General features: G+C 44.6%; 2 protein-coding genes, 3 non-coding genes and 1 pseudogene across 5 annotated transcripts; 1 reads left to right on the forward strand and 5 right to left on the reverse strand.

Moving 5' to 3' along the window:
• Window positions 1-7,192: 7,192 nt before the first annotated feature.
• On the reverse strand, window positions 7,193-7,264 carry TRNAH-GUG. Its single transcript has one exon. It is a non-coding gene; the product is annotated as a tRNA-His (tRNA).
• Window positions 7,265-10,471: 3,207 nt separating this feature from the next.
• Window positions 10,472-10,543, reverse strand: TRNAH-GUG. Its single transcript has one exon. It is a non-coding gene; the product is annotated as a tRNA-His (tRNA).
• Window positions 10,544-11,984: 1,441 nt separating this feature from the next.
• TRNAH-GUG lies at window positions 11,985-12,056 on the reverse strand. Its single transcript has one exon. It is a non-coding gene; the product is annotated as a tRNA-His (tRNA).
• Window positions 12,057-15,082: 3,026 nt separating this feature from the next.
• On the forward strand, window positions 15,083-29,086 carry LOC123401769 (annotated as a pseudogene).
• A 14,993-nt stretch (window positions 29,087-44,079) lies between these two features.
• On the reverse strand, window positions 44,080-45,912 carry LOC123418468 (beta-1,3-galactosyltransferase pvg3-like). The gene has a single exon (XM_045107011.1). The coding sequence runs from the start codon at window positions 45,604-45,606 to the stop codon at window positions 44,323-44,325; it is 1,284 nt and encodes a 427-aa protein (XP_044962946.1). The 5' UTR covers window positions 45,607-45,912; the 3' UTR covers window positions 44,080-44,322.
• A 1,144-nt stretch (window positions 45,913-47,056) lies between these two features.
• LOC123449378 (guanine nucleotide-binding protein subunit beta-like protein A) lies at window positions 47,057-49,285 on the reverse strand. Its single transcript, XM_045126582.1, has 2 exons — window positions 48,304-49,285; window positions 47,057-47,340 (listed from the first exon to the last, which is right to left on the reverse strand). Exons 1-2 carry the CDS (start codon window positions 49,192-49,194, stop codon window positions 47,224-47,226), a joined length of 1,008 nt encoding a protein of 335 aa, XP_044982517.1. The 5' UTR covers window positions 49,195-49,285; the 3' UTR covers window positions 47,057-47,223.
• Window positions 49,286-72,089: the final 22,804 nt, after the last annotated feature.

A 72,089-nucleotide genomic window follows, 5' to 3' on the forward strand; every position in this document is an offset into this window, starting at 1 on the left:
GATGTTTTGGGACCACAAAGAAGTGTGTTGATCTACTGCATAGCAGATTATCGCCACTACGATTAAGCCTACATTCTATCATATTGATATTATGATTGCTTAACATTGTGCCCTCCCATACATTTTATTAAGTTATGACATAAGGTACTAGAAACATGAGTATCTACTGATTTTATCAGATTATACTCTCTAGTTCTGAGAGACGGACCCCGAATTTTCTTTTGGGGCGTATCTACAATGTGTCAAACTTAACAATTTGAAAGTCACACTAATGATTTCAAGCCCATTTCTTGAAGTTATCATTAATTTTGCAACGTTCGATACAACATAACGATGAAGGTTTTAATTTACCTAGTGTTAATTAATAATCTCTGGTTTACCCATGTAGGTAACCAATGGCTGGAAGAGAGTTCGATGCACTCGACCTCAATGGCCACAACTATCCTACCTGGGCCATGGACATCAAGATCGCTCTTGCATCCCGTGGATTAGTGCGTGCAATCCAGACTCTGGAAGATCCTCTTCCGGATGGAGTCACGCCGCTGAGAGATGAACATAAATATGCCGCCCTATACATCATAAGGCACCATATCCACCCAGATCTCAAATCTGAATATTTGGAGGTGGAATCCCCACTTACTCTGTTTCAGGCCCTCAAGACGAGGTATGAACAGCAGAAGGCAGTTGTCCTGCCGGAAGCACTCCATGATTGGACGCATATCCGACTCCAGGATTTCAAATCCATCGGGGCGTACAATCACGAGGTTCATAAGATATGTTCCAAATTACGCTTTTGCGGGAAGGAACCTACTGATGCGGAAAAGATAGAAAAAACTCTGTCTACTATGCTCCCATCTGAAAGGGTCCTCCAGCAACAGTACCGCGCTCGTGACTACCAAGTCTATTCCGACCTCATTCATATCCTACTTCAGGCTGAAAATCATGATGAGCTACTCGCTAAGAATGGTTCTCAGCGTCCGGTTGGTTCCCAACCTCTGCCTGAAGTTCATATGAACGTCGTGAACAGACGAAAGTTTGATGGTGCGTCCCATGGCAAGCCATCGAACTTCAAGGGTAAACGCAAGCGCAACCGGAACAGAAAGCCTAGAAACTCGGACCGTGGGAAAGGCACCGCAAAGCCCAAGTTTGACAAAACTAAGCTTTGTGACAAGTGTGGATGCTACACGCATCCTACCAATAAGTGCAAGACCCCGAAGCATCTGACAATTCTGTATCAGCAATCTCAGGGACGCAAAGTACCTCAAGGGAAAAGGTTTGAAGCCAACTTCAACCATCATCCAGATGGCACCAATGGAGCTGGTTGTTCGTAAGATGTTCCTCCCGGATCTAGCAACACCATGACACTCCATACATCAGAGGACCCTACAAACACGGAGAACATGACACGGAGGACATGATGGTTGAGTACGCCTCAACCGACATGTTTGGAGACTTCGATTAGTCCCATTATCTCCTTAGTGATCGATTTATTAAATAAATCATATCCATGTGTGATGATTGTAATAGAACATAAGTATTATTGTCATTTATATATTGTATCAGCACTTTGATATAATAAGATTGTATTCTATGTATTGAAATAAGGCTTTCTTATTGAAAATTCCTCATTTTTATATATAGCTTTCTACGGGGTCAATCCGATGAAAGAGGAATTATGCCTTGTGAACAGTGCTACCACAAACTCCATACTGAGGGAGTTGAAATATTTTCAGACTCTGAAAAAGATGAATGGAGATATTTTGACAATCGCTGGACGCGATACGGTAATTGTTGGCACTGGACGTGCCATATTTACCCTCCCAGGTGGTACACAAGTGACAATTGAGGATGCCTTGCTGTATCCCGATTCATCCCGTACCCTAATCAGTTTTCGAGATATCCGTAAAAATGGTTTTCACATTGAAACCCATGAGGACAACAAAGAAGAGTTTCTACTCTTCACAAAAGATTGCGGATATGGCAAGCAAGTACTTGAAAAAAATTCCTTCACTATCGTCCGGACTGTACTATACGTACATCAAGCCCGTAGAACATGTTGCTTACAAGGTAATTTTTCAGAATGTTAATGCATTCCAAACTTGGCATGATCGCCTTGGCCACCCCAGTGTTGGGATGATGAGGAAAATTACTAGCAATTCCATTGGTCATAATTTGCTTGAGTCAAAGTTTCCTCAGTCATCAGACTTTGTGTGCACATCCTGCGCCACACGGAAACTAATTTTAAGGCCATCACACCTCAAAATACAAGCTGAACCACTTCAGTTCCTTGAACGCATTCAAGGTGACATTTGTGGTCCTATCCAACCATTATCTGGACCATTTCGGTATTTCATGGTTCTGATTAATGCATCTACACGATGGTCACACGTGTGCCTTCTATCCACACGAAACCATGCATTTGCCAAGATAATGCGGGAAGTAATTAAGTTACAGGCCCATTATCCAGAAAGTCGGATTAAATCAATTCGCATGGACAATGCTGCAGAATTCTCTTCACGTGCTTTCAATGACTATTGCATGGCCTTGGGGATAGAAGTTCAGCACTCTGTCCCATACGTCCATACTCAAAATGGTTTGGCCGAATCTCTAATTAAAAGGATCAAACTCATTGCAAGACCTTTGTTAATGAATTGCAGCTTGCCAACCTCGTGTTGGGGTCATGCAATTTTACACGTTGCTGACTTAATCCAATTGCGACCTACTGCATATCACAGTACTTCCCCTCTGCAATTGGTACGTGAAAATCCTCCCAGCATTTCCCATCTACGTAAGTTCGGATGTGCTACGTACGTCCCAATCTCACCACCACAGCGGACATCCATGGGCCCACACAGGAAACTTGGGATCTATGTGGGGTACAAATCGCCGTCGATTATCAAGTACCTGGAACCCCTTACTGGGGATCTATTCACAGCCCGTCACGCTGATTGCATTTTTGACGAGGAACATTTTCCGGCATTAGGGGGAGATTTCAAGTACCAGAAAGAATGCCCGGAAATTGATTGGAATGCCATTGCCATTTCAGCCTCTGATCCACGTACTCAAGAGACCGAACTACAAGTTCGAAAAATTATCAATTTGCAACATCTTGCAAATAATCTGCCAGATTCATTTACTGATCTAAAAGGTGTTACAAAATCCTTGATTCCAGCCAGAAATGCGCCCGAAAGAGTGGAGGTACCAACTAAAACCACTCAACTCCCTGCTCCTAAAAAGAGGGGGAGTAGTACGACCTCTGACCCGAAACCTGCTTCTCGCAAGCAGCAAAGGAGAGAGAGGAGAAGATCCTCAAAATTAGTAAATGCAAGTCAACTCAACGTTGATAAACACCTTATGGGTAGTTTACACCCAGTGGAAGGGCAACCTTCACAACCCAGCTCCAGTATGCACAAACTAGCTGGAACATCGGAACACCTAGACTCAATCGTATTGGGAAATAACGAAAAGTCTCTAGGGGTGCAAGAAATTTCCATCAACTATGTTGATTCTGGAGAATCATTTGACCGCAAGTCTACGACTGTCGACATATATTTTGCTGAAAAGATTGCAGATATCCTTATCACGGATCATGATCCAAGGTCTATCGTCGAGTGCCAAAGGCGCTCCGACTGGCCTAAATGGAAGGATGCAATCCAAGCAGAGATTGCCTCGCTTAACAAAAGGAAGGTATTCACTGAAGCAATACCTATACCTCCCAATGTTTTCCCTGTGGGATTCAAATGGGTTTTCCACCGGAAACGAAATGAGAACAATGAGGTGGTGAGATATAAAGCAAGGCTCGTAGCACAAGGTTTTACGCAGAAACCCGACATTGATTTCAATGAGACATACTCTCCAGTAATGAGTGGAACAACTTTCCGATATCTTATATCTATGGCAGTACAAAATCGTCTATCCATGCAGTTGATGGACGTCGTGACTGCATATCTTTACGGGTCACTAGATTCGGACATATATATGAAGGTTCCTGACGGAATCTCTATCCCGAATAACAGTGCAAAACGCAACATGTATTGTGTAAAGCTGAATAAGTCGTTGTATGGCTTAAAACAGTCGGGGCGGATGTGGTACAACCGACTAAGTGAGTTCCTTCTTCAGAAAGGTTACTCCAATAGTGATGATTGCCCATGTGTCTTCATCAAGAAGTCCTCTACAGGATTTTGCATCATTTCTGTGTATGTTGATGATCTCAACATCATCGGCAGTGCACCAGACATTGATGAAGCACGCAATCACCTAAAGATGGAATTTGAGATGAAGGATTTGGGTCAAACCAAATTTTGCTTGGGTCTCGAACTCTAGCACCTTACCTCAGGAATAATGGTACACCAAGCTGCCTATATCCAGAAAATATTGGAGAAATTCAATATGGACAAATCCTACCCATCTAAAACTCCCATGGTGGTTCGATCTCTAGACGTAGAGAAAGATCCGTTCAGGCCAAGGGATGATGGTGAAGAGATTTTGGGACCCGAGGTTCCATATCTCAGTGCAATTGGAGCGCTTATGTATCTAGCAAATTGCACGAGACCTGACCTCGCATTTGCAGTAAATCTACTTGCTAGACACAACGCAGCTCCCACCAAACGCCATTGGTCGGGAGTCAAGAATGTCTTTCGATATCTCCAAGGCACAAAGGATCTTGGTCTATTTTTTCAGTTCCAGAAAAAACTGGACTCTGGTATAATTGGATATACATATGTTGGCTATTTATCTGATCCCCATAATGCCAGATCGCAGACCGGCTTTGTGTTCCTACATGGTGGAACTGTTATATCATGGAAGTCTTCGAAACAGACCCTAGTTGCAACATCTACCAATCATTCTGAAATAATTGCTTTATATGAGGCATCGCGTGAAGTGCACGTGGCTTCGCAGAATGATAAACCACATACAATAGTCATGTGGAATTGGTTCTATCGAATCACCTACCATTATCTATGAAGATAATGCGGCTTGTGTTGCACAGATGCAAAGAGGATACATAAAGAGCAATATCACTAAGCATATTGCCCCTAAGTTGTTTTATCCCCATGAACTCCAGAAAAGTGGTGAAATCAACATCTTGCAAGTCAAGTCATGCGATAATCTAGCTGATCTTTTCACGAAGTCTCTACCAGCTTCAACATTCCAGAAATACATTCATGGAATTGGTATGCGACGGCTCCGAGATTTGCAAGAGTCAGGGGGGGTATCTTCCTGAATTGTTCATGTTCAAAGCATCATATTACACTCTTTTCCCTTTATGAGTTTACTTTATAGGTTCTCATCGAGGTTTTTAATGAGGTAATATCAATATAAGATCATATGTCATACTATATGTTTTCCCCACCGGGGTTTTTAGGAAAGTATATACGACATATTTATTGTCCTCTAATTCTATGGATACATTTCATATAGAGTTAACAGAGGCAATAATCATTATATGTTGTATCATTTTCTCCTTATTTTCCCACAGGGTTTGAAGGAGTTTTAGCCGCATATACTACACCATTCCTTATATTTTTCCCATAGGGTTTTTTTTTGGAGGAGACTATTTCAAGATGATGAACACGCTCATGGACAAGTATAGATTAGGGGGAGTGTTAGAATTTAATTAATTATGTAATTAGTTAAATTAATCTCTACTTGTAACCGTACGTGAGTCCCTCCCACGATGCGGAACCAACGTATTGTTCCTGGAGCGTCGCTTCCAGGAACCGTCTTTCCCTGGCATATAAGTGTTCATCATCAAAGAATAAAGTTGACAGTTGATTCATTTGCATCTCTCTCTCGATACGATTACAACACAGACTACTACTCTCAAGAAAAACTGTGAAGGTTGCTTCCAGTTTGACACGAGTTTGACACGGAAGCTGTGACTCCGAGTCCATAACTCTGCGCTGAAAATTGCTGCTCGATATTGGGCACAATATTTCCAATGTGATAGTGCATTTAACTGGGGCAACTAAGGAAGTTCATTCCATTAACGTCAATGGGATGTGTACGACGAGCCAAGGAGAATAGGAAGATTGTTTATTCATGGAACCAAGACCAGCTAGGTGTGTTCACCAGCAAACATTTTTTTTAATACAATACAGATGCAAATGTTCATATACACGCGCATACACTCATTTCTATAAACGCACGTGCACACCCAACCCTTGTGGACACATTCGAGGGACTGAGCCGCTAGAAATCCTGAAATAAATCTATAAATAATGCAAGCACCATGACTTGAACACGATGATACACAGTTCCTCTAACCATCTTACCCTAGGTCGGTTCACCATTAGCAAATAACCTTAAAAGCGCATGAAGTACAGACCAGTCGTATTTCACCATTCTAGGCGACCGTTTTCCACTGGGTTTCAGAACATATGTCTCAATATATCATCAAACAAAACATACATCTTCTGTAAATAAGTCGACCGCCAAGCAAATTACAGTGATATTTTGCAAGAGAATGGTAATCTAGTCACCGTCCCATGTATCTTTTTTATCTGAGCTCCTCACACAAAAAAAATCTAGTCGTGTGAATTTGGGATTCATATGTCCAGTGTTTCTTCTTTGAAAGGATCTAAATAGACAAGTGCATTTTACTTTCATCCGGGTATTACTCATGTCAAGAGACTGTCAAGACAATTAGCAAAACAATTGTGTTGTTGTATTGCAAGAAATCTACTGTAAAAAAGAAAGAATGTGAGAAAAAATTAGCACAAAAATTGTTTGGTGCCCTCGTCCTCACATTATTCAGAAAATTAGCAAAACAATTGGGTGATTGCATTGCAAGAAATGTACTGTAAAAAAGAAAGATCGTGAGAAAAAATAACAAAATAATTGTTTGGTGGCCTCGGCTTCACATTATTCAGACAATTAGCAAAACAATTGTGAGGTTGCATTGCGAAAAATCTACTGTAAAAAAGATGAATTGTTTGGTGGCCTCGGCTTCACATTATTCAGACAATTAGCAAAACAATTGTGCGGTTGCATCGCGAAAAATCTATTGTAAAAAAGATGAATTGTTTGGTGGCCTCGGCTTCACATTATTTAGACACTGCATTGCAAGAAATCTACTGTAAAAAGCAAAACATAATTACTGTAAAAAAGATGAATTGTTTGGTGGCCTCGGCTTCACATTATTTAGACACTGCATTGCAAGAAATCTACTGTAAAAAACAAAACATAATTGTGTGGCTGCTGGGATTCGAGCCCAGGTCTCCACGGCCACAACGTGGAATTCTCACCACTAAACTACAGCCACAATCGTGTCCAATTTGAGCTTCCAAGGTTGAAGGATCAAAATATCTTGTTCGACACCTTCTACACACTTCTCTTTTTGAGAACTATACACTTTTTTTTGACAGGAATCTTCTCTACACATTATCTTCTGTTGACATAAGTCACAGTGTGTGTCACTATAGGCCGGTAGACAAGCCAACATGTTGAGGCAGTTTTCGCAAAATAAATAATAATAACAATTGAGGCGGTAACAACTGCTTAATGTGCTCAAACAGTTAGACCAGACCATGTGACACATGAGGTAAGCAATCTAAACAATTCAAAAAGAAATTCAAACAGTTAGACCAGGGACAATAAATATTTTGCTATGAACATATTTTTTTCACGAGTGCTATGAACATTTTTTGAACTGCGAATATCAGCATTTGTCCTTTTTTGCTTCAAATTCAGACTTGTAATGTTGTGCTGCCCTAGATACACCTTATATATCGCTCGATTGCACGTAATTGCATGGCACTTACTCCCACCACACAGCCGGCCATCATTTACTAAAACAACACCTATGGTTGGCTTCGCTAATTTCCATAGCTGACGGTCTCGATCTGGGCTACAATATTAATTAAATGTACTCTAATAAATAATTTGTTCTTTACAAGTTGTCTTCGTCTTGAAAATGAAACCTTATTTTTTATATTTCATCATCCATACTAATTTTTTTTAGCAAAATAACTAGTTGCTACCCCAATCCCATAATAGTAACACACCTGAAACAGATAAACTAGTCACTAACATCCCTGATATTATGTCTAAGAAATACATATATAAGTATATAAGCTTATTTAACACTAATTGTAACAACTTCAGTGTCAAGAATATAAATACCAATATCTGATTTCAGACATACATATATGTTAGTACTATGCACAGATAAACATATACTATGTAAATAACTAATTTCAGATAACATGTTCAAATGAACACACACACACACACACACACACACACACACACACACACACACACACACACACACACACACACACACACACATATATATATATATATATATATATATATATATATATATATATATATATATATATATATATATATACATACTTATATATATATATATATAGAAATTCTATTCATCACCCAGGGTGTAGAATAGTTTATTCTTCACCCGAGATAATCTTACGATCAATTTACAAATAAATTACATTTGGAATACAAATAATTAAATTTATATTGAACCATTATGTAATATTTGACAAAATAAAAACAAAAATATAGGTCACAAGACCAGAAAAAAATGAATTTATTGTATTTTTTGCACTATTGTTGTATGTTCGTAATTTTACGTGACATAAAATATTTTTACGTTGATTATATTTTCTTACGGTCTCTTTTTATGTATAAAATAAGAAAAAAAATATGAAATATAAAATTACGGTGCATTAATGTTAAAATAGAGGGGGTGAAGAATAACTATTCCTCACCCAGGGTGACAAATAGCGCAACCCTTAATTTGACTAATCCCCAATTTGAAAATACTAACACTGAACCAATGCCCAATTTTAAAGAACATACTCATCCTAGTTTCAGATAATTGTACATAGATGACATGTTCATCTAATTTCCCCCCTAATTTTTCTCAAACCCTAAATCTCTATTTATCCTAGAACCCTAAAATCAAAATGAAAAATAATAGAGAGGAAAGAGAGGAGTTAGACATACATGACACCGCGGAGTGGGGAAGCCCAGTTGTGGTCGTCGGTCGGATCAGCCACAATCACTGTGGCAAAAGACGTCGCCGCACGATATGTCGGGGACGACTAGGGCGGTTGCATGGAAAAGCTCATGTTTTGGAGTTAGTGGTCGACCTCACAGTAGTCGTCGCCTTCGCCACCAATCCCTCCACCACCTACCAAGTAATTGTTGTGGATGGGCTTTGCCGCCGCCATTACCGACCTTAGGTCAGAGCGAGCGCAGGAGAGAGCTAGCTGGTGTGAGAGAGTGACTGACTAGCACCAATAGAGAGAAGAGGTTCCTACGAGACCAAGTAGGATGACGACTGTTACCCCCTTCCGTCTATCCCGTGGCCTTGGCGGGTGGGCCAGACATGTCATAAAACGGTTAATTTTAACCCAACCTGTCATAAGTGGCTTTTGCCAATTTTTAAGACAAAAGTGGTAGGCATCAGTAAAGAAAAGAACGGTGTTTTTAAACCATAACGCCAATTGTGATTTTTTTTGCTATTACTTATCACAAAAGCATTTGCTGCTTTTTTAAATAGATTTGTGATAATCGATTCAGTCTTGGATATGAGAGTTGACATGCATAGAAACATGAAGTGTAGATATAACCAATAAATGTACAGACAAGAGACGGTCACAAGAGGAAATCGAAACCCATGATCTTTCGGCGATTCTGAGTGTTGGTAGATCCTAGATTATATTATGGCTGCGCAAGAACATCTAGTATATTACACTTACATATAGTTAGTGGTGACTTCCGCTTGCTAATTACCGTGTAGAATCTTAGGGTTGGTTTTGTAGCAAATCCTTTACTAATCCCACCATGCTTGACTCCATCCATCTTGCACCGTTTAAACATATGCCATGGCTTAATTTCCAAGGTACATCTCAACATAACATCAAATAGGCTGATCACCAAGCAAACTAAGGTCATATTTTGCGTGAAAATAATATGGATCCATCAGTGTTCAATGTTTTTCCCTTGTGCAAAGGTTCTAATTAGACAAGTGCATTTTACTATGTCCTCAGAGGTTTTTCATATATAATTTTTCATTCGGGTATTATACTCATGTCAGGAGATTATTGACAACTGGAAGGGCAAGAAAAATAAATGCTAACTAGACATGTTCTATTGTGGCCATTTGGGCAACATGTCTCTTTAGCCTTTTCAATGATCTTAAAGGCTCCAAATCTCTAATAAGCTCGTCACCGTGCCTGAGTAATTGATAGGAATTTGTCGCACAATTCACTCTTCTTTTTGAAAAATACTCTTGTTATAATTTATACTTGTCATAGAAACTTGCTCAAAGCAGGTTAAAATCCATTTCAGATTAATAACAATTGACATGATTTTTTGAATGAAAAAGAATAATCTAATCATCTGGCAGCAGCAATCACATGCAACAACTAGAATGCAAGAAATGTACTGTGGAAAAGAAAACTGTGAGAAAAAAACTAGCAAAATAAAATTATGTGGCTGCTGGGATTCGAGCCCAGGTCTCCACGGCCACAACGTGGAATTCTCACCACTAAACTACAGCCACAATCGTGTCCAATTTGAGCTGGCAAATTTCAAGTATGCAAAAATCTATCCTTCAAGGTGTACACACGTTCTTCTGTTGCGATGTGACGTTGGCATTTAGACCAAAAATGCTAAAACCTAGAGAAATAAAAACAAACTTAACCACATTCTCAATACATGTAAATGAACCAAAGCATGACTGCATGCCGCCATGCTTGGCTCCTGCCAGCTCTTCAACTTTATATTCAGCTTCTTTTAAATTTCATACCACTGCACCTTTATTCCCAGCTTATTCTCTTACTCTGTTTTGGTTGACGCCTTGAGCTTCAGCCTACAAAGGGGGAAATGAAGTAAGATATGTGGCCTATCTAGTTCAAAATCGAAATGATCATAAATGCTACATTAATCCATTCACGTACACACACAAATTGTATGACTGTTCCTGTAAAAAAACATCAAGTGTCAGCTTACTGTGGCGGTGAGGCCTGATGGATAAGTCTCTATACTAAGGTCTTTGTAGGGCTGCAACACATGGTCCCTGTGTTCTTATGACTATTAGGATAGCATCCTTGACAACTAAGGACTAGCATTTTAGCAGCATCTTAGACTAGCATCTTAGCATATGCTTAGCTGGCTAGCAACCTATAAATATGTATCCCCAACCCCTCAGGTTGGCATGGCATTGTGTGAGAAATAAACCAACGAAAAATGTTCCAACTCTTCCAATGTCATTCATCACTATCAATGCTCAGGCTGAAACGACTAACAAGGCCTAGATTATATCCATCATTTGACTATACGTATGATATTAAAAATAAGGGCATATTCAGGGACTATTTCTAACCATAAGAATATAATTTTGTCAATACATGATATATTTACCTTATATGCATGGGAACAAAGGTTTTCACCTAAGCATCTGGTTCTTGCATAATTCCGTCAGCCTTAGATGTCTAACATTTGATAGAGGAACACCCTCTACCACCTAGAGGTAAAAGTAGTTAAATAAAAATCCTAATGCATTGCAAAATTCTGAAGAAAGCAAAGTCTAGCCTTTACGTTGACCTCCACGCCAATGTCAAGTAACAGCAACGCTTCTATCTCCAAGTTGAGTTGGGAACTGAAAGCCCAGGCTAATCAAAGTTCTGAAGCAAGCTGGCAAAGCAACAAAAGTTAAGAGGAACTTTGATTAGCCAACAGAAGGTATGTGTAACCATCTTTCCACGCCAACATTAAGACGATAACTGCGGCCAAATTATAGACAGATTTAACATACTGCACAGTCACTGATAACTAATCATCCTGCAAGAGCAATCACATGCAATGAGTCCAGCTAGATTGCGAGAAATGTACTGTTAAAAAGAAAGAACTAGAGGGAAAAAAATGACTAGAGCAATTAGTACAGCTAGATTGTGAGAAATGTACTGTTAAAAAGAAAGAACAAGAGGGAAAAAACATAATTGTGTGGCTGCTGGGATTCGAGCCCAGGTCTCCACGGCCACAACGTGGAATTCTCACCACTAAACTACAGCCACAATCGTGTTCAACTTCAGATGGAAACCTACAAGGATATAGATATCTCCTTCGAGACCTTCTCTGCTCACACACTCACACTACCGGATGAGAAGCCCATATACTATGATGTTGGCATGTAGATCAAAAAATGCTAAAACCTACAGAACGAGTGTTTCCTGCAAATAAACTAAACCGCTATCTTAATACCACCGGTAAACAAACTAGAGCATGACACAAGTCACAAAAGAGTACGACTAGACGTAGCTGTCAAGCCGAGGACATATTGAGACGTCACTCTAGGTCGACAGACAAGCCAACATATTGAGGCGGTTTTCGCAATAAATAAATAGATAAATATTGAGGCGGTAACAAGAGCTTAAGGCGATCAAATCAAACAGTTGGAGCAGGAAAATTGCAAATTCTGCTTTGAACAATATTTGAACCGTGAATGGCAGCAGCCTATTTACACCAGCATTTGTCCCCTTTGCTCCAAATTCAGACTTGCAATTTTCTTCTCTTAAAATCGCCCGATTGCACCTAATTGCATAGTCCCACCACACAGCCGGCCAGGATGTACTAAAACAATACCCTGACATTGGCCTCGCTAATTTGCGACCTGTGTGTCATGTAGGCTGCTCAAAACTTGATCTCATCTCATATGCTTGGATGGATGTTAAATACCAACTTCCTAATACAATATATTAAGGCCTTGGTACACTGCCACGCTGGTAAATCTTGGTCAATCTGACAGTCACATCCCACTGCTTCAATAGACTATCTGGTCATATATAGTCTTACCAAACCGCAATGTATATGGGCGAAACGGAGGTGGTGCGGTGCAGAATTACAGATCATGGGCTACCTGTGTCAGCAACGCAGCTCCAAGCAGGCACCTTCTGTACATCCATCACTGCCATCGAGCGTCTAATATGCTCCACCTCACGCCATCTATCACCACTGCCTGCTTGGACATTGCTAAACACCACATGGTAGCCAACATTATCTGGTTCCAACTCCATAAGTTTCTGAGTTGCAAAAGATGCCAGCTCGACATTCGAATGTGTTCTGCATGATGCAAGGAGAGCACCCCAAATTCTTCCATCTGGCTTAACACTCATGTCACTGATCACTTGGACGGCTTCGTCTAGGTCACCCGAACGGCCGAGGATGTCCACCATGCAAGTGTAGTGGCCTAGCTCCGGCGTGATGCCAAACTCCCTAGTCATGCAATCAAACAATGCACGGGCTTCAGTAACAAGCCCTGAGTAACTACAGGCCAACAGCAAGCTCAGGAAGGTCACTCCGTTTGGCATTACTCCTTCCGCAAGCATTTGGTCAAACAATGCCAGAGCTTCCCTGCCGTTCCCATGAATCGCGTACGCTTCAATCATTGAACTCCATGCGACAATGTCTCTCTGCTGGATGTTGTTGAAGCACCGTCGTGCCAAACGGATGTTCCCACATCTAGAATAGAATTTAACAATTGATGTCTCCAAGTAACAGCTATTCTCATATTGTGCACCACCATGACTGTTTCGTATGATGTATCCATGAGCTGATTTACCTAGCCGCGAAGCACCTAATTCCATGTAACTGATGACTAGTCCTTGAAGCATGTCGGCGTTGATAGCTAGCTGAGAGTTCAACATTCGCCCAAACAGATGGACTACTTGTAAGAAGTGCCCATGGTGGATGAGACCCCACATCATGGCTGACCATATGCAGCTGTCTGTTCCCCTGAATTCTTCAAACAACTTGGCAGAGGATTCCATTTCACAGCATTTAGCATAGAAATCCAGAAAGGATGCCACCAAGATCGGATCACTAAGCCCACTCCTAATTACAAAACAATGGAGCTTCTTTCCTTGCTCAAGACACCTGTGCTTGGCAAATGCAGCAACCAGGGCAGTTAAGGTCTGGCAGGTTGGACGCACTTCCTCTCTTCTCATCCTTTCAAACATGTCAATGACTTGACCAACGTCTCCCTGCGACGAAAACTCTGAGATTATAATGTTCCAAGAAACCGCATCTCTTCCTCCCGGCGAGAGCTCGAACAGCCTCACCGCATCGTCCAAGCAAGTCGTCGCCCTGGCGAAGTGTGTCAATATTGAGTTGAGAACCAGTGGCTCTTCACTTAAACCGCTCTTCATCGCATAGCAGTGCAGCTGTCTCCCCCCGGGAACGTCCCTCTCGGCGGTACACCGACGAAGCAGCACCGCGAGCGTCACGGAGCTCGGCTCGCACCCGTCCATCCGCATCTTGGTCACCAATCGGGAAACCTCTCGTCTGTCGCCTGTACCGACGAAGGCAGAGATCAGCGACGTCCAGGAAACCACGTCCCTAACGGTCATTTCGTCGAACAGCTGCCGCGCGGAGGCGACCGCGCCGTGCCTCACGTAGGCGTCGACGAGGGTGTTGCAGAAGTAGAGATTGAGTGCGAACCCGGTCCGGACGCCCACCGAGTGGGCGGCCCCGACGAGGCCGTCGCGAGCAGCGAGCGAGGCCGCCGCGCGGTTGAGCAGCGGGAGCGTGAAGCCGTCCGGGCGGGCGCCGGCGCGGAGCATGGCGGCGAAGGCGGAGACGGCCGCCGCGGGGAGGCCGGAGTCGAGGCGGTCTCTGATGGCGGCGTTCCATTGGGGAGCGGCGGAGGTGGCCGGAGGCGGTGAGCTGGGTAGGAGGAGGCCGCGCTGGCGCTGGGCTGCCGTAGGTATCAGCAAGTTGGGTGTTGGACGAAATGCGGATGGAGGCATCTTGATATGGGACAGGCCGGACTGCAACAGCTCGCCGGAAAGGAGCAGGTGCACCGTGCAGGGCTAGTCGTCCGCCGCGGCGGAGGGTGTCTGTGAATTACTTTCAGGCCAACTTCACCGCGCGCACGCGGAAACAAACGGACTTTTGTCGGTTTGTGTTCGCTTTCGATTTATGCCGGGTCCAATTTTGCGTCGATTTTAGATGAAAACGGACAGCATGAAAACGGACAGCGCGCGGACAAGCAGGACGCGCGCTTGTCCGCCCCTGACCCGCCTGTCGGTGGCACGAACTAAAACCCACCCCCGCCCCCTTTGGCGCCATTTCTCCCCAAACCCTCACACGTTCACCGTCCCCTTCTCTTTTCCCGTTCATGGCCGACGTCCACCCGAATCCGGCGGTCCGACCGTCGACCAGCCCGGAATGGCCAAGAAGAAGAAGGCCAAGGCGCCAAGGAAGTCGCAGGCGGAGTGCACGCCGGATGAGATCGCCAAGTTAAACGCGGAATCGACGAAGAGGAGGAACCGGAGGGGCGGTCGTGAAGGACAACGCCGCCACGCGCAAGTTCGCTGCCGAGCGCGATGCGATGAAGGCCGCGCGGCGAAAGACCGAGGTCGAGGAGAAGGAGGCCATCGTCAACAAAGCGCACGCCCTCCTCATGCTTGGCATTTGTCGTCCGGCCGGTTTCTCTACAGCGACCGTCGGCCCGGCGAGCACAGGCTCGTCGGTCGCCCGGTCTCCGCACTGCCAGTCGCCGATGTTGCGGACCATGCTTGTGTCGCCCGACTCCCCCCCCCCCCCCCCCCCCCCGCCAAGGCACAACGCCCACACCCGTTTCTCGGGGTCACCGGACGTGAGCGTGATCGCGCCTTCCACCACACGCCCCTTGGCCTGCATCGACCTCAACGTCACACCTGGGTCTAGCAGCGGCAGCCAGCCGTTCGTCGAGATGCAAAGAAAGCAAGCACGCCCGCCGTTTACGAGCACCATGCCATCCCCCCGCGTCCTGTTCGACGAAATGTTAACACCAATGGCACCGGTCGACGACCCCCTGCACCCAGTTCATGGAGGATGTGATCTACAACGGTGGGCATGTCCCTGCCTATGATCCCGAGGAGACCCAAAGTCAGGATGGTCGCGCCCAGTTCGTTGTCGATGAAGAGGCCGACGACCGTGCTGACTACGACCATGGTGACTCGTGGCATGAAGACGATGACATCTATTGCGAAGGTGATGGTGATGAAGATGAAGGCAATGACATTGATATTAGTGGTGAGCCATTGTTCATCGACGAGCTCACCCAAAGAGCGGAAGCACAAAATAGGAAGAAGAGCATTTGCACGGGTTCATACACCCAAGATGAGGACAAGCTGATTTGCAATTGTTGGATGGAGATTGAAAGGATCGATATGGTTGGCTAGAGGGGGGGTGAATAGACAACGACCACTTTTCAATTAATCTTAGCAAGTTAAGGTAAACACTATGCGGGTTCACAAATAATATGACAATAAGGTGAACCCTATAGAATCTAACAACGAGAGCTATTAAGACAACTAAGATATAGTCACAAGCAAAAGCAAATACAAAGTAAGGGATAGAGATAACCACAAGTGGAACCGATGGAGACGAGGATGTGTTACTGAAGTTCCTTCCCTTTGACAGGAAGTACGTCTCCGTTGGAGCGGTGTGGAGGCACAATGCTCCCCAAAAAGCCACTAAGGCCACCGTATTCTCCTCACGCCCTCGCACGATGCAAGGTACCGTGATTCCACTATAGGTGCCCTTGAAGGCGGCGACCGAACCTTTACAAACAAGGTTGGGGCAACTCCACACAAAGCTTGGAGGCTCCCAACTAAACCACGAAGCTTCACCACAATGGAATATGGCTTCGAGGTGACCTCAACCGTCTAGGATGCTCAAACACCCAGGAGTAACAAGATCTGCAAGGGATTGGTGGGGGAATCAACTTTTCTCTCGGTGGAAGTGTGGATCTAGGCCTTCTCAACCAATCCCTAAAGAATCAACAAGTTTGATTGGCTAGGGAGAGAGATCGGGCACTTTTGAGCTTGTGGAGCAACAATGGAGCTTAGAGAGGTAAGAGATAGGGTTCCTCAGCTAGAAGAACCCTTTATATAGTGGGGGGAAAATTCAGACCGTTTTCCCACTCTCTGCCCGAGTTCCAGCGGTACTACCGCTGAGCAGGAGCGGTACTACCGCTGCCTGGCGGTACTACCGCTGGATGCAGCGGTACTACCGCTGGGTCTCCAGCGGTACTACCGCTGACACCAGCGGTACTACCGCTGGCCCCTTGGTAGTGCTCAAGCACTACTACCGCCGGGAAAGCCTTCGCAAAAGGGTCCATCCACGAACTACCGCTAGGTAGGTGGAACAAAGCACCTGGGCGGTACTACCGCCAGCTAGCGGTACTACCGCTGGCTGCAGCGGTACTACCGCTAGTAGTCCAGCGGTACTACCGCCGGAGCCAGCGGTACTACCGCTGGGGACCATTTCGCAGAGATACTCAAAATGAATAGGCGAGGGCCGCTCCAAAAGATAAGGAAAGGGAGAATGTGAAGTGTGCGTGTGTAAAGATAGATTCCACCCAAACCTTTCCACTACGGATCCCCTCTTAATAGTACGGCTTTCCTAAGACTCAAATAAAGAGAATCGTAGAGAGCGTCGTGCTTCCGTTCCAGGAGAGAGGAGATGAGTCGTCTTGTGCCGTTGACGTGTGTTATCTGAAACCTTGACACACACGGTTAGTCCTGTACGGTACTGTCATCAATCACCAAAATTACTTAGGCATAAACTATGCCCCAACAATCTCCCCCTTTTTGGTGGATTGATGACAATACCGGATTTGCACAGAGAATAATATGAGAACAAACAGATAGAGATATATGACAATACGGGGCATATGACTCACATCATATGATGGAAATAAATCTCGCATAAGATCATGTCTCACAAAAGATGGCAAACGAGAATCAAACCATACGAAATAAAGCAAAGCAATGCAAAGTTCGAAAATGAAAGCAAATCCTAGACTCTCTCCCCCTTTGGCACAAGACACCAAAAAGGGGCACACCTAATGCCACAAGTAACTACTCCTCGTCTTCAGGATCACCAGACTTGTCTGTCCCCTCCTGGTCGGTCTGCTCCTCCTCTTCCACCTCATCGCCAGACCACTGGTACCCCTGAGCCTGCATCCAAGTGGCCTCAGGAGTGATGTCGTCCTCTGAGCCGCTGGAGATGTCCACATCCAAGGTCCTGAGAACACGCTTATGCCTCTGGCGGCTCTGCTTCTGAGCCACGTGTGTCTGGTACTAACCTTTGGCCTACATATAGAAAAGTGTCTTCATCTTGTCCCGCAGTTTGATAGCCCAAGACAACATGGCAGACGAGCGGGACTGAGATGCGGTTCCTCTGTCAGCAGCAGTCTCTGTATCAGTATCCATGTGCTGAGAGGATGTAGATGGGTTGGCCCACTTGTCCTTGACGCGAAGCCTGATCGGGTCATGCACAATGTAATCAGACTGAGCGTAGAGCAGCTCCTCTGGAAAAGCCTCTTGCCACTTATGGCTAATGTATGCGAACAGGTAAGGCCCGTAGATAGGAACCTTACGGATGATGATGCAGTTTCAGAGCTCTGTGAATATCACATCAGAAATATCCAGTTGAGCAGACTCCTGAGACATAGCCTCCTCACAAAGTAACAGCATCTCAGCCAAGGAGCCATGGACCTCATCGAAGTTACCACTCCGAGGGAAGAGGGTGTTGCGAAAGATCCGATGCATGATGTCCAGGTGCTTGGGAAGCACCCCCTTCCTTAGATACAGTGTCTGCAGTCTGTCCTTTGCGGGGGCCCTATCGGTGGGGGCTGAAGCATGAGGACGCAGCCCAAGAGGAGTGTCAGCACCCTGAAAGTCAATGTGAAGGAACTGCATGAACTCAGTCCAAGAACCGGTCATCTTCTTTGACCCAGTCATCCACACCATGGAACGCTGTTCATCAGGAGAGAAATGGACTGTGACATAAAACTGAGCAACTGCAGTGGGATCAAAGTCCGTCTTGAAGGTGATGATGTCTTTGATGCCCAGTTTGTCAACCAGAGAGAGGGCATCACCAAAGTAGTCCATGTTCCGCTGAAGATGTGCCAGATCAATCCACTGAACAGAGACATAGTTCTTCTTGAAATGAGCAATAACATCCCGATAGATCCTGCACTGGTCCCTTGCCCAGACATGGTCAACACCCTCGATCACATCCCTCTCCTTGAGATAGTGGTTCTTGGTGCGAAATTGCAGAAAGTCCTTGGGGGACATTGTACGGATATTGACCCTCTTGTCCTTGTGAGCGACCTTCTTGAAGGACTTCTTCTTGGGAGGCAGACCAGAGGTGGCAGACCCCTCAGGCGCCTCTGGATTGCAATACTGTTTGGACTGCGTGTCCCGTGGGGGGTTCGAACGGCGAGAAGAGCCACCTGTGACACAGACCACACAGCGAAAAAGAGGCGACAAGAAGAGTCAAGGCAATGAATCTTGAAAACGCAAAACAAGTAAACACGCATTGCTAAGCAGAAACAACCAGAAAAATACATAGTGAACTCTCATGGCGGTAGTACCGCCACCCCTGGCGGTAGTACCGCTACCCCCTGGCGGTAGTACCGCTGGGGGTTTGACTTTCAGATCTGACATATAAAACTCGTTTTCGAGGGCATGGGCTGAATATGAACACTAAGACGTACACCCCCAGCCCTACTGTCATGAGGAACACTTAGTAACAAGAGATACATACATGCCTAGGCAAGAGAGAACACGTTTTAGATCTAATACAAAAGTTCAAGTGTTCGATCTAAGACGAGTAACTCCTAGGGCATGGCAGCAAACTCAACATCAAACCATCGGACCTATACTCCCCTCAAATATTTCCTTCATGCCATCCAAGAACTAGCCATAGGATCAAAAGTATGAATCCAATCCCCAATGCTCCTAACCCTAGAACACGAACAACAACCAAATAGAAGAAGGGAGGAGCTTTACCGGGATTCATGGCTCTTGGAGGAGGAAGAAGAGATGAAGCAACCCTTCCACACCAATGGGGAGAAGGAGCTCCACGAAGTGAGATCCAATCAGGGAGTTTTCGGGCTAGGGGAGGGAGGAGCCGCGAGGAAGAAGAAACAGAAGAGAAAATCGGGCTCCCCCTCCCTTTATATAGCCCAAGGGGTACGGGCCAGCGGTAGTACCGCTGTGGCCCTGGCGGTAGTACCGCCAGCTAGCGGTACTACCGCCAGGGCCACAGCGGTACTACCGCTAGCTGGCGGTAGTACCGCCAGATGCAGCGGTAGTACCGCTGGGGTCCTGGCGGTAGTACCGCTCCCCCTGGCGGTAGTACCGCTCCCTCTTGAAACCCTAGAATTTTTCTAGCCGGTCGTGTTAGATTTTGAATCCTGGCGGTAGTACCGCTACCCCTGGCGGTAGTACCGCTGGGGTCCTGGCGGTAGTACCGCTGTACATGTTTCAACACGGCTAAGGAAATAAGGGTGAACTTGGGCACATGACAAGAGTAAAAGGAGATAGCATCCAAGAGAATGTACTGACTTGTCATTGTATATCCTCTCCTTTATACGCAGGAGAGGATGGAGGGGCGGTGGCCGAGGCCACCTATGTTTGAGACAATGGTATGACACCGCGAAGAATTATCCTTGGGTTCATGACCAATGCTCGTCTTTGAAGCACAAGTGCCATTTGACAATGGCTAAAGTGAAAGACTAGATTGATTTACGCATAATGGGGGGAGGGAGAGTTTATTGAGAGAACAACACTCCCCCTATGTCCATGCCTACATCTAGACCAAGATGGAATGTAAAGTGAGGTGCAATATGCCTAGTTTCAATCCACATTACTTGAATCAATGATATTCAGCTCATGCCTTAACTCCCGGAACCTTGCTTCATCTAGAGGCTTAGTGAAGATATCTGCAAGTTGCTCTTCAGTGTGGATGAAGTGAACCTCAATATCACCTAGCTTGATATGTTCACGAATGAAGTGATGACGAATATCAATATGTTTGGTTTTGCTATGTTGCACAGGGTTAAGGGAAATCTTGATGGCGCTTTGATTGTCACATAGAAGAGGCACTTTGTCACAAGTGACACCATAATCCTTTAAAGTTTGCCTCATCCATAGCAATTGTGCACAACAACTTGCAGCTGCCACATACTCAGCTTCGGTGGATGATAAGGAGACACAGTTCTGCTTCTTTGAAGACCAACTTACCAAAGAGCAACCAAGGAATTGGCATCCTCCAAACATTGACTTCCTCTCCACACAATCTCCAGCCCAATCTGAATCAGAATAGCCAACTAGATTGAAGTTTGCTCCTTTGGGATACCAGAGGCCAAAGTTTGGGGTATGAGCCAAATATCGGAAGATTCGTTTGACAACCATGTAATGACTTTCTTTTGGTGCGGATTGAAACCGTGCACATATCCCTACACTCAACATAATATCCGGTCTAGATGCACAGAGGTAAAGGAGGGATCCAATCATGGAGCGGTATACCTTTTGATCCACTGCTTTACCATTGGGATCACTGTCAAGCTTGCATCTGGTTGGCATGGGGAACTTGACCGGTTTGACATCTTCGAGCTTGAACCGTTTGAGCATGTCTTGAGTGTACTTGGCTTGTTTGATGAATGTCCTTTCTAGACCTTGTTTAATCTCGAAGCCGAGGAAAAACTTCAACTCTCCCATCATGGACATCTCAAACTTCTCAGTCATTAGTGCAGCAAATTCTTCATTGAATGAAATGTTAGGAGAGACAAAGATAATATCATCAACATATAGTTGGCATATGAACAAATCCCCTTTAACCCTCTTAGTAAAAAGAGTGGGATCAATCTTCCCAATTTCAAACCCACGATCTTGTAACAACTCAGTAAGGTACTCATACCACGCGCGTGGGGCTTGTTTAAGGCCATAGAGTGCCTTATTGAGTTTGTACACATGATTGGGGAGCTTGGGATGTTCGAATCCCGGGGATTGTTTGACATATACCAACTCATTCAAAGGACCATTAAGAAACGCACTTTTCACATCCATTTGTTGTAATTTGAAGTTATGATGAGAAGCAAATGCAAGTAACATGTGAATAGATTCTAGACGAGCAACAGGGGCAAAGGTTTCACCGTAGTCGATACCCTCGACTTGGGAGTAGCCTTGAGCCACCAATCTTGCCTTGTTTCGAATCACAATTCCATTTGCATCTTGCTTGTTCTTGAATATCCATTTGGTCCCGATGACATTATGTTCCTTCGTTGGCCGAGGTACTAAATCCCAGACTTGGTTGCGCTCGAAGTTGTTAAGTTCTTCGTGCATGGCCATAAGCCAATCCTCATCACCGAGTGCTTTCTGTACCTGTTGAGGTTCACAATACGAGACAAACGCGTGATGCTCACAATAATTCCAAAGCTGTTGACGGGTAGATACTCCCCTTTTTAAACTGCCAAGAACATTCTTCATAAGGTGTGACTTGGCTTTCAGCTTGTTCGCATTCTTGGCTGCTCGACGCTCCAAGAGTTCTTCATTCGATAACGGAGGAGCATCGACTTGTTTCTTTTGTTTGCCCTTGCGTCTTGAGTCGGTTGTTGGAGCTCCAGACGGGAATTGTGAGACAGTCTCCTGATCATCTTGTCCTTCGACTTGAGCAGGTTCACTAGTTTGATCTTGTATCAGTGGTTGCTCTTGATCTTGATCTTGTGCTGGTTCCGGGTCTTGGAGTAGAGCTTGAATATCATGGGGCATATCACCATTGTTAGGCAATTGACCTTGACCGTGAGCTTGATCAACTTGTTGAGAGTCTTCTCTTTGTTCATCGGAAGCGTGTGGGGCTTGTGGGGGTGATGGCTCCACTTGAGTAGAGCATTGTCCTTCTCCTTCGGCCACAAGGGGTTCCTCAATGGGGAGTATTTGACCAATCCCCATTCTTCTTATGGCTTCGAGAGGAATTTCATCACCTATATCACAAAGACCACTTTGCTCCACTTGGGAGCCATTATTTTCGTCAAACTCTACGTTACACGTCTCCTCAATTAGTCCGGTGGACTTGTTGAGGACACGGTAAGCATGAGAGTTTGTAGCATAACCAACAAAGATACCCTCATGTGCTCTAGAATCAAATTTAGCTAACCGAGCTCCCTTTTTAAGAATGAAACACTTACAACCGAATACTCGGAAGTACTTGAGATTGGGTTTGTTTCCAGTTAGAATCTCATACGGAGTCTTGTTCAAGCCTTTGCGGATGTAGAGCCGATTGGACGCATGACATGCTGTGTTGATGGCCTCTGCCCAGAAGTTGTATGGAGATTTGAATTCTGCCATCATTGTTCTTGCAGCGTCTATCAAGGTCCGGTTCTTCCTTTCTGCCACGCCGTTTTGCTGAGGGGTATATGGTGTAGAATATTGGTGCTTTATTCCCTCATCACCTAGAAACTCATCTAGGGTGTAGTTCTTGAACTCGGTGCCGTTGTCACTCCTAATCATCAAGATCTTTGCTTCATGTTGACGTTGTGCTTCATTAGCAAAGTTGATGACCGTTTGTTGAGTTTCACTCTTCCTTTTGAAGAAATATACCCAGGTATATCTTGAGTAGTCGTCAACAATCACTAAGCAATATTTTCTGCCTCCAAGACTATCAAATGTTGGAGGACCAAACAGATCCATATGGAGAAGTTCCAATGGCCTCTTAGTGTAGATAAGAGTCATTGGACGATGAGCAGTTTCATGAATCTTTCCTTTAATGCAAGCACTGCAAACACGATCTTTAGCAAAGCTCACATTTGTTAGTCCACGAACATGGTCCCCTGTCAGAAGACTTTGCAAAGATCTCATATTGACATGAGCTAAACGGTGATGCCAAAGCCAGCCCACGTCAACTTTAGCCATTAAATATGTCGCAGTCTTAGTGGGTCGCTTTGAGAAGTTCACTACATAGAGACCATTTTCGACATGTCCAACATAGGCTACTTTAAGAGTCTTGCTCCTTAGGAGGACCACAGTGTCAATATTAAAGAATGTGGAAAAACCCATGATTGCAAGTTGACGAACCGAAAGTAAATTGTAGGCAAGTGACTCAACAAGCATGACCTTCTCAATAGATAAATCTTGAGAGACGACCACCTTACCAAATTCCAATACCTTTGACGAGGATGCATCGGCGAATTGGACATGGGTGGGCATAGATGGAGAAGGATGCACATCCACCACTAAGTCCTTGCTTCCGGTCATATGATTTGTTGCTCCACTATCGAGCAACCATGACACCCCATCGGAAGCAAACTCCTGCAATAGATCAAGGCTTGGTTTTAGGTACCCATTTTTTAATGGGTCCTTTCATGTTAGAGACAAGGGTCTTAGGAACCCAGATAGCCCATTCAATATCTTCATCGTAGGAACCAACAAATCTGGCATAAACATGCCCATCACTAGCACAACATAACACATAATAGGAATTGAGTTTGCCGGCTGTGTTAGTAGGAGTGGTTTTGCCCTTCTTGGGGTTCCCATAGTCCACCTTGTTCCTGTTCACCTTCTGAGTCCCCTCACCCTCTTTGACAAAGATGTCCATGAGGGTGAGAGATCGTTTGTCCTTGTTCTTCCTCTTACCTTTTGACTTGGAGGTAAGTCCAATTCCTTCCTTTCCTACAACACCCTTTTGAGTGCTCAAGAGATCGTTCAGACTCTTCTCACCTTGTCTGCATGCCACAAGGCCCTTCTCAAGTTTCTCCTTTAACTTGGCATTTTCCTCCACAAGATGAACATGCTCACAACAGGGGTTAGTTGCACAAGTATTATCAATTAACACAATGGGAGGACAAGTAGAGATCTCCTTGGCAAGCTTTGTGTGGAGTTGATCATGAGACTCTTTCAGAGAGAAATGAACACCTTTCAAGGCTTTGTGGGCCTTGTCAAGTATGTCAAACTCTTCTTTGAGTCTGTCACGACCAACCTCAAGAGCATACTTTTCAGATTTAAGCATGCGAGTAAGAACAACATCATGATCTAGTTTCTTTTGCATTTTAGCGCAGTCATCGTTATATGACTCCTCAAGAGCCAAACGAAGAGTGCGCTCTTCTTCTAGAGCACTAGATAATTCGGCAATTTCATCGGCATAGTCACGGCTATGTCCCTGAAGCTCGGAGATGGTCTCCTCATGAGACTCAATGAGGTCAGTGGCCTCACCCAGTTGTTCCAAGAGAGCAACAAAGTGCTTCTTGGGTTCTCCCTTAATAGTGCATAGAAACTTATCAAGATCATGCTCATTAAGTTCTCCAACATCACTATCTTCTACACAATTTAACAATGAAGGAGCAGAAGCAATGTTGGTCTTAATGATGGGAGTTACCTGATTGGTACCTTTTGCCATGAGGCACTTGGTGATGTGGTTCTCGTTGGGGGCGTTGAAGAGAGACACCTTCTGGGAAGAGGTAGTGGCAATAGCAACAGTTGCCGTTGCCACTGTATCATCATCATCACCATCGTCATCAGAAGGATACTCCTCCAGGGCCACCATCCCTTTTGGGTGAGGTTTCTTCACAAAGTTGTTCTTGATTGGAAATGATTTGGTTTTGTCTTTGCGAATGAGCTTGCCTCCGTTGTCTTCCCTCTTCTCATAGGGACATTCTGCCACGAAGTGACTTACGTTGCCACAGTTATAACATGTCCTTACTCGTTGTTTGGGTTTGAATCCACTCGAGTTGTTCTTGTTGAAGGTGGGTCTTGAGTTCCTTTTATTTCCCCAGAATTGCCTTGATGCAAGAGCCATGTGCTCATGATAGGCATACTTTGTGTCTTCCGGGCAGCTCTCCTCTTCCTCATCTTCTTATTCTTCTTCAAGCATTGCTCTTGCTTTCAACGCAAGGTTGGGTGAAGTGGTTTTTGATCGGACACGAGCAAGTGCATTGTCGGCTATTTCGTTCATGATTGACATTGCAATGAACTCATCCAACACTTCACTGGAAGACAAGGAGTGGAAGTCTGGCCGCTGACGAATGAAAGATGACATGGCTTTATTGAAAGGCATGATGGCTTTGAGAAACTTGCGCTTGACCCATGTATCATCCACATCCTTACTCCCATGATCCTTTAGTGCCACAGCAATAGCAGTCACCCTCCGATAGAGATCACGGGGGTCCTCGTCTTCCTTCATCACAAACTCATCGGCCTTATCAAGTATCACTTCATAGTTGGATCGTTGAATACTTGAGCTTCCCTTGTACAACACCATAATATGCTCCCAACAATCCTTGGCCAATGTGAAGGGACATAAGTGGGGAAGATCTTCAGGTGGCACAGCAGACTGGAGAATAAACAACGCAGAGTGATTATATTGATTGTCTGCATCTTCTCTTGGAGTGAGGTTGCTTGGGTCATGGGGATAATATCCTTGCTCGATAATTCTCCACAAATTTGTTGAGCTGTGATTCAAATGAGACTTAATAGAAAATACCAAGTTAGCAAAGTCACCTTTCACAAGTTTAGGAGGAGGACCAACAGGATTAAGACGAGGTGCGAGAACGGGTCCTCCATAGGCCATGGGAGGTGGAACTGAGGCATATGTTCCAGTCCCATCCTTTTCGTGAGGTGAAACCGGTCGCATACCTTTAGCCGCTTCCTTAGAGGAGTTGGCCTCCGAATCGGAAATGGTGGGTTTAACCACTAAAGCCGGTTCGGGTGCAACTTTTAAGACCCTCAATTAATTCTTTAAGCATGGTTTTGACTTCGCTCGTCAAGGACGTCTTGAGGGCTGCCATAGTCGTATTCAAGTCGTCCCTTGTGACCGAAGTCAAGTCCATGTCCTCGGGTTGTCCATGGTTAACTTCCTCTCCGCCTTCCATACTCTTCAGGTGGTTAAACCCTTAATAAAGAGACGTGGATCTGATACCAATTGAAAGGATCGATATGGTTAGCTAGAGGGGGGGTGAATAGACAACGACCACTTTTCAATTAATCTTAGCAAGTTAAGGTAAACACTATGCGGGTTCACAAATAATATGACAATAAGGTGAACCCTATAGAATCTAACAACGAGAGCTATTAAGACAACTAAGATATAGTCACAAGCAAAAGCAAATACAAAGTAAGGGATAGAGATAACCACAAGTGGAACCGATGGAGACGAGGATGTGTTACTGAAGTTCCTTCCCTCTAACAGGAAGTACGTCTCCGTTGGAGCGGTGTGGAGGCACAATGCTCCCCAAAAAGCCACTAAGGCCACCGTATTCTCCTCACGCCCTCGCACGATGCAAGGTACCGTGATTCCACTATAGGTGCCCTTGAAGGCGGCGACCGAACCTTTACAAACAAGGTTGGGGCAACTCCACACAAAGCTTGGAGGCTCCCAACTAAACCACGAAGCTTCACCACAATGGAATATGGCTTCGAGGTGACCTCAACCGTCTAGGATGCTCAAACACCCAGGAGTAACAAGATCTGCAAGGGATTGGTGGGGGAATCAACTTTTCTCTCGGTGGAAGTGTGGATCTAGGCCTTCTCAACCAATCCCTAAAGAATCAACAAGTTTGATTGGCTAGGGAGAGAGATCGGGCACTTTTGAGCTTGTGGAGCAACAATGGAGCTTAGAGAGGTAAGAGATAGGGTTCCTCAGCTAGAAGAACCCTTTATATAGTGGGGGGGAAATTCAGACCGTTTTCCCACTCTCTGCCCGAGTTCCAGCGGTACTACCGCTGCCTGGCGGTACTACCGCTGGATGCAGCGGTACTACCGCTGGGTCTCCAGCGGTACTACCGCTGACACCAACGGTACTACCGCTGGCCCCTTGGTAGTGCTCAAGCACTACTACCGCCGGGAAAGTCTTCGCAAAAGGGTCCGTCCACGAACTACCGCTAGGTAGGTGGAACAAAGCACCTGGAGCGGTACTACCGCTGACCAGGGGCGGTACTACCGCCAGCTAGCGGTACTACCGCCAGCTAGCGGTAGTACCGCTGGCTCCGGCGGTAGTACCGCTGGACTACTAGCGGCAGTACCGCTGGGGACCATTTTGCAGAGATACTCAAAATGAATAGGCGAGGGCCGCTCCAAAAGATAAGGAAAGGGAGAATGTGAAGTGTGCGTGTGTAAAGATAGATTACACCCAAACCTTTCCACTATGGATCCCCTCTTAATAGTACGGCTTTCCTAAGACTCAAATAAAGAGAATCGTAGAGAGCACCGTGCTTCCGTTCCAGGAGAGAGGAGACGAGTCGTCTTGTGCCATTGACGTGTGTTATCTGAAACCTTGACACACACGGTTAGTCCTGTACGGTACTGTCATCAATCACCAAAATTACTTAGGCGTAAACTATGCCCCAACAGAGATTAGCCAACATCCAAGGACGAACGTGCAACAAAAGGGCCTAGTTTTTTGGACGAGAGTCCACAAAACTTTCCATTGAAAGGAAGATGTTTGAGCCTTATCAAATCACAAGCGACCGTGGCATCACCTCGATTCAAAAGAGGTGGTTGTTCATCCAACAAGAGTGCAATAAGTATTGCGCCGCATCGGAGAGCGTTGAAGCACGGCCCGTGAGTGGTCCCGGCATTGGGGACATGGTATGCTCTCCTCATCCTAGTCCTCTCCTTGCTTCGGCCTTGTATATGTTTGAATGTCCAAATCTTGTTGATCATGTGGTGTAGGCATTTCAATCTTTGGAAGCATTCAAGGCCCGACACAATGACAAGCCATTCACTCTTACGCATTGTTGGACGATCATCAACAATTGCCCTAAGTTCAAGGATCAATATCGTGAACTTCAAAGGAAGAGAGGCAAGAAGACGGCCAAGTTCGTCGGAGGTGGAGATGGCGAGGCGTTGAAGAGGCCGAGGGGCAAGACCAACTCCAAGGTGGACGACATACGTGATGCCGCATCCATGGCCTTGCATGAGACTTTGCATGGCATGATGTCTCAAAAGGACACGAGGGACGAGAAGAAGCGGCAAAGCAAGGACGAGCAAATGAAGCAATACCTGGAGCTTCAAAGGAAGAAGCTTGAGATGGAGGCGGTGGCCAAGAAGAGGAAGATCGACCTGGAGGAAGCGGCCCGTCAAAGGCAGCTCGACATTGAGGCAGCCAATGTCGAGGCCAGAAGAGGCAGCTCGACATCGAGGCCACCAATGCCGCAACCAAAGCGAAGGAGGTGGCCCTTGCGATCATGAGCGTGGACTTGACCAAGATGAGCGAGAAGACGAGGAGCTAGTTCGAGGCCAGGCAGAAGGAGATGTTCGACGCTGACGGCCTGAACTAGGTCATCCGATCGGACGTGGTCGTTCTTTTTTTTAGGCTGGCATCGGTGCTGCCCGCTGGGCCGCTGGCTGTGTGCCGGCGAGAAACAGATTCATTTTGGAGGCTGGCTGTGTTGCCGCCCGCTAGCTGTGTTGTCGGCAAACAAAACTATTTATTTTGGAGGCTGGTTGTGTTGCTGGCCGCTGGCTTTGTTGCCGGCGAGGACGTGTAGGCCGTTGGTTGCGTTGCCGGCGTGAACTAGCTAGGCCGCTGGTATTTGAAGCGTTGTTCTTTTGGAGGCGAACAAGATAGGACAAACGGATGCGGCCGCGCGCTGGGCGCACGGCCAGCGCATCCCAGGACAGGGCCGGACACGACCCCATCTCCCTATTCCAAACAGTCAGAATCCGGGCAAAACGAACGTCCGTTTGAGGTCGCGTGGTGGAGTTGGCCTCAAGCGTATGGTGTGTGGCACTAAAAAGAAGTACATACCGGCAAAAAAAACTCTCCTTTTTTCCTTTTCCTTTTTATTTATACTTTGTTTGATTACTAAGATGATGTATGTGAGTTAAATAAGATTTCATCCAGGGACGGGTCTAAGGGGAGGCGAGGGGGGATAGACCCTCCTCAATGATTTGATTTTTCTTCAATCGAAGTTGCTATTTTAGCCAAAAAATCCAACATCATGAAAGCTTTACTTTCTTTATGAGCAAACTCACCCCCTTCATACGTTCATATTGGCTTTGTCCTTGTTCTCATCTACATGAGAATTAACAAATAAAAAAAAAGGCATTGAGTTTTGAAGGATCAAACCTGAGACCGCATACTGTTGCTGAGCACCAACTACTACCGTGACAATATATAAATGTCCATAAATTTAAAACAGATAAAGAAAATATAAAAAATGAATAAAATGAAAAAGGAGAAAATATAAAGTATAGCTAAATACAAGAAATCATTAGTTTATAACACGTAATGAAACAGAAAAAAGAAAACAATAAAGAAAAACAAATGCAACAGCGAATCGAGACAATTTAACAATAGAAAAAAGGTAAAATCAGCCCACGCGTGTCGGGCAGGCTACACGGAACGGGCTATAAATAGTACTTCCTCTGTCTTAAAATAAGTGACTCGAAAATGACTTAATATTATATTAAATTTAGTACAAAGTTGAGTCATTTTTGAATCACTTATTTTGAGACGGAGGGAGTATGATCGAGCAAATACAAGATCGAAAAGCCAGACAAATTGCTAGACTTGTACGTATATTTTGAAGACAAAACAAATCCAATGGTAAAGGACTTAGATGTGAGGTAACAGTTTCACATCTAGATGTAAAATATGAAATTCATAGAATTATTAGGTGATCATATGTGGTCCAAACATTAATTATTAGTGGTCAAATATATTTGAAAAACTAATATAGAGGTAAAACTGAAGCATACCCACATTCACGCAAACGTTGATGTTTTCTTCAATATCATCTTGAGGATGAATATCGAAGGTTACTCTTGCATATCCTCCTTAAATTCATATGCCTTACCTAGAGCTTCCCTCTGAAATGTGTATAGCTTAACCCGAAATGGATAACTATGTTTAGTCCTCAGGTGAGCTCTCCTTGTCTTCATATTCTTACTATCTTGGAAAGCGAGCTTCTTGAAGACATACCATCTTGCATGACATTGGATACATTAGTGGAATTGTAAAAAACAGAAATTACACGTTGAAGAAAAAAAAACACAAGTCATGATTAATTACGAAAAATATATGTCATCATTGCATACCTAAAGACATCGAATGACTCGTCCAACTTGATGGTGAAGAACCTACCGTCTTGCAGGTGAGGCCTGTCGCAGATTCCTCGATCGTCACTGCAGTAATCACATTCAAGGATCCGTTGTTGGACATTTCTTGTGTTCACGATTCAAATATTAACCGACGACAATTATACTAGGAAGTATTCTGCATGGATTGACTTTCGGCCTGTCGAGGCTTCCTTAAAAAAATATAATATATCATGGTGTATATGGTGCGGCAATCCGTCACATTGATATGGTTGTGTATGTGGTGGACACTCCTCTTGACATAAATTTTGACCATTGTTGCTCGTCGCTCCTTCCTTCGTCCCCGTGTGTATTACCAAAATGTGTAGCACATAGAGAAGAAGGAGGAAGTGACCCCCACAACAGCAGTTGGGACTCTTCCTCTGATATTTTGACTGTTGGTGATGGTCGCTTCATCTCCCTTTCTCGCGCATTATACTGATACGTCTTCAATGTATCTATAATTTTTGATTGTTCCACGCTAATATATTATCATTCTAATATGCTTTTGAGGTATTTATTTACCATTTTATATTATATTTTAACACTAACCTATTGACCCACTGCCCAGTGTCAGTTGTTGTTTTCTGCGTGTTTTTTACTTTGCGTATTTTTCATACCAAAGGAGGTCCAATTGCCCTGAAATTTTTTAATGATTTTTTTCTGGACCAAAAAAAGAGCAATGAGCATCGGAAGAAAGTTGGAGGCCTCACGAGGGGCCCACAAGTTATCAAAGTGTGGCCTGGGGGCGGCCTGATAGGTTGTGCCCCCCTCGTGGCCCTTCCGACGCTGTTTTCGGCTTATAAATTCTTATTTACCCTAGAAAGGTCAGAGGGAGTCCCTGAACACTTGTTACGTCACCGCAAGTCTCTGTTTTGACGGGAGGCCATCTGGAGCTCCGTTCCTGCATCCTACCGGAGGGGGGATCGATCACGGAGGGCCTCTTCATCAACCTTGCTGCCCTCACGATGATGTGTGATTAGTTCACCACAGACCTACGGGTCCATAGTCAGTACCTAGATGGCAATCTCGCTCTTTGATCTTCAATACAATGATCATCACATCTTCGCTTTGATCCATATGATGTAATTCCTTTTGTGTGGTGCGTTTGTTGAGATCCGTTGAATTGTGAGTTTATGTTCAGATTATTCATGATAAATATTTGAGTCATCTCTGAATACTTATATGATTTTTATGTGCATGATTATGATAGCTTTGTTATTTTCTCTGATCTATTGATTTAGTTTGGCCAACTAGATCGGTATTTCTTCGGTGAGGGAGGTGCATTGTGGTAGGTTCAACCTGACGAGTTTCTATATCCCAGTGATAGAAGGGGACAAGATGCATCATTGTGTTGCTGCTACTAAGGATAAAACGGTGGGGTTTATTCATATTGCTTGAGTTTACTTTGTCTATATCATGCCATCTTACTCCATGCATTACTTCGTTCGTCATGAACTTAATACGTGAAGAGGCAAGAATAAAAAGCGCTCTTGAAGTGAAGTAATAGTAATAAGGTGCAGGCAGGACTCTGCCTATTTTTTTATGAACGTGATGCCTATATACACATTTGATGCACTTTGTTTACGTCTAATGGAAGACCTCGACGTGCCTGCATCATTGTCTTGATGTGGTGATCAATTTCTCTATGAAGAATATCATTACATAGTCTAAATATAAATCAAAATCCATGAAAGAACAATAAGGAAACTAGGGCAAAAGAAAATCCATGCTAGACAGAACACACAAGAGGGGGAGATATGACGATGTGATCTTATTAGTCATTACCTTAAATTTGTAATAGAGTTGACGGCTTGCCGCGTTATCTAGTTGTTGCCAGGGTGTGACGAACTGACGATAGAGGAATGGGTGAACAATGGAGACAAGAGGAGAGAGGCTAGATGTGAGTTCGGAGACCTAATGAGTCAAAAGGAGCATAGCTCAGTTGGCTTGGCGTTGGAGATTGCAGCCAACCCATCGGTGTTCGAGCCTCGGCTCTAACACTTGATGCTCACGGACTTTTCTTCTATAAAAAAATGCCAGCAGGCTAGTCTAGTCCGGATTGGTCTCATTAATTTTTAAAAGGCACGGCGGCTGTTGCGTACGCATCGTACGAGTAAAATTCGGGATTGAGAGACCTGCGTAGTGGGAGCACCGATGCAATTTCCTTATGAGCCTTTCGGCCTATTAGACTATCCACGTTTCATTATTCTTTTGATCGATGGGGTCAGCCTAATCTTTTTACTGGGTTCACACCCAATAGGTACCTACTTGTAAGTACGTAGCCAACAAATGTTATTGGGTTCAAGTGCACCCAACGCCATCACGGTGGCTCCGCCCCTGGCCTCTATTCTACTGCCTCCGTTCCTAAATATAAGTCTTTTAAGATATTTGAATAGAAGTCTACATACGAAGCAAAATAAGTGAATCTATACTTTAAAATATGTTTATATACATCAGTATATACTTTACTAGTGAAATCTCTAAAAAGACTTATATTTAGGAACGGAGGGAGTATATGATACTACCTCCGTCTCAAATTAGTTGTCTCAAATTTGTTTAGATACGGATGTATTCATGATATAAAAGTGTTTTTGGCATTAATGTAGTGACAAAAATGCTTTTATATTATGGGAGGAAGGGAGTATCAAGTTACGTTTTAGTGTTACATGCATCCTATCTACAAATCAGGACAAACTAATTTGGGACGGAAGTAGTAATGTTATTTTGCTGTGCTCTAGTGCTCTATAGGCAGTATAGCTTGCTTAAGTGTCAAGGTTTAATTCAAAAGTTGGAGGCCAAGTCGTATCAGGTACGCCAACTTTCTTATGGCCTTATATTACTCTACAGATACTTGCATATGCCTTTTTTGGAAAAATTCAGTGTTGCTTGTCCGCGTCTGTGGAACATAACAAGGTCTGAATCATTGTGTGCATAGTTGTGTAGAACCTACTACCTCTGTTTCTAATTGCAAGACGTTTTGGCAGTTCAAATTGAACTGCAAAAGCATCTTACATTTAGGAACAGAGCTAGGGTGTATGTTATTACCTATTTGATATATCGTGATAAGTATCACACACCTATTGTAGGAACACCAGGCAAGATGCACAATGCGTAAGTGCGTTAGAAAAATGGCCTTGCCGCATCAACCCTGAGCTTCTGCCCATGCTAGTGGATTTCTACATCCACAGCAAATGGCAGCAGGCCCTCTACCATAATTCATGTCATTTTTGCAGACTACACAATTTGGATGGACCGTTTCTAACACAGTGTTGCCACCTACTGCATCCATTTCATAATATAAGAGCGTTTTTGACACTATTATGACGGAGGGAATAGTTTGCTATGGACCTGGTTTAATTCAGTCTCTGAGTCCAATCTCAAAACAAATAAGAGGTTAAGAATGGAGTGATAAGTCATGAGGTTTTACATGATAACAAATTGCTTTGGTGCATATTATGATGCTCTGGCACTTGTTCGTTTCATCATGTATAGCTAGCCACACAAAAATGCATTTCATTCATCACCGCCAGTTCTGATTTTCTGAATCAAAGTCTGATGTTACTTCCATAGTTGTTTGCTCAAGTATGTGCTCCCAATCCTGTAGTTAGACAAATCAACGCAAGCCAAATTATGTTTCATATTCATCTTATTCGATTACTGCATGCATTTCGAATAACTCCATTGTAATTCCTAGCACATGGTTCTTATAGATTGAAAAATATGATGTACATATAGGATAGGACTGGTCAGAACTCCGAGATAAAAAATAGAAAAGATATAGTCAATGACGCAAATCTTGCACTTTATAAGCTAAATGTTGCAGCGGGCAGTTTCAATTTGATTCAGATCTTTTCATCATCCTTGTTATGCTGTTGTCACCAGTATAGTAGTAACTTGTCATGCTTAGTATAACAGGATGTTGATGTGACAGAGCTATGAGATTGTCGGTTCAATGAAACTAGGGTACCACGGCCCATTTATTGCTGGTCCAGTCGGCTGTGCTAAGAAGGCCCAGTGTGGCAGGAGAACCGCTGGAGGATTCTGACGATCACCCCGCGAGGCTCCGGCTCCGCGAAGCGCTCTCTCTCTAAGAAGGGCCCACTGGATACCTGTGCACGATGTGAGACACCTCGCCAGGTCTCTCCTGCGAGCCTTTTGCAAGGAGAGACCGTGCAGTGTTGGCCTGATGGTCATGCGCCCGCCACGTGGATGACGTGGCCGGGCGACAGGAGCTGCAAGGACGACGCCAACGGGCGCAGCAGAAAAATATTTCCTCTTTGTGATAAAAGGGCAGTGAAAAGTTGTTCCTCCAGAAGATGAGTCCCGAGACTTACTTTTTTGCGCAAGGAGATCAGCGTGACAGCAGTCACCAGGACGGACCTCGCCAGCGAGCCCACGAGCGCATCATGGATAGCGCCTTTCCAGGACGAAGATCAGCGTGACAAGGATAAAAGGGACAAACGCGCGCGGGGGGTGAGCCTTTTTCTTCCTCATACCTTGTAACACTTTAGCACAAAAGAGAGAAATCAATCCATAAAGCAGGAATAGGGTTTTACACCGCAAAGAAAATTATGGAAAAGGCCTAAGGCCATATATTAAGTCTTCACGGGTCTTAACAAACACATCTTTTATAGAAAACAAAATGACATTCAATTTCTTACATGTGCTGAAATTTTCTTTTCTCTGCATCTACCAATGACGCATTGTGAGTAAAGCTTGATGTCGTCTTTGGGCCTCCGCCTTGAGGAGCAAACTTGTTTAAACCAAAAGCTTGTAGAAGCAATGGTTATTACAACACAAAAGTGGAGCAACATTTGCGTGTAATGTGTGGAATTGCTCAAGTGGCATGAATCAATTTGAGTTGGACTAGGAAACAAGAGAGAGTGTGTGTGTGCGCGCGAGAGAGAGTTTTTTGGCACGCAGGTGCGGGGCACCGGGTCCTTCGACGTGCTTTTTCTTTGTGCTTTCAGTTTTCAAACTTTCGTATTTTTTGAATAAAAAGTCTAAATTAAATTATGTTTTCAAATTCGTGTTTCTCGTGACGAGTGCTTTCGAATAACATCCATTTTGAATATGCTTTGATGAATTTTAAAAAAAGTTATTAAGTTTCGATTCTTAAAACTTAGTACAAAAATGTAAGTTTTAATGATTAAAATTTAAAATTTATTGTGGCCTCATGCGGGATTCAACTATTTTGCGAATTGCGAGGCAGATGAACGGTCGTACAGGGCTTGATAGGTGTGTTCCTCTGCATCGGTGTGCCCTAGTATCCGGTGGGCGCGCGTGAGTGACAGAGAGAGAGATTCTTGTACCGTCTAAGAGTTTTCTTACTATTATTTTTTCATTCTTTGATGCATGATTTACGTTGTTCCGTGAATTCTTATTTCCTTTTTCCCCGCAGACAACTAGACTTGCGCATCGGTTGGTCACACGCAATTGTAGTTGCACAAAAAATACTGAAAGAAGAAAAGGACGGAAATGTTGAAATCTAACCACGCCCAAGGAATTGTCCAACCCTCTTGTGTTACTGAAAGCAAGATACTTTTCTCTCTCTTTTTTGAGAAATCTTCTAATCTATTATCTTCAATCATGATAGTACAACGAATACTAAAAATAGTAAAAATTACAGCCAGACCTATAGACCACCTAGTGATGACTACAAGCACTGAAGCAAACTGAAGTCACACCGTCATCATCATCCCTCCCTCGCGAGAGCCAGAAGAAACTTGTTGTAATAGATAATCGAGAATCCATCGTGCTAAGACCCCATAGGACAAGCACACCAGAACAACAACTGTCGTCGATGAAGAGACGCATAAATCGAAAGGATCCAACCTGAAGACACACGAACGTATATGAACAAAGTCAACCACCAATCTAATCCCGTGAGATTCATCGAAGACACACCTCCACACACCCTCCGACGATGCTAGATGCATCGTCAGGACAAAGGCTAGGCAGCGAGAATCTTATTTCATCTTCAGAGAGCCACCGTCATCTCGCCTTCCTGAACAGAACACAAATCCTAATAAAACTCAAAAAAAAGTCTAAAAAATAAAGCCCTCCAGCTGGAAAAGGCCAGGATCCACCATGGCCCTAGGGCCATCAGAGACATAATGGACCGGCGGGCACTTTCCTCGACTAATCCACATGCCGCCAATTAGTTACACATTTCTTGAGGAAATAGTTAAATGGTTTCTTATTAGTTAGTAATTTGTATGCGTTCAATACGAGAGATGGCACCAAAAGAAAACCTATTGTGCAGTGGCATGTTTTTATTGATCTTTTTTTGACACGGTATTTTGTTGATCTTTAGATAATCTGAAGAGCACACAAAGCACATGTTTAGCATAGCGGTGGCCGCCGCTGCCAAATGAAAACCTAGATCACCTCTTCTCATCTCGCCTCCCTCGGAGATGTGGTGCTTTGGTGAGACGTGTGATACAATGCGGAGGGTCGGGCTGCTACGCGTGCGTTGGTGGCTGGTTCGAGCTCGTGACTCAGCTCCGGCACGTTGCCTATCTTTTTTTAACACAGTATAGATGTAAATGTTCATACAATTTACGAAGTCACGCGTCTCGTCGTCGACGAAAACGTCCCCTCCCACTGAAAGTATATCGTCGAAAATTCAGAAATAAATTCAGGAACAATGCAAGCACCAGGACTTGAACCCTAGTTGGTTGTGGATACCACTGTCTCTCTAACCATCCAACCACATATTGGTTTGCGCACGTTGTCTACCTTCGGTGGCAGGCCAACATAAATATTTTAATAAACAACCTTATATTCCATTACAAAGTTAGACGGGCTAAATCGTGAGCTATAGAGTTTACAACAAACTCAGGGAAATAGCCTAGCCAAGTTTCATATTGGCCATCTCCTAGTTTTACACCATATGTTGCTAGGCTATGAGCTTCTACATTACAGGATCTTAGACAAACAGTAATATTTACATCATCAAAAGTGACATTCAAATGAAATTTTATTTCTTAAAACACAACACCTAAAGTCGACAAGTCATACTCCTCGCTTGAGATCGCCTGCTTCAGTACCACAGAGTCTATTTTAAATATCACATGATTACATCCCACTTTCGTAGTTGTGATAATTGCATATAACATGGCCAAGGCTTTGGCATGGAGTGCATTGGATACATGTTCTAGATTTCCTGCTCCTGCAGCCATAAAGACACCACTATCATTTCTGACATTAAAACCCCATCCACCAGACGAAGTCGGTGGCAAGCCAGCATAGATTTGGCATCACATAAGGGGGCTTCGTGATGGGATCCTGGGTGGTGGCGGGTCTTCAGTTGTCTTAGGGTTTTGGATAGGAGGCAAGACGGTGTTACCATCCCTATGTAGGAATAAATTTCTCCTTGTCCTATCTTGGTTCCGTTAGTGTGTTTATTGTCGACGGAAGGCATCCGACGTTGTGTCTGATGGGTTTTTCGAGATCGAGATCTGATTAGTCTAGGTTTCTGGTGAATCCGTCTAAATTCAATCGGTTTTCGTTATCCTCAGAGTTTCTACATGCCCTTTTTGGTATTTTCTTCTCCGGGGCGGCGATTTGCTTCGCAGATCATGGTGCCGACATCTCATAGTCTACTTCGACGACTTTCTGGCCGAGGCGGAGGCCACATCGAGCCATTTTTGTTGTCGTGTCGTCGATGGATGTAGGAGGAAGAACACTTTGGCTCCCCATGAATTTGAATGTAATTTTTCTGTACTGGTGAGTTTGTAAGACATGTATTACTTAATACTACCTCCGTCCGGAAATACTTGTCCTAGAAATGGATATAATGGATGTATCTATAACTAAAATAAGTCTAGATACATTCATTTCTAGGACAAGTATTTTCGGACGGAGGGAGTATATGGTCGCCCCTTAAAAGAACAAACTTAATATATGGTCTCGTGTCTTTTCCCAAAAAAAACGTAAAGAACACATGAGAAAATTCTCTCTACAACCGGTGTAAATATTGCTCGTGATTTCCTTCGGTGCTACTGCATATCATGCCACATTTGGTAAGCAATCCAAGCAATTTAAGAAAAATTGAAGATCTTTTTCTTTATAAAAATTCCTTTTTGAGTTTTTTATGAAAAACAAACATCAATTAACTTTAACTCCAAGATCTAAAATAGATCTTAAAACGACTTCTATGCAGGGCCGGCCCTGGTGTATGACCGGAGGGGCGACGGCCCAAGGCCCATGCCTGGAGGGGGCCCATCATCTGGTATACATGTGTAATATAGCCTAGCAAAAAACTAAGTAGGAAAAATTTAAAAGAGCAAAAAACAAGATGCTAGGCCTAATTATCTTGCGGATAGCTAAGTGATGAAGGGTCCCCACGGCCACAAACCGCCATGTGTCTGTTGTGTGTGAAAGAAATCTGGCGATCGTTTCAGTTCGTCAGTTCGTACTTCTTCGAGTCTCTTGATACGTCACTCTGCGGGTCGCCGCCTGCCTGCCAGCTCCGGTTGCTCGGGATTCAGGTCCTAGTTTGTTGTCGCCGCGGCCCGCGAGGTTCGCCAGTTCGTCTTCGAGGCTCCCTGAAACGTCGCTTGGTGCCTCGTCGCCTGTCTGCCTGTCTCTGTCGTTCGGGATTCAGGTTCTAGTTCACTGTCGCTGCGACGCGCGGCGGCAGGCCGACAACCTTCTGTTGCGTCGTTCGTCCGTGTTGGCGACCTTGCCATCCGGCCTCCGGCGGCATCCACGAAACCGTTCGCGCAATCGATTACAAAATCTTATTCATTCATGAATGACCCAACCCCCAATTTCAGTGTACATGATTAGCCTTCGTGTATAAATTTTTTATTTAGTCTTTCACAATTACTTGTATATATTCATCCATCCTAAATCTTTATGTACATCACTAGGATTTTGATGCATAAATTTTCGATTCTCTGTATTATCTTCTCTTCATAATTTTAGGTCATTAGCCTTTCTTGCATTGTTATTCATGGAATCGGTTGAATCTGGTTCTTATTTGATGTAATAATGTCAGTTTCATTTTGCTATCTCTTTAGTCTTTATGTGGTAATATGGCATTTGTCCAATAAGTGTTGTAGTCCAATCTCAAACTAAAGATGTATGGTTAAAAGTTTACTCTTAATTAATATTATGCAAATGAAGTTATATTATTTTTATTGTCTAAGAATTTAGGGGCCCATGTCCTCGTGTTTGCCCTAGGGCCTTCCGAAATATAGGGCCGACCCTGCTTCTATGTTTTTCCTGGACTCCCTCCCGGTGTAGGAAACGTACTCGTATAGTATATCTGAAGTAGGAGTCCTCCACGTATATAATTGGCAGGTGATGGTGAACGTAGGCACGCACGGATAGACTGTACCCCGTGACCAAAAGACAGGCATGGCGCCGCCGGAGAACTTGGACGGCGGCCATCGGGCCATCGTCATCGAGGACGTCCCGCCGGGCACCGGGATCGGAGACCTCGTCGGCGCCTTCTCCCCTTTCGGTGCGATCCAGTTCGCCTCCATGGGTCCTCCGGCCATCGTAGGCTTCGCGAGCGAGGAGGCCGCGGCGCACGCGCTGCTTGTGGCGTCCATGAAGAGCGTCAGCCTCCTCGGCGTCTACAGGGAGAAGGCGGCGCCGGCAGAGCGCCTAGTCGCCGACACGCCACCCAAGACGACGACCAGCCGGATCGAGGCCGCGGCGACCGGTACGACGGCGGAGACCAAGACCAGCCTGCAGAACAAGGCAGCGTCGGCGCCCGCCGTGCACGTAGACCAGGAGGCGATCAGGTCGCTCGTGGACTCCATCGCCGCCCTGGAGAAAAGCCTCGACGCCTTGAATCGCCTGCTCAACGAGCAGAGCTCCAAGAAGGAGGAGGAGGACGACGACATCGACGTTTACGACTACGACTACGACTATGACTACGACTACGACTACGACTATGACGGGGCCTGGACGGACGGCTACAGTTCAGCCTTGTACTGGCGGAACGATAACTACTACGACGCCTGGTTTGCCGGCTACCAAGCTGGAGTCAAGGATTCGCCGGTTGGTTAGCCTTGGATTTACATAACTCAAAGCTGCGTCTAGGAGGAAGTGGCTTTTTTCAGACGTTAGAAGGTGTGGAAAGAAAATTAGGCATCTACTTTTCATGTCGTCGTCATTGTTTCTACAATTTTTCATTGGACAAAACCCTAGATTCAAGACATCTGTGTTTTTGTTAGGGAGTTAATACGTATATCAGATACAGAAAAAGGAGGATTTTTTCTTTTTATGTAATACTACAATACAAGTATATGTAAGAAGAAGTTTAGTGTCTTCGCAAAAAGAACAAAAAAGTTTAGTCCTAATGTTTTTACTTTTTAAGCGCTCAAGTTTGTCCGAAATATCCTGACGGGTGGGGCAGACATAGAAACAGAGTTAGATATGTACTTGTTCGTGTCGTTTCTGTTTCTGCAAATTTTCATGGGACGAAGAGTTAAAATCTCAGTTACGATAATGTTTAGTGCTTAAAAATTAAGCCCTAAAGTTTGCCTTTTCACTATGCAAAAAATGTTATTTTATTTAAGTATAAAGTTGACATGAACATGGTGACAACACCAACATGAACCGGAGAAATAGCTATTGATTTGGTTAGGCATTCGCATCCATAGTTGAATATTCCATTTGTATTTATTTTTTCAGGAAAACGCTCAATTCATAATAATAATTTATACAACGGCAAAGAATCATAATATTTGTGGCTCTATATTCACTAACAACCCAGGCGACCTAACCTTCCCGCACCGCCCCCGCGAGACGACGGGGAGGGCCTTCGATCTCTGCCGTCGGGCGCCTCCTCCTGCCCCCTTCCTCGCCATCGCCCAAGGGCGCGCATGGGCGAAGCCCGACCGGTAGTCGGTGGCGGAGGGACGTCTTCTTCCCCTCGCGCAATGGGGCTGCACGGCTCGGCCTCCTCGGACCTCGGCGGCGGCTCGCCGGCGTGGGGTGCCTATGTGGGTGATGCAACAACGTGGAGGACGACATGGCGATGGCGACCCGAGGTGGCGGTCCTGGAAGGTGGTGATAGGTGAAGCCCAGGCCTTTCGCGGCGGCATGGCGTGGCGATGTCCCTGTCGAAGGTGGATCTGTGCCGACGATTTGATGACTTTGGCTCCGGATTAGATCGGGTCAGCGATTCCTCTCGACGGCTCTCGCGGTTTGGTGAGGTGGGGTAGTGGTCCTCCTTCCAGACTCAAGTGGTGGCACACGCTCTGGGGCTTTCAAGATGATCTGGACATGCACATTTCTTTTTTAAAGGCATCATCGAGGTGAAGATCCCAACTCCTTCTGCTACCTTCGGAGGGATCCCAAGATCAGTCGATCGGATGTCAGCGACGCATTCGTGTCGTTCCCTCCTTGAGGTCATCATTCTTGAAGGTGTGTATTGGCTTGAGGGACAAGTGGATGGTTCCACCGTTCCAACGGTGGAGTGGCATTCCATGTGATGGTCGACGATGTGAAGTCTCAACGGCGTGACGCAACAGGAACACGACGACGGATGTTGGACTCAGCATAATATTCCTAAAAGCATGGACTCACGAGGATTTGAACTCGTGACCTCCTGGTAGTTAGCAGTGGTACATAACCAGTGGAAAACATAACTTTGATGTCTGAAAATTATAACGTGGCTTAAATGAACTGTGAGTGGCGGCAGATCAAAATGTTATTTGGAATATCAAAGGTGTTTTTATTTAGGAAAGTGAATATGATCAAATTTTGGAAAAGCGAACATATTTCTAATTTGAGAACAAATTTTGTAATCGTGAACATTTTTTGAAACCTGAACAAAATCTCAAAAAAGTGAACATTTTTGAAAAGAAATGTTTACCTAATTATAAATGTTTGGAAAAGAAGCAAAAAAGAAACAGAAACAAAAAATAACGAAAGGAAAAGAAATAGAAATTCTAGAAAAAATATTGGTTGAGGAAACCCTTTAGAAGGTTTTCAAAACCGATAACTGGCTTCGAACCTTAGAAGGTTCCCAAAATCGGAAATTTGCTTGGCGCTGTAAATGGGCTGGCCAACTCGATCGCTCTCGCACCTCTCTTGTGTAAACCGTTGACAGTGGAACGCAATATGCATCGTATAGGATTTTTCACATTTTTGGCATGCGTGCGTGTTAAGTGATGAGTCTAGCCGCGGTCACGTGTCGCGTGCAGAGTATTCCCTCTGTAAAAAAAAGTACATGTTTCAGGTTTTGATGTTATTTTTTGCTTTTTTTGTTTTTTTTCTTGTTTTCACTACGTTTTGAATAAAATAGTTTTGCTTTCGCGATTCTTCTGTGTGTGTAGGTATTGACAACGGAAACTTGTGTGATTCTTTTATTGGTTCGATAACCTTTGTTCTCATTGAGGAAAATACTCTCTATTATGCTGCATCTTCTTTCCTCTTTGGAGAAAAAAACCAACACAATTTACAAGTAGCGAGGACCTATTTGAAACTGCTCTGCCACCTAAAGTTCATCTTCGCTTTAAAAATGCAAGCCAAACAGAATAGCTCGTAGAAAAACTAAAATTTAGGGTACAAGTCCTTTTTTTTAAGCTTTTTAGGAGTTGCTTCAAAAACTCTAAAAGTTTGAGTTAAGAAAAAATTATCCGCAACTACCACCAGTAAATGAATATCTCTTCATTCTTCTATCTCATCTAATCAAATAGATCATTTTTGCTAAATTGCTTTTTAGACGGATTCTTAAAGCTGAAAGCCAAACATGATAAATTGCTTTTTAGTGGAGCTGCAACTTCTACTTCAAAATGGATTTGATGGAATGAAGCCGATTTTGATGGAGCAACATGCCCATAACCGGCACTTGACCGAGGCGCCAGGTGCCACATCATGAATGTGAAAACTGATCAGCCTCCTTACCTATATATCTACGAGAGTCATTCACACTAACTTATTTATTTGAGTTGCAAGCATGACACCTCATTATAGAAGAAGAAAAAATATGCAACGAGTATATGAATGGTGCTAGGGTTAAATCCCTCAAAACAAAAATCCATCTTCATCCGCATACTTATTACTTCACTTGGTACCAAAGGTTTCTTCTTTTCCATGACATTTTACTACGTACGTTGACCTCTGTTCTTTTTTGATGATTCCAGTTTATGTACTCTCTTTTTTGTGGGTGCTAATGTACTTCACTGAATTGTTCAGCAGGAAAGAGTTGTAAGGCAACTAAAAGGGGTGTGACATATGTAGCAACACCATGAAAGTTTGTATGTAAATGGAACACAGGCACTGGACAAAAACCATGAAAAGTATGCACCTATGATGTGGAGTACAAATCAAATTATCCTCTTCTTGTCCAACCAACCACCACCACCCGAACAAATTCAACGCACACTGCTGTAGCCCGGCCGACCGGGTCGAGCCAAGAGCCAAGAAAGCAAAACGAGGACCGTTTCATTGTTTCAACCGATCAGGGCAGGTGGTAGAGGCCAGACGGCGGCAGCCCGGCGGTGGCGTTGAAGTAGGCGAGCGTCTCGGCCCACCGGCCGGCGTCCTTGAGCATGTGCACGGCGATGGTGTCCGGTCGGAATCCGCGCCGGAAGCAGTTGGCCGGGGAGCTCCCCAGGTAGTTGTACATCCTGGGCGCGCCGTCGTACCGGTTCTTGGCCTTGCCGGCGACGTTGAGCCACCGCCCCGTCCACATGTCCTCCGGCCCGACGCGGTCCCGGCGGCTGACCTCCGACCGCGCCACCCAGCGCACCAGGTCCCACGACAGCGCGTACCCCATCCCGGACATGAACGGCGGGAACGGGTAGAAGTTTTCCCGGTCGCACGGCATCTGCAGGCCCAGGTACGCGTCATCCCGCGCCGCGCCGGCCATCCACGCCGCCAGAGCCTGGAGCCGCAGGTACGTGTCGTCGTCGGCCTTCATCACGTAGTCGTAGGACCCGTCGGGGAAGGCGCGGGCGGCGGCGGCGAAGAAGTCGTACGTCTTGCCGCCGTCCATGTTCTCGGCGCAGTCCAGCACCATCACGTCGCCGTAGCGCATGATCTCCAGGGCCACCAGCACCGCGTCGACGGCGGAGGTGACGTTGCAGAAGACGAAGCGCACGTCCACGGCGCCGGCGAGGGACGGGTGCTCCTGGAGCTGGAGCGCGTACACGGTGCGCAGCAGGTGCCGCCGCTCGTACTTGCCCGGCATCGTCTGGATGCCGATCAGCACGCGCACGCCGGCCTGCCCGTCCGCCGCCTTGACCGGCACGGTGGCGTCGGCGTGCTTGACCGGCGTGGCGGTGGCCTTGGCCGTGGCGTTGACCGGCGCGTGAACGGCGTCATGAGGCGGGGAGCCGGGGCAGGCGCCGGAGAAGAAGGACTGGAGGCGGAAGTCGTTGGGGTGGACGACGAAGACGGTGAAGGCGAGGAAGCCGGCGCCGAGGACGAGCATGAGGAGGTGGGACGCCGTGACCGGCGAGCCGGCGGCGCCCAGGCCCAGCTGCTTGTACAGGGAGGACATGGCGGCGCGCGGAGGGATCGGGTGCGCCGGCGTGGTGCGTGCGCAGAGGACAACGAACTGGAGCGCTGCGTCTTCTGCTACTTGGCTAGAGAAGGGAATGGAGCGCTTGCTTGTGCTGCGTCGGAGCTGAATGATTGGAGAATGGACCTGGTCGTCGTGGCACGCTTTGGAGGGCAGGCTGCTGCTGATTTGGTCGACGGCGGCGAGGTTGCGTGGATGGCCAAGAGACTGATTACGCATTGAGGAATTCGCAATCAGAAAGGATTACAAAATGGGAGAGGTTGGGTTCAGAGATGATGTCAGACGGAGGTGACAGAACGTGACTAAATCCAACTCAAGTCAAGTCATGCTTTCAAGCTTCCAACAGGGCAAAAAGGTTACCTCCTCCAGGTCCAGTGTGTACACCGAGTTGAGCATACTAGTGCTTCAGATACGAGCATATGACAATACCACAACATTGCAACTTCCGATATTGTCACTCCCAACTATCTATCAGTGATGTGCAACTATTCCTTCATACATCATGGATATATAAAAAAATTTACTAACACTCGAAACCACCCCTCTAATAAGATATGCAACTTTAGTGCCCCATTTATATGCAACTTTTACTACTCTCATGAATATGCAACTTTCACTACCATCAAGATTGTGGGATTTTCACCATCCAACTATCCATGCTCGTAAGATGTGCAACTTCAAACTACATATCCACAAATAGGAAGAAAAAGAAGTTGCACATCGAATAATAAAAAGTTGGCTCAAACAACAGACTAGTAAACTAGTTGCACATCAAGTTTTCATGATTGCTAGGTTGCAACCTCATGTGAAGTTAAATCTTAAATCATACAGCTTTAACTGGTTTTGAAAAAAATACACTTTTGCATAATGCAGTACTGAAGTTGCATTATATAGCATCAAAATTATAATAAAATTTGCATCGAAACATAGTCATACGATATCTAGTTTTAAAGATCTCCAGCGGTGAAAACAGATCTAAATTCCGATAGATGGTTAGGTTAGGAAATTATGACTTCTCAAAATTTTGAAATCTCAAATAAACATACATGCGCTGACACCGTATCTTTGCAATCTCATGCAGCGTGTGCAGTTTGTCTCGCCAAGATTTCAGGAAAATTTAAAGGTCCGTCTAAGTAAGGAAGTGACAGAAAAGCACCATTCAGTAATACTCCCTCCATTCCTAAATATAAATGTTCAGTAATACTCCCTCCGTTCCTAAATATACATTTTTTTAGAGGTTTCACTAATAGAGTACATACGAATGTATATTGACATAGTAAAATCGTTTAAAAGACTTATATTTAGGAACGGAGGAAGTAATTCACAAAGATAATGCAATCAGAGAAAGATTTTGCACTAGCTTGAAAGGCCGAAGTATATTAGACTAAGCGTTCATAATTTGAAGTCCAGAAGTTCAGGCTTGACGGCAACACATACAGTGCGACAAATGCTCAGAAGGACGAAAATGTTACATCCTCCAAGCAGTGCACGGAACAAGTGCCATAAGAAAAAAACAATCCATATTTCACAAAGAAAAAAAAATGCAAACAGCAACCAATAATTTGCAGACAATGCAAACGACAGCCAATAACTCGCAGAGACAAGGATCAGGAGGGCTGCAGACCTAAATAGCGGGCAGTATATTGAAAGCAGCAGACAAAACAAAGCCTTGGTGCGAAACAGGTCCCCTTCCATAGTACTCATAATGTGCTCATCAACAAATCACCTAAGCAGAAAGTAAATAGTAACTCAAGCTGAAAGTACCAGGCATACAATGCTGCCTTATAACAGTCAAAAACTTGACGGTCATTACAACCTCTTCGGCCAGCAAGACTCCTACGCATATCCGGCAAACCCGGCCTGGATCTTGAAGACCCTGATAGTTCCATCGGTGTACCCGGTGTAGAGGGTGCTTCCGTCCGCGCTCCAGCTCAAGCTTGTGCAGTACAGCATCTGTACAAATGTACCAGCAATAAGTAGTCAATATGCAAAGTCATAATGTAGATTCGACCATACTGTTTAAACAGGAGCACAATTGTACAGTTGACAGAAACAAGAATCATGAAATTTAGTGGTTTATAGTGAACAATCAAGATTACAAGAGTGCAGATCCTCTCCATCAGAGTATTATACAGACCGAAGACATAGCGTGACAAATACTTGCACAATTGCTCTCAATAGACTGTTGAGACGAAATTACATTCATGACAACAGTAAAACAGGATCGACAATACACAACAATGTTCAGATGTCCAGATCACAAATACTTTGGCATATATTTCAAACAGCTGTAAACAAACTAAAATATTTGGACACAACAGCATAATGTTTCTACTATATTTCATTTGGAGTACCATGTAACATACTTCACAAATTTGGTTATGGCCCTTGCAGATGGAACGGAACAGCAGCAGTTATTGCCCCACAGGATAATTCTATACATGGTATCATCCATGGACAGTTGATACATATAGATCACAAGGGTATCTACCATAGACAGTTCAGTGTACAACAAGCAAGCACAGAGCTTAATATAGATTAAGACATAAATTTGGAAGGAGGTTCAACACTTAATTCATGTGGGAACAATAGACATTAAATGTTTTAAGCCAAGCCAGTACAATTGCCAATCAAATCACTATAATGCAAACCAACACATTATCATAACAACTGACACAAAAACAAAACTTCCACTTTCAACACAGTGCAATTAGTGATATCAAATTATCCACAAGCCATGAACTTCCACAGTACTAATATACACTACTGAATAATTTCAAGGCACGTCATGTTAAGATAGGCACAAATAGAACTGTCCCCGCAAATATGCACATTGAATTACACACGCAGTGATGAATCATAATCAAACATAACAGCAGATCTAACAAGCAGGTAAACGGCAGTAGAGGGAAGTACCTGGTTCTTGGAGACCTGGACTTCAGGCTTAAGGTCCTGCACGACATGCTTGGACTCCAGGTCCCAGATCTTGATAGACTCCTCTGTCGCAGCGCAGAGCCAGTAGCGGTTGGGCGAGAAGCAGAGCGAGTGGATGATGGAGCCGGCTTCCAGCTGGTAGAGCCTCTTCCCCTCAGACAGGTCCCAAAGCAGCGTGACGCCGTCCTTGCCACCGGAGGCGCAGAGCGAGCCATCGGGGCTGACGGCGACGGCATTGACATAGCCACCGTGGCCGGCGAGGGTGGAGCGGAGCTTGCAGTTGGCGAGGTTCCAGACCTTGACGGTCTTGTCCCAGGAGCCGGAGACGATGGTGGGCTGCTGGATGTTGGGAGAGAACCTGACGCAGGAGACCCAGCCGGTGTGGCCCTCGCCGCCGCCCATGTCGCCGCCGATGGTGTACTTACACTCGCCGAGGGTGTTCCAGAGCTTGATGGTGTTGTCGCGGGAGGCGGAGACGATCTGGCGGTTGTCGACGGAGAAGGCGACCGAGATGACGTCCTTGGTGTGGCCGACGAAGCGGCGGGTGGTGAGGCCGGTGGAGAGGTCCCAGAGGCGGAGCTCGCCGTCCCAGGAGCCCGAGAGCGCGAACTGGCCGTCGGAGCTGATGACGACGTCCTGGACGAAGTGGCCGTGGCCGGTGAGGCGGCGGAAGGGCACGGCGTAGTCGGTGCCGACGGTGCCGTCGCCGAGGGACGCGACCGGGTTGGTGAGGTCCCAGACCAGCAGCGACTTGTCGCGGGAGCCGGACACGATGTAGGGCGAGTTGTCGATCGGCGCCGCGATCGCCGTCACCACGTCGTTGTGGCCGCGCATCGTGCCCACCAGGGTGAGCGACTCCTGCATGTTCGCCATGGCTGCCGCGGGGAGATTGGTGGGGCGGAGCTCGCGGCGGGGAGGGTGGAGGTGGCGGCGGCGGCGGCGGCGAAGGGGGGGAGGGTTGGGAGAGAAGAGGGCCGAGATGGAACGTGGAGGATTTTATAGTCTGGAGAAGGTGCGGCTAGGGTTTTGCAGGATCGGAGATGTGGCGCTTGGATGGTGGATGGGAAGATCTGCACCGTTGGTTGCGTATGATGGTCTTTTTTCTTCTAAAGTGGATGGTAAATGTTACTCCCTCCGTTACTAAATACTATAAGTTTTTTTTAAGGTTTCATTACATAACTACATACAGATAATTTTAAATTATAGATTTACTCTTTTTTTTGTATGTAGTCTTCTAATGAAATCTTTAAAAAAGCTTATATTTAGCATCGGAAGGAGTAGTAGAGAAGAATTGCATGATGTTGTAGGCGTGAAAAACGATGCAAATCCGATGTTGATTTACTATGTGGATGTTACTTAGTAATAAATGTTCCACACGTCTGACCGGTCAATCCACGTGTAACAATATTTATGACAAATTAAAGTCCATAGAAGAAAGTTTGGCAGTGGCATGGCTTAATTTCAAATGTGGAAGATCATGTTTAAAAAAATATGGTGAATCTATTTAAATTCTAAGGTAATGCTTCCTCGGGTGTTCACATATTGAACAAACCAAACGTATGGTTTTGAGAGCTTGTGGGGTATCAACATTATACACTAAGTTTTGGAGAGCTTTAAGAATAACTATCTCGAGAGTTTGAGACCTCGAGCGTATGGTTCATGCAGCTTTTAAAAAAAATTCAAATATTTGTAACCATTTATAATGATTTTCCACACGTTTAGAAAATGTTCATGAATGTGTAAAAAATTGTTCCCCAGAAATATAAAAGATGTTCATGACAAATAAAAAGAATATCTATAACCAGTAGAAAGATTATGAACGTGTTCAAAATTATTCTCTCAATTCTAAAAAAATGTTCATGACATAAAAAAGAATATATGTAACCAGTAAAAACTGTTCAGAAAAATATAAAAAGAAATCATGCAATTTTTCGAAAATGTTCCTGAGATCTAAAATAATATTCACTCCTTTTTAAATAAAAAATCAGACAAACTGAAGAATAAACACAAAAATTAAGAATAAACATAAACATAAAAAACAAACATGCGGAAAAAAAACCTATAAAAATATGTCAAAATAAAAACCAGATGAAACCGCCATAAAACTAAGCAAAAGGTTCCTAAAACTGTTCATTGGAAGGTCCCCGAAAACTGGTAGCCCCCAAAACCATTGAAAAACAGCGTTGGACCGGCCTACTTTGAATAAGGCTGAAGGCGGATGCTTGTTCTCTCGCGCAATAAGCGAGAGTGCGAGACATAGCTTTCCCGACTTTTACCTCGACAACGACAGTGGTCAGTCTGTCTCTTGCTTCTCCCTCGCCACTTCTTAGAATACCCAATCAAGCCCTGTCCTAGAAGCATCCTCCTCTATCTTCTCTTCCATTCCCTTCCCTCTTGAACCTTTCTCAAAATGTCATTTTTTTCTAGAGCTCCTTCCATGGCAAATCATCATGAAATTTTGCACATAAACCTATATAACCCCGTGCATCTCCGGGGCCATTTTTCTCATTTTCCTTTATTTCACTGCTCGTTCTAGGGCTCTTGCTGGCTTAGCTTCTATAAAGTACATACGTACAATTCCTCCTGGTTTTTTACTTTTGTTCTCTTAATATTCCTATATATTCAGAAATGCTCTAAATATATACTTTGAACAATTTTTTTATAAATTTTGTAAAAAATCTTCATCTATTAAGAAATGTTCACACAGATAAAAAAATGGTCACGCATTTTTAATCAAAGGTTCATGACATTTGAAAAATGTCGGTACCATTCAAAAAATATTTTCGTACTTTTAAAATTTTGTTCATGACATTATTAAAAAATATAAATATTTGTTTACACAATTTTGAAAAATTATCAAATATTTGTACCCATTTAAAAAAAAATACACACGTTTAGAAAACATTCATGAATTATCGTAAGAAAAATAGAAAATGTTCATGAATGTGTAAAAAATTGTTCTGACAATTCTAAAAATGTTCATGACATATAAAAATATCTATAACGAGTAAAACATATTCAGAAAAACGCAAAAACATGTTCATGCAATTTTGGACGATTTTCATTACACGTAAAATAATATTCACTCCTTTTTAACTGAAAACATGAGAGAAATTGAAGACGAAACAAAAAAAAACAAAGAAAAAGTGGAACAATAAAAACAAACATAAAAAATATAAAAAAAATAAAACCAATAGAAAAGTATGTGAGAAAAAATAATGAAACCTCCCTATAATAACTAGGCGAAAGGTTTCTAAAACAGCTCGCTGAAATGTTCCCCAAACTGGTCTCTAATAGGTCGTCAAAACCGTCGAAAAACATTGATGGACCGACCTACTTCGCCTGAGGCTCTTCACTCTACAACATAAAAAAAAGATAAGCGATACTTCAACAACATACAAAAAACACCACAATAAATTTAAAAACATTAAATATAGAAACATGAGAGAAATTGAAGAAGAAACAAAACATCAAAACACCACAATAAGCGAGACATCTGCAACATCACAAAAAAAGCTAAAAAAAAGTTTTTCCGCCTTTTGCCTCGCCTTCTATGACATCGGATATATAAATATTCCGATGGAAATAAAAAGCATCTGTCTATAATGGAATACTACTAAAAGGTACATGCTTTTCACATGTCCAAACAATCACATTTTGTTCATATGTGTAGTCTTCAAAAGAAGATGTGTAGCCGAAACATAGTATTAGCAAATGACCAAACATAACACGGTCAATGTCACTCACATATGTGTGTTGTTCACTTATTGTGAGGCTTTTCATCTCCGGTTTGGCATCATCTAGATAGCTCTCGAGTTTAGAGAGGCACCAACTAGAGGTTATGGCTGAACAGAGGATATGTACTCCGAGTGGCGGAGCTAGCCGAGAATCAAAGGGGGGGGGGCAAAGAGAAAGAATGCATCTTTTGGGTGGGGGAGGGGCAAATGTCAGCAATCTTTTCAATTTAAGGCTTTTATATCTTTTTCCCTTCAGAAAATATGCCACAGCTGGGGTGTGTGGGCGGGGCGGGGGGGGGGGGGGGAGGGGGTGCAGCAGCCTCAGCATTACATGTAGCTCTATCACTATGTACTCCCTCCATTCCTAAAAAATATAAGTCGTTTTGAAGATTTCATTACGGACTACATACCGAGCAAAATGAGTGAATTTATACTCTGAAGTATGTCTATATACATCCATATGTAGTTCGTAGTGAACCCTTGTGGCGTTTAACGTGTGTTTATGTTGAGCCGAGAGTGGAGGATAGCCACCTCATGTTATTTAAAATGCTTCCATGGTTAGGGATTGATGACTTTAATGAAGCTATGTGGAGCTTTGAGCACTTCTCAACCACAGCAAGGACGGAACCACGGATGGAGGTTTCTCGAGATACCTTGGAACTATGTTCTCTCACTCGATTGGGATTTTCAGTTCCGTATAAATATGATAACAAAATAGTTGGTGTTGCTAATGCGAGAGTTCGCCTGGATAGGGCCGTGGCCTCAAATTCCCTGCGAGATGTATTTCCTTTTGACTTGATACCACATGTGCCTCCCTCCCTCACATCATGTCGTGATTGTTGTGCATGGAGGGGTTGAAGAAGTGCAAACGGGTAGAAAGAAGTGTCTCCGGTTTGAGATCATGCGGGGGAGGGATCCTTCTCTTCTAGCAGTTATCCGGCTTCATGATATGCTTTTGGTTAGACAATGGATCTTGGGTATATTGAGGCTGCTATGGGCAGTATCATAAATTCTCCGTATAAGTGGAGCAACAATTTTTGTGGCAATATTACGAACGAGATTCAGAAATCACGCAATCAACGTGTGCAACGATGCATATGAATGTGTATAGGCAGGATATTCGAAGGGCGAGGATTGAATGAATGAATTATTATATAAGATGAAAATGGTTCTAGATCGCGTGGTTGAAACAGAAATATTTTCAGAGGAAGGCAGTTCGGAGGGTAGGGAAGAAGAAGATTCACAAACTCAGAGATGAATCTGGAGCTACCTTCTCCGATGAGGAAACCATGCAAAATTTGGGCATGTCTTACTTTACAAACTTATTCATGGCAGATAAGAACCTCGTGGCATCTCATGTTGTTAATCTTTTCAAGCCATGTATTTCTGGCGAGTCTAAAACCAAGCTTTGTGAGGAATTCTTGGAGAAGGATATTTCTCACACTTCATTTCAAATTGTCCCACTAAAGGCTCTTGGCCCTCATAGTTCTCTTACGATATATTTTTTTTGGTGTCAATGGGGAATGTTGAAGGAGAAAAATAATTCTTTTTGTTAGGACTGAGAGTATATCGACCAAAGGGTGGTGCATGAGAGATTAAAAAAGTCTTTCGAAACTTCGAAGCAAAACCAATCACTATAGCGAATAAGGCAGAATGGGTAGATCACCAAAGGTAAACTCTCGTAACACATGCAAGAGATAAGACATGCAGTGACCCAATTAAAGCATTCCATATAATATGTGATGATCTTCTTTGCATAATAACACAAAGCTTTTGCAATGACAACATGGCACAAAATGATATCATGATAAAGAACATGGCTTTACAGTCCTTGAATGAAAGCAAATCAACGTATACTATTTTTAATAGATGATGTCTAGAGAATGATGCCACACAAAATAAAGTGAACACGAGCAGAAGAACTACACATACATGATCATGGATATCATTCGACGCATAGAGCATTGAAGATAAACCAACGAATGAGTTGCAGTAGAAGTAGAAATGAACCAGTGATGCTCAATGGTGACAAATGATTTGATAGACTAATTCACTCTTCTACAACGTAGCTATGTCTCGTTGGAGGGACTTGTGATTGAACACATGAGCAATACTCTCTCCATCCTATTCTCCTTGAACCAAAAACTGGTCAGACATACTTGTCGGCGATCTCCAAACCCTCGATGGACTTCTTCACAGACTAGGATTACTCTTGGTTGCTGAAGACTTTGTTTGGGAAGTCAATTACTCTTCGACACTTAAGCTGACACCTATCCATCTAGAGTGTGTAGCTCTCAAAAGTAATAGGTACAAGAAATCTAACCCGAATTTGTTGTGATGCTCAACCACTATCTTAGTTTCCGCTCTTTTCTCACAATGGGTTTTAAACTTAAAAGACTCGAGAGGGATGCTCAATCAATCTTCTCAGAAATCTCAAGTAGAGCAGCCAAAAGACAAAGTTGGTGCATGCTGGCTATTTATGTGTGAGCCCTCCCATAAAGAAAGTGACCAAACTGGGCACGTAGCCTAACCAATGGCCAATCGACACATTTCGAGCGGTCGGATTTTGAGCACAACGGCAACTTTCCTTGCGGACCAAGTAAACTATCTCATCGCTCCGAAAGATATCTCTTGCAGCAAAGAAGAATCACGTCTCTTGCGAGCAAGTAATCATTCGGAGCACAAAGAGATCTCTCTCAGTCTTTCACAGGTTTTGACTAAGCATCACAATTGACCTAAGTATCAAGAACATATACCCCTTTTGATAGTATGGTGGTCCTATGACTCAATTAAGAGACAGAAGAAGACCGAAACAAATGCTACAACTTCACTTCGTCGTCATTCTTCTCGGTTGCACCCATTCTTCTCTGGACACACTGAATGAAAATCGCTTTGCGACAGCAATATTTTCAAGGTGTCAATCTCTTCACACATTCTTCTTGGTTTTTTTCTTCTTCAAATATTCCTCCTGCGTCTATACAAAATAGATAATCTTCATTGAAGTTCTTCGAACTTTTGTACAGAATATAGCATTCTGCTTGGATCTTCATGGACTATTTCTCTCTGTGTGCACTAGCAAACAAATAAATCCATAGTTTTTTCTATCAACATTCTCCAAAACACAAGGGGACAGTTAATTGAACCAACAGACTCCCCTTTTTTGGACGGTTGTTGAGAAAACAAAGCACGTTGAAGGACTAGAGGGAAGGCTAACTAATAATGTGTGAATAGATAAATGTAGAATGATTTTTTGAAGATAAAGAATGCTCCCCCCTGAATATATGCATCTTATTGGAAATTTTGATAGACGAAATTATGCATGGTTAGTAAGAATGAGGGCTATAGAAATCTTTGATGGAGTGACATTGAGATGTGATTCGATGAAATAGGATCAATCAATGTACTCTAAGATATCCGAGAAAGGTTTTCATGCAAGAAAAACCTTTGAAAGGATTTGATTCGAGAGTATGAATACTTTGAAATGATTTGTCGCGGAAATAAGGAGTGAAGTTTTCCTTAGAATATCACAATTATCATGTCCACTCCTGATAGAACTTCTCATGGATATTAGCTTGTATGAACAAGAAGTCGAGCAAGAGAAACATAACTATTTCAGTGTATCATGTATCTTGTGAAGCATTTTCTTCTGCATGAGGACTTTAATGAATGAGGACAAGGCTGAATACATGAAATAATTCAAGGCGAGTGAACGTATAATTTTCTTCAGAGAACTGTAGTTCTCGAGTTCATCTCTAAAGAATCTTCTCCTGCAGGTTAGATATGTCGAATATAACCAGAGCAAGAGAATGGTAAATGTGAGCAAGATGCCTCTTTGATATTGTACCACCTGCAAAATAGATAGGATAGACATAGCATTGCATGGAGGGTTATTAACACTAGTAAATATGCACGTGCGTTGCAATGGGTTCATTGCGGAGCAAACACCTAGGTGATGCAACATATCTAGTCATGTGTATGCAATTAAGCTAATTGATAACTAAAGAAGGAGGAGAATATATGAAACTTCAAGAATTACTCCAGCATCATGCCCAAGAATTATCGTAACCAAGTCAAAGCCACAATGTTTAGGTATATGTAGTCAGCAACATGATATTTCTTGGTCTAATCCTTGGCTAGTAACATTATTTTTTCAGATTAAAATAAACTGAAACAGGGGCTTGTATCATGTCAGTGAAACTGAAATTGTGAGCAATCGGAAGTAGCACCAATTTTCAGGAATTTTTTTTTGAAACAAGGGTAGATCCAAGGTGGGGGGATGAGTTACATTCATTATACAACAGGGCAAACAAAGGAAAATTGGTTGAATTCATGCAGCAACGACGTGCATGACCTTCGGTAACATCTAAATTTATCAAATCAATCATGTATTTTTGTGTAACATCTTATTTTGGAATAAAAAAACTATGAGCCATTAAATATGATAATTCGAACTTAGTCTTACCAACTCACATTTTTTTAAACCTCCACTCATGATTGTAATAACAACACAAAAGAATTCAGTCGACACAATAAAGTCAGATACACATCAAATCTTGGAGCATGCATAGCCTGTTGCATTTGGCAGACAGGCTGTAGTGAGCCCTTTGTTTCAACGATCTATTCCAGATCCTTTCAATGGCATGTTGGTAAGTTATTCAGTACATGGATTTGATATAGATCGTAGGATCCGATGTACTAGTGATTCCGGCAGTGGTTGAGATGGGTTTACCTTGCCCCGCACTTGAGGTGCTCCCGTCGGCGTCCATCGTGAGGTGGCGACGGCTATGGTGAAAGAGAGAGATGCGGTGGCGGCGGCGGTGCTTCCCGTGAGCAGTGCGTAACCCTAGATCGGTAGGTTTGTGGGTGGGGAGTGTGGCGGCGGTGAACCTCGTGTTTCGTGCCCCGACCTCCACCCCTTTTTATATACGCAGGTCACACGGGCCCACCAACCATATGAGGGTTGGACGCCCCCGATCAGGGCGTGATGACCAAGGGCCCAATAGGTCGTTGGGCCTATCGGTGTAGATCAACCTAACATTCTGCCCCTTGATCTCAACTTTTAATTTTAACTTTTTATTTCTACTTTACTTGTTACATCACATATAGGCATGTAGAGCATATCTCATCGTCACAACTTAATTGTCGATAGAATCATACAACCACAACACACGTTTTGTTTTGAAACAAATTCTTTTACTTTTTTGGCCTCTTATGATCCAGGAATCATAGGCTTTCCATTAAACCCATGCCGGATAAGTGTCCCTTGAACACATTGGGTGGTAAGCCTTTCGTTAGCGGATCCACAAGCATATTCTTTGTACTTATATGCTCGAGACTTATAGTGTGATCCTTGATTTTATCTTTCAGAACATAATACTTTATATCTATTGTCTTGGAAGCATTACCCGACTTGTTGTTGTGGGCATAAATACTGCGGGCTGGTTGTCACAATATATCTTTAGTGGCTTGTGAATACAATCTGCCACCTTCAAGTCGGGTATAAATTTCTTTAACCATATTACTTGTCCGGTGGCTTCAAAGCATGCTACAAACTCTGCTTGCATCGTGGACGATGCAACTATAGTATGTTTGGAGCTTTTCCATGAAATAGCCCCTCCAGCGAGAGTGAACACGTATCCAGACGTGGATTTTCTATCATCTCTATCTCCCGCAAAATCTGCATCTGAATACCCTTTTATCTCTAGGGAATCAGATCGTCTGTATGTTAGCATGATATCCTTTGTGCCTTGCGCATAACGCAATGCTTTCTTTTCCATCTTCCAGTGCTCTTGGCCTGGATTCGCTTGATATCTACCGAGTACCCGGGTGATAAAAGCTAAGTCAGGGCGTGTGCACACTTGTGCATACTGTAAACTTCCAACAGCCGAAGTATATGGCACTGTTTTCATCTGATCAAGCTCGTACTGGTTCTTGGGACATTGGTAATTCCCAAAACTATCGCCCTTGACTATAGGGGCAGGTGTGGCTTTACTCTTATGCATATTGTACTTTTTGAGAACTTTCTCTAAATATGCTTACTGCGACAGTCCTAAGACTCCATTTTTCCTATCTCGGTGAATTTCAATGCCCAAAACATATGAAGCATCACCAAGGTCTTTCATATCAAAGTTTGAGGATAAAAACTTCTTTGTCTCTTGTAGTAAACTAACACTCTTGCTTGCAAGCAAGATATCATCCACATACAAGATTAGGAAAATGTATTTCCCATTTTTAAACTTTGCATAAACGCAATTATCCTCAACATTTTCTTGAAATCCAAATCTTTTAATAGTATCGCTAAACTTTAGATACCACTGTCTAGAGGCTTGACTTAGTCCATAAATGGATTTCTTTAGGCGGCATCCCATGTCTTCCTTGCCTTCCATGATAAAACCCTTGGGTTGTTTCATGTAGACATTTTCTTCTAAATCTCTGTTTAGAAATGTCATCTTTACATCCATTTGATGCAACTCTAAATCAAAATGTGCAACTAATGCCATTATGATTCTGAAGGAATCCTTACATGAGACTGGGAAAAAGTCTCATTGTAGTCTATCCCTTCTCTTTATGTAAATCCTTTTGTGAGGAGTTGTGCTTTATACTTTTCTATATTCCCATTAGAGTCATACTTTGTTTTGTAGACTCACTTACATCCTACTGTTTCGGCTCCTTTAGGAATAATTTCTAAGTCCCAAACATCGTTGAAACTCATCGATTTCATCTCGTCTTCCACTGCCTCCAGCCACTTCGATGAGTGAGGACTTCTCATCGCTTCTTCATATGAAGTGGGATCACCTTCCATATGAACCAATTATGTGTTATAAACTTTATAATCAGTAGAAATGGCTGATCTTCTTGTTCTCTTAGATCTTCTAAGTGCCTCATTCTCTGGCACATTCTCTAAGATTGGCTGTTGTACCTCCCTTTCATGCTCAACGGAAGGTTCAGTCGGATCCTGAAGGATAGGTTCCGGATCTTCTCCCATAGTTGTCATGGTTGGAGTTACAACATGTAGTGCGAAAAATGGCTCTTGAATCATCGGATTAGGTGCATGCACCCTCTTCTCCTCAAGATCAATTTTTCGAGCTACCATGCTGTGACAGCCCGAGACCGACGCCCAGAAGATTCTCCCTTCTTTTCCGCTTTCGTCGTGTGTTTAGTTTTATTCGTTGCATCGTCATGTAGTTGCATCATCGCATCATGCATGGCATCATGTCATCGGTGTTTTGTCGGTGTTGCTTGTTGCTCCGTGTTGTTAGGCGTTAGTGCTTCGTGAGTGACGTTGTTTTGTTGGAGTGATGAGAGAGGGAGCGTGAGAGCCACCGCTAAACCCCCTTGCACCGCCGACCTAAACCTTCTCCCCTTCTCTCCTCTCTCATTTCGTTTTTGTGGTTTTGCCAAAGTCTTCGTTTAAAACCCCTATTTAAAAGAGTGCGTCTTCTTCTTTTCAATAAAAGTCCTTTTATTAAATGTAGGGGCAACCCTTAGGTTTTATTTTAACTCTCCGTTTGTTTTATTTTAAAACCCTCCCATTTTATTTTCTCTTTTAAAAGGCTTTATTTATTCTTTAAATAAAGAGTTTTATTTAATTCTTTAAAAAGGGTTTTGAATTGTTTTTAAATTCTTTAAAAAGGGTTTTATTTTAATTCTTAAAAGGGTTTCATTTTACTTGTTTAAAAATGCCCAAGCTATTTTAGAGTTGGGGTATTTTTTTTCAAAGGAGTGAAACATTTTGTTTTATTTTGTTAAAAGCCTTTCCTTATTTTAAAATTTCTGTTTTAAAAAAAGAGGATTTAAAATAAAATAAAACAAAATAGAGAGAGGAGGACCCCACGCCAAGGCCCAGCCGGCCAAGGCCCAAGGTCCAGCCTCCCTCCCGCGCCCTAGCGCAGCCGTGCCCGATCCCATCTCCCTCCTCCCCTCGTTCTCTCTGCTCCTCCTCCCGCATGCGCGCGCCGCCGCCCACCTGCAGGAGACCCGCCGCCTGCGCTCGCCCGTCGCCCCCGAGTTCCCCGCCTCCGGCAGCCCCGCGCTGCGCCTCCGCCGCGACGCCCCTCGTGCTCGCGAGCCGGCCGCCTCGCCCCTCTGCTCCTCCTCTTCCCCGAGTCCGAGCCGCCGCCCTCGCCCTGCAACGCCGTCGTCACCCGCGTCTCGACCCCGTCGCCCGTCATGGCCGCGCCGCGAGCGAGCCGCCTCTCTGCTGCCGCCCCTACGCCCGCGCCGCTGCCGGTGCCCGACCCGCGCGCCGCCCTGCCGTGCCCGCCGCCAGGGCCTCGTCCTCCTCGCGCCATCCTCGCCGGCCTCTTCCTCCCGAGCGCGCCGCCGCCCGTCGTCTGCTACGAGGAGAACTTGTTGGAATTATGCCCTAGAGGCAATAATAAATATAGTTATTATTATAATTCCTGTATCAAGATAATAGTTTATTATCCATGCTATAATTGTATTGAATGAAGACTCATTTACATGTGTGGATACATAGACAAAACACCGTCCCTAGCATGCCTCTAGTTGGCTAGCCAGTTGATCGATGATAGTCAGTGTCTTCTGATTATGAACAAGGTGTTGTTGCTTGATAACTGGATCACGTCATTGGGAGAATCACGTGATGGACTAGACCCAAACTAATAGACGTAGCATGTTGATCGTGTCATTTTGTTGCTACTGTTTTCTGCGTGTCAAGTATTTATTCCTATGACCATGAGATCATATAACTCACTGACACCGGAGGAATGCTTTGTGTGTATCAAACATCGCAATGTAACTGGGTGACTATAAAGATGCTCTACAGGTATCTCCGAAGGTGTTAGTTGAGTTAGTATGGATCAAGACTGGGATTTGTCACTCCGTGTGACGGAGAGGTATCTCGGGGCCCACTCGGTAATACAACATCACACACAAGCCTTGCAAACAATGTAACTTAGTGTAAGTTGCGGGATCTTGTATTACGGAACGAGTAAAGAGACTTTCCGGTAAACGAGATTGAAATAGGTATGCGGATACTGACGATCGAATCTCGGGCAAGTAACATACCGAAGGACAAAGGGAATGACATACGGGATTATACGAATCCTTGGCACTGAGGTTCAAACGATAAGATCTTCGTAGAATATGTAGGATCCAATATGGGCATCCAGGTCCCGCTATTGGATATTGACCGAGGAGTCTCTCGGGTCATGTCTACATAGTTCTCGAACCCGCAGGGTCTGCACACTTAAGGTTCGACGTTGTTTTATGCGTATTTGAGTTATATGGTTGGTTACCGAATGTTGTTCGGAGTCCCGGATGTGATCACGAACGTCACGAGGGTTTCCAGAATGGTCCGGAAACGAAGATTGATATATAGGATGACCTCATTTGATTACCGGAAGGTTTTCGGAGTTACCGGGAATGTACCGGGAATGACGAATGGGTTCCGGGAGTTCACCGGGGGGGGGGGGGCAACACACCCCGGGGAAGCCCATAGGACTTGGGGGAGACACACAAGCCCTTAGTGGGCTGGTGGGACAGCCCACAAGTGCCCTATGCGCCAAGGAGAAGAAAATCAAGAGAGAAAGAAAAAAAAAGGAGGAGGTGGGAAGGAAGGGGGACTCCCTCCCACCAAACCTAGTCCAACTCGGTTTGGGGGGGGGGGAGAGTCCTCCCCCTTGGACTCGGCCGACCCCCTTGGGGCTCCTTGAGCCCCAAGGCAAGGCCCCCTCCCTCCCACCTATATATACGGAGGTTTTAGGGCTGATTTGAGACGATTTTTCCACGACAGCCCGACCACATACCTCCACGGTTTTTCCTCTAGATCGCGTTTCTGCGGAGCTCGGGCGGAGCCCTGCTGAGACAAGGTCATCACCAACCTCCGGAGTGCCGTCACGTTGCTGGAGAACTTTTCTACCTCTCCGTCTCTCTTGCTGGATCAAGAAGGCCGAGATCATCGTCGAGCTGTACGTGTGCTGAACGCGGAGGTGCCGTCCGTTCGGTACTAGATCGTGGGACTGATCGCGGGATTGTTCGCGGGGCGGATCGAGGGACGTGAGGACGTTCCACTACATCAACCGCGTTCTCTAACGCTTCTGCTGTACGGTCTACAAGGGTACGTAGATCACTCATCCCCTCTCGTAGATGGACATCACCATGATAGGTCTTCGTGCGCGTAGGAAATTTTTTGTTTCCCATGCGACGTTCCCCAACAGAACTCCTGCCGTCGCCCCTGCTCCCCCAGGCACGAGCTCCTCGCCCCGCCGGCCTCGCCCCTGGTCATCCTTGCCGGCCTCCCGGTCGCCGCCCCGTCGTGCTCGCCGGTGACCGCCCGTTCCCTTGCCGACGCCGAGGTAGCACGCCGATGCCGTTGCTGTTGCTGCATTGGCGCCGAGTTGTGGCGTTGTACTGCTGACGCTGTTAGCTGTAGCTGCTGCCATTCTCTTTTGCCTTGCCGCTGTGCTGCTGGATGATGCTGCCGCCTGCTGCTGCTGTTGTTGTAGCGCCTTGTTGCTGCTTGCCGTTGCTTGCTGTAGCTTGCTGCCGTCGCTGCCGTAGCTGCTGATGTTGTTGCCAGATGTGCCGGTGCTGCCCGTTGTTGCCTTGCTGTAGCTGTGTTTGTTGTGGCGGCGTTACCTGTCGCCGTTGCTACTTGTTGTTGTTGTGTAGCCGCTAGCCTGCCTTGCCGAGGGTTGCCAGCTTGCTCGCTGCTGCCGTGCTTTGCTGTTTGCCGAGGCTAGATGGTGCTAGCTTGCTTGTTGCCGGCTGCTGTGGTAGTAGGCTAGGTAGATGTTAGTCGCTAGCTGATGCTAGCTTGGGCTGCGTGTTGCTGCCGCTTGCGTCGCCGCGTGCACCATCCCTGCCGCCGCGTGTCATCGGCAAGTTCGCCGCGAGTACCACGACGCCCCGACGACCCTGGACATCTACGGATTCGTGTACGTCTACCGACGTCGAGAGTACGACTACCGTCGACGAGACCGTGTACCACTACTTCAACTACCGGCGCGTGTACGACTACTTCCACGACGACCACGACGTCCGCTTCGACCGAACCCCTCCAATTCGCACGCGTCGAAGGTATACCGAGGGGACATGTCATGTACCGCGTGCTAGTGTTGAACGAATGTATGAGTTGTTTGAGTTGAATGAATGTATGCACGGTTTATTTGCCGTGCACGTCCTCTTCCTTTTCATCGAGCCCTCGTCACATGGGAACCCGAGATACGGGATCACCCCATCTTTATTTACCGTTCCCGCACGCGTTCGTATACGTTGGCACCGGTTTCTCCTCGAGTTATCGGGACCGGAACGTTGTCGTGGCATCGTTTCCGATTTGCCGCCATGGTTTCCTCTCGCTCGCCATGGTGACACCATGCTTATTTCCCTCCTTGTCGTGATGTGTTGAACTCTCATGCATGACGCATTCATGGCATATGTTCTTGTGTTGCTTGTCTCTCGTGCCGTAGCTCCGTTCTATGCTCCGCGTGATAACCGACTAGGACTTGTAGGATCATCGCTTCACCCTTGCCATGATAACCACAATGTAATATTGCCGTGATAATTAACGGGAGTGAATTAAATAATTAAACGTGGAGTTTCGTCGATATGCAACCCGTTGCATATCGAGCTTCACTTAATGTGTAGAGTTTGCGTGAGATGAATTGCCATGCCACCCCTTGCATCAATGAACCGATCATGCATCATACTAGGGTATGCATCACGTCTTGCTTTTGTTGTGGTGAATACTTGTGTTGATGTTTGTTTCCGGTTTGCCCGTCTCGATAGAGTTCCTCAAGCGTGTCGGAATGTGAGGATCCGTTCGACTACATTGGTTCGCTGACTTCACCGAGTGTTCTCCTTCCAAGCGGGATCCCAGGCAAGATGATCATTTCCCCAGATACCATTACTATCATTGCCATGCTAGTTATCGCTTCTATCGATTATGTCTTGTTGCCTACCACATGTTAATTATCAGCCTCTCAACAATGCCATGATTACCTTCAACCTGTTCGACCTAGCAAACCACTGATTGGCTATGTTACTGCTTGCTTAACCCTGTTGATAGCGTTGCTAGTTGCAGGTGTAGATGCTTCCATGTGACAACATGGGTTCCTTGTTATATCACCATATTTAATTGCTATTTAATTTAATGCACCTATATACTTGGTAAAAGGTGGAAGGCTCGGCCTTTCTAGCCTGGTGTTTTGTTCCACCTTTGCCCCCTTAGTTTTCGGCTACCGGTGTTATGTTCCATAAATGAGCGCTCCTAACACAATCGGGGTTGTTATGGGGACCCCCTTGATAATTCGTTTTAGATTAAAGCTGGTCTGGCAGGGCCCAACTTTGGTACTACTTTTGCCTAATAACTAATGAACTGCATAGGGAGTAATTAACCCGAGGAAATCTAATCAACCCCCGGGCCAGTGCTCCTCATGAGTGTTGGCCCCACCTGAGCGATGTCCGGCGCCCCTCTGGTCACCTGGATGTTTAGCGATCCCGACGTCTAGCTCATCCGCCGTGTCCTGAGAACGAGGTACGCGACTCCTATCGGGATCGTCGACACGTCGGGCGGCCTTGCTGGATTAGTTTTACCTTTGACGAAATATCCTGTGCATCGGGATTCCGGTGATGCTTTGGGTAATCTCAGAGTTGAGGTTTTCCACTAGGGAATCCGACAAGATCGCGAGCTTCGTGATTGAGGATTTCTATGCGGCTTGTGGTAATTTGTGATGGACTAGTTGGAGCACCCCTGCAGGGTTAAATCTTTCGGAAAGCCGTGCCCGCGGTTATGTGGCAACGTGGAAGCTTTGTTTAACACTGGTTCTAGACAACTTGAAGTTAACTTAATTAAAACTTGCCAACTGTGTGCGTAACCGTGACTGTCTCTTTCGTGAGTTCTTTCTCCAATGGAGGACACGGTGGGGTTATGTCTGACGTAGGTAGGTGTTCAGGATCATTCATTTGATCGTCAGTAGTTCACGTCCGCTATGCGTAGATCCTCCCCCTCTTATTCTGGTACTCGTAAGTTAGCCACCAAATATATGCTTAGACGCTGCTGCAACCTCACCACTTAACCATGTCTCACCCATTAAGCTTTGCTAGTCTTGATACCTTTGGAAACGAGATTGCTGAGTCCCCTGTGGCTCACAGATTACTACAACACCAGTTGCAGGTACAGGTAAAGGTTACTCGACGTGAGCGCGTAGATTGTTTATTTGGAGTTGCTTCTTCTTCTTCTTCTTCATCATCATCATCGATCTAGGATGGGTTCCAGGCCGGCAGCCTGGGATAGCAAGGATGGACGTCGTTCTTCCTTTGTCGTTTGTTTTCATCCGTAGTCGGACCCTGCCCTTACTCTTGATGATATGTAATGTAGTGATGTGACTCTGATGTAGCTTGTGGCGAGTGTAAGCCAACTCTTTATATATCTCTTCTTTTCAGTACATGTACTTGTAATGATATCCATTCTTGTGACATGACAAGATGTGCTTCTATCCCTGACGAGGCCTTCGTGTCAAATTGAGGATAGGGTCGCATCTTGGGCGTGACACATGCCCCCCTCATCATTTCGTCCTCTAATAAGACCGCATGTCTCGTTTCTACAAACTTTGTGTATCTTTCTTGACAGTAGAAATGAAAACCTTTTGATCTATCAGGATAGCCAATGAAATGGCAACTCATTGTTTTGGGATCTAACTTTTCAATGTTTGGATTAAACATTTTGGCCTCATCTGGGCATCCCCACACCTTGAAGTGTTGCAGTGATGGTACTCTTCCTGTCCACAGCTCGTGCGGTGTTTTGGGCACCGACTTGATTGGTACTCTGTTGAGAATGTGAATGGCGGTTTTAAGCGCCTCCATCCATAATCCCAATGGCAGGTTGGAGTAATTCATCATGTTGCGCACCATATCCATAAGGGTACGGTTACGCCTTTCAGCTACTCCATTTTGTTGAGGCTCGCCCGACATTGAATATTGGGCAACTATGCTAGTCTCCTGCAAGAACTTTGCAAAAGGTCCAGGACTTGGCCATATGGAGTGTGTCGACCGTAGTACTCCCCCCACGGTCTGACCTCACTATCTTTATCTTTTTGTCAAGCTGATTTTCAACTTTAGCTTAGAATATTTTGAATGTATCCAATGCTTCATTTATTTCTTTGATTGGATAAATATAACCGAAGCGGGAGTAATCATCTGTGAATGTTATTAATGAATCATAGCCATCCACACTTTTCACAAGAAATGGTCCACAAATGTCAGTGTGAATAATTTACAGTGTTCCTGTGCTTCGGTTTGCACCCTTTTTGATTTGTTTTACATACTTTACTTTAACGCAATTTATGCATTGTTCTAAGTCACAAAAGTGCAACGGAGGAAGAATTTCACTTTTGACTAATCTTTCTATTCTCCCCTGGAAATATGGCCCAAGCGATGGTGCCATAATTTCGATGAGTCGTGAGTTCTCTTTCATTTCTTTTGTTCTTTGTTCGACGAGGAACTTTTCTCATTCACATTATATGCATAATGCACTTTTTCACGAAGTGGTAACAAATAAAGCTCATTGTGAAGGAAAGCATCACCCACATAAGCATTATTATACCAAATGGCACATTTGCCATGTCCAAAAAAGAATTCATAATTGTCTTTATCCAAACATGAGACGCTAATTAAATTTCTATTACATGAAGGAACAAATAGAACATCTCTAATGTAACGACCAAGATGCAGTCCTTTCCGATCTGGGGATCGAGGCCCTGAATTGGAAAGGAGCGCATCTAAGCGTCTCGCAAACAGGTAACACATCACATACATAATAATAAAGATAGACAATCAGGGATTCAATTGCCTTCTCATAAGTATATCAGAGTACATCATGCATACAACCAAAGTAGTTCCGCTACAGACTACAAAACAGAGAAAAGGCTATGCTACCCTGCCTGCAGGCCCACGATCACGACCACGCCTCAATCTTCTGGATAGTTCACGTACACGCGGTTGGTCTCCTCATCGTACTGCCACGCCAGCTGCGCGCCGTCGGGATCATCTGTCTCTGGGGTACCTGAACCTGTTGGTATTGTGGAGGAATCCGTGAGCCACGGGGACTCAGCAATCTAAGACCTTGGTGCCAGAACTAGTCAAGTTATTGGGTTGGATAGGGTAGAGTATTTAAGGTTGCAGCTTCCTATGCTTGACATGGTGGCTAGCTTACGTAGAACATTTATGAAGGTGGACTATACTAGCGGTCGTGAATACTTGATCACTAAGTGATCCTGAACACCTAACTACGTCAATCATAATCCCACCGTGTTCCCGATCAAAGAGAGATCTTCAAGGGGATAGTCACGGTTACGCACACGGTTGGCAATTTTATTAGCTTTTGTTTAATTTTCTAGTACCGGATGTTAACAAAATATTCCAAGTTTCCACATAACCGCAGGCACGGCTTTCCGAAAGATTAAACCATGCAGGGGTGCTCCAACTAGTCCATCACAAACGTACACAGGCCGCAAAGTAATCCTCTATCACGATTCTTGTGATCTCGCCGGATTCCTTGGAGGAAAACCTCAACTCTGGAGAGAACCAAAGCTTCACTAGGATTCCTATACGCAAGATATATCGCTAAGGTAAGGCAAGACTAGCGGACCTCCCGTCGTGTCGACGACCCCGATAAGAGCCGCGTATGTCAGTCTCAGGACACGACGGATGGAAAAGCCTACAGGAGCCAAACCTCAAGTTTCCCTGTGGTGGCCCCCGCAGTTTGTCCATTATGGACCAACACTCATGAGGAGCACTGGCCCGGGTTGTTGATTAAATTCCTCGGGGTGGCTATTCCCTATGCAGTTTATTATTAAGTGATTAGCAAATTAACACCAATGTTGGGTCCTGCCGGACAAGTCTTAGCACTACGCGATTTATCAAGGGGGTCCCCATAACAACCCCGAACGTGTTAGGAGCGATCAATATGGAATCAAACACCGGTAGCCGGTAACTATGGCGGCAATAATGGAACAAAGCACCCGGCAAAAGGCTAGGCCTTCTGTTATTTACCAAGTATATAGGTGCATTAATTAAATAACATAATTTAGGTAATGATATCAAGCTCATGTTATCACATGAGTCAAAGCACCTGCATCTAGCAACCCTAACATTAGTAGCTGAGCAAAACCTACTTAGCCATTCAAGTTTGCTAGGAGGGGATCAATGTTTGGGTTCATGGCATATCAAGAGGCAAATATTTCAGTGGTAGGCAGCGAGCATATGACAAGGAAACGTAATCTAGCATAACAAGTCTAGAGATGGAATCAAAGTCATATCATCTTGCGTGTGATATCCTCAGCTTGGAATGGTTCTTGAACGTCCTGCACGTACTCTCTTGACTCCACGTATTCGTTCTCCGATCCCAGTGCTACCCAACATAATAATAACATCCAATGAACAACAGCACCTCAAGATGCAACAAGCACATGATGCCTGAGATGAATATGAGCATGCATCACTATTTCTATCACTAGCACAAGAAAAAGAAGCTAAAACATGTTCCTGGACAGAACTGCATGCTAACCTATTTTGACATGCCTGATAATGACATGATCAGATGCGTCTCGTGAAAACGATGCAAAACCATATAAAAACAATACAATCGGAGCTACGGATCAACGGGAATCAACGAAACAAGATATGAAGCCCTACGTGTCAAAATCATCACCACACACTCAAATGGCACAAATCTGGTATTCCCAGGTTGCCAAGACATAAAACAACCCATCATGGATGTGGTGGAGCAAAGAAGAACACCACAACATCAACTAAGCACTCACAATCATCAAAATGACAAAACTACACAATCTGCCATAAACTGCATCATAGCACTTTGTGAGCTACATGCAAAGCACCTACAGCCACCCAACTATGACAAATAATATATGTGGCTGTAGATAGCCAAGAATACTACCAGCACAAGCAAGAATCACACAAAAAGGAATTAAAAACATGAAGATACAAGGCTGCAAACTTGCCCAAAACCATCAGATTATAGGGACTTTGTGAAAAATTCCTGCACCTAACTTTCTGTCTTTGCTCTGAAGCTTTTTTGATAGCAGCCAAAACAATAAATACAGGGCTCCAAATCACATGAAATTTTATAGGGAGCTAGAAAAACATATCAGGTCCAACTTTCTAGTTGAAATCTAAGGCTAGATCACAACACAATGACCAGCACAACCTCATCTACAGGAGAAGAAAATATAAACAGATTCTCAGACATTTTCACTAATCTGGAATTTCAGTCACATGCCTACTTTGAGTGGGCATAACTTGCACATATGGAATCCTAATCATGAGATGAAACCAACATGAGGTAGAGGGGGTCACCCTCTACTAGCACAACCAAGAAACAAACACAAAGGCTCACCACAACTCATGGAACCAAGCTCCAAACTTAGAAGGAAATGTAAATATGTCATTTCCAGAAAATGCTCCAATACAAAAATGATTTCACCACTGGATTCCTGGGATCTTTCTACCCCAAAACCATATATAGAACACATGCACTTGCTTGGAGTAAGTGAGCTCAAACTAGGAAGGAAAAACTACATAGAATCCAACATAGTGAATAGTGCAACATTTTATGCAACTCTCACTAGAATAAGTATCACATAGCTATGTTCATGTGCACAAAGACAATATGGACATGAGGGTTTGGACCCCATGTTGGTGTCATGCACATCAACAACACAAACACTTCTCTCACCAAATCACCCACACACACAAACTTCATGCCCTCTCTCATATTAAACATGAGGAGATGCACAAGTTGCAAATGGGGCTGTTTTCACCACATACATATCAACACCACAATCTCATCACAAGCTCTAAAACCACAAGAACAACATGAGGGGAAAAACAACCATGCAAGTAAACATGGATCAACACATACATACACCTCAAGCCTACACCTACACTCAAATGCTTGTGCAATTGCACAAGCATGTGTGTAGGAGCCCACACACACACTTGCACACACACTCACATAAACCTCCTCATCTTACAATGCACACACACTATCATGCCTCCAAATCAAGTAATACACACACACACATATGCTGATTTGGAGAGGAGAAGATAACAAAATATCTACAAGGTGTAAGGCACTACACATGATCACTACAACAAGCCCAAGGCTATAGCACCATTGCAAAAGAAAATAAAAAGAATAAAAGGAGGGGGACATGAATTGAACCCTGCACCTCCTGGAACTGCCTACTGCACTCAACCACCCTCCTAGGCACCGTGTGCTCGACAGAACAGAGCGCCTAGCAGGTTACTACCATGCTGCGCCAACTACTACGCCGAAGAATTAAAACAAACGGTTGTCGAGGGGGAATCGAACCCACAACCTCCAACTGGCAACAACAACATCACACCACTACGCTATGCACCGAAGTCTGACAGAGAGAAGGATCGAATCCAGAACACCTAACTCCTGCATGTCCTGCACTTAACTGACAGAGATGCAGCTATGCTGCTCGCCGGCGACAGGAGACAATGAGCTCGTCTCCGCTACTGCTGCTACACGATGGCCACACGGGAAGCAACGCCCTGCCGCTCTGCACACGCCAAGATGCACCTGCGCCTCACACAACTACCCTGCAACTATTGCAGCACCTGCACCTGCTACTACTGCTGCTCGAATCAGAGAGCACGCACGCGCACACGCCAGATCCGGGCTGATCTACGGAGGACGAAGGAAGGAGAGGTTGATCCTCACCTTGGGGAGGAAGAAGAGGTTCGGATCGGGGGAGATGGTAGCGCCGGAGAGGAAGAAGAAGGCTGGAGACGACCCTGTTGCCGAACCGAAGGAGAGGAAGAAGAACACCGCGGGCGCGCCCTTGACGAGCTCGGGGCCGTCGGAGCGGTCGATCCCCGGGGCTCCCGGCGCCGGGAATGGAACACGTGGAACCACCCCGAGCTCCCGGACATGCTGGCCGGCGCCCGAGACGATGAACGCGTGGAGATCAGCGGCGACGAGCTACTGCTATCTCTCTGCTGCACCTACAGAGGCTTACCTTGGGGAGGAAGAGAGAGATGGGGAAAGGAGAGAGGTGGCGGCGGCGTCTGAAGGAGAGGAGGGAACCCTAGCTTTGGGGAGGCACGGACGCCGAGATAAGTAGGGTCCCCTCGACGTTAGTGCACACACGGCGGCAACGTGAGCTCTCTGATGGTTGACGGAAAGGAGACGCGGGGAGGCAACGGCGTCAGGAGGAGGAACGAAAGGCACACGGGCCTCAGCGCGCGAGGGAGGGAGAGAGTTGGGCCGCCAGGGAAGAGAGGGAAGTCCACTGTGGCGCCTCTTAAGGAGAAAAGAGAGCCCCGTGGCTTTTCTATTTAGAGGAAAAGCCAGAAAGAAAAAAAAACAAACAACAAACTAGTGGGGATAAAATCAAAAGAAAATACCCCCTGGTCATAGAAAAATATGACCTATTTAAATAAAACAACAACAAGATTTTTAGGAGCAAGTAATATTTCACAAAACAGAATTAGATGACTCTGTTTTGTATTTATTGCACGTGTTTAAAACACTTTTAAAATCACCAGACTTGCACAACTTAACACCCACAATATTCCCTAAATAAAAGTCATTTTTTAAAATCAGCTTAGGATCAAGTGAAATTTGAACTTGAGATTAAAAGAGAGAAAAGGGTCTTTGAATTAGAGAAGGGCTTGAAGTAAACAACCACCACATCACTTCTACTCACCCCAACATCTCATGAGCATCACACTTGAATTCTCAAGATCACAACACAAGGAAGCATAAGACCACAATGCAACATCACAAGACATGGGCATGAAATGATATGTTATGCATGCATGCAAGGGAAGGAAGCAATAAGGGACATCACATGAGATCATGACATTGATATCTCTCATAGCATAGGCATGATGGACCCACATCAAATAGGTTCCAAATATGGCAATTACACACTCGGGGCATTACAAACTCTCCCACACTACAAAGAAGATCTCGCCCTCGAGATCTAAGACTGAAAGAAATCGGGAAATCCGGAA

Source organism: Hordeum vulgare, chromosome 1H, assembly GCF_904849725.1.
Source record: "Hordeum vulgare subsp. vulgare chromosome 1H, MorexV3_pseudomolecules_assembly, whole genome shotgun sequence".
In the NCBI taxonomy this organism is placed as follows: Eukaryota; Viridiplantae; Streptophyta; class Magnoliopsida; order Poales; family Poaceae; genus Hordeum; species Hordeum vulgare.

What these genes read in the sequence shown, in the direction of transcription:
- LOC123418468 (XM_045107011.1), bottom strand. Translation starts at nt 45,606, where the DNA reads ATGCGTAATCAGTCTCTTGGCCATCCACGCAACCTCGCCGCCGTCGAC.
- LOC123449378 (XM_045126582.1), bottom strand. Translation starts at nt 49,194, where the DNA reads ATGGCGAACATGCAGGAGTCGCTCACCCTGGTGGGCACGATGCGCGGC. An exon ending in TCCAGGTCTCCAAGAACCAG is followed by an intron (nt 47,341 to 48,303) that starts GTACTTCCCTCT and finishes ACATTTGTACAG; the next exon opens with ATGCTGTACTGCACAAGCTT.